The following is a 64,278-nucleotide window of genomic DNA, read 5'->3' as shown; positions in this document are numbered from 1 at the left end:
AATATGATTTTATCCTTTTAAATTTAATTGTCATTGCATGTTATCCAATAAATTAATTTTGAATTAAATATTATTGGATAAGGATGATCGATTGTCATGACCAATTTTGTAGGTGTATGTTAGGAATTTACATTTATTTTTATTGTTGTTGGATTTATTAATGGGCCTGGTTTATGGCCCAATATGAATTGTCATATGTAATAAAAGTGGGCCTGATTTATGGCCCGTTCCCACCCCTTGAAATGTATCCCCTACTTGTCATAGTTATTTATTGTAAATACATTAGACTTAGTGGGAGATGAAGATTTGAAGACGGAGGTGGGCCCAACAGACAATAAAGACTGAAGAAATGTAAATTGGAAGCTCAATGTAATAGGATTGCATTGCATACCTGCATATTACCTAGGATTGGACTTAGACCCGTGATTGGAAACCACGGGTCGATTAGAAATGGAATCGATCATCCTGTATAATATATGATATTATCGTTGTATGCATGTTTTAGACTAAATTGTATGAATCCCGCAAGCATACAAATTTTAAATGATGAGACAAATTTTCAAAATTAAAATCCCTCATTTTAAATATGATTTAAAATTGATATCAAGATAAATAAAGGAAATTTAAATATTGTTTAAATGTTCCTACCTTCCATCAACGATCAATGTATGAGATGCTACCCGCGGATACGGTCCGGCTCATATTATTGGGGGGGCCTTTTCGTCGGAAAGCTGTACATTGGATCGACACATGTTGTAAGTTGGGTGGAACTCCCATGGGATCGGCTCATATTATTGGGGGATCCACATGGCGACCGTCCATCACAACTTAATATTGATGGGTCATCTTGAAATGTCACAATAAACGACGTCATATTATTGGGCCCTTATTGGACATGAGGTAAAAACGTGGAGGTTGCTTTGGAAGCAATTGGGCTCTACCTTTTGAAAATTATGGTTGGCTGATATTATTCGGGACCGTAGTTTGTCAATAGGACTCCATGTTCCCACTAAGGAAAACAGTTTCCCGTTTTCACTAGAGGGTAGTGAAATCGTTAAAATAGTGGGAGTGAGATTCATAAAATAAATTTCGCCTATTTTATGTCTTAGTAAATTAATTAAACAATCACTGATTATTGTCTGTTTTTTTTTCAGTATTTAATTAAGATGAATTCGCGCAATACACTATTCTCTATTCTCGAACAAAATAAACTGACTGGCGCAAACTATACGGAATGGTTCCGTAAGTTGAAGATTGTCTTGACCTCGGAGAAGATGCTCTACGTGTTAGAAAAATCTCCTCCGAAGGAAGCACCAGCTGATATAAGTCCGGAAGAGTTGGCCAAACTTGATACATGGTGGGACCATGATATCAAGGCCAAATGCTATATGCAAGCCTCGATGTCTGATGAACTCCAGAGGCGATTTGAGGACACCGTGAATGCTTCTGACATTCACATACAACTCAAGGAACTTTTTGGGGCTCAATCGAGAGCAGAAAGGTTCGCTACTGTAAAAGAGCTAATGACGTGTCGCATGCGTGAAGGGACTTCGGTCCGTGATCATGGGGTACGAGTGATTTGGCTCATACAAAAGTTGGTAACGCTTGATTTGGTGTTGGAGCATGAACTCAACGTGGACTTATTACTTCTCTCTCTTCCTTCTTCGTTTGACGGTTTTGTGGTGAATTTCAATATGAACAAGATAGAGGCCTCCCTTGAAGAGATGGTCAATATGCTTGTAACATATGAAGCCACTTTAAAGAAGGATAAACCGGCTCTCTTGGTGGGCTCCTCTTCTTCTACTAAGAAGGGGCCAAGTACAAAGGGTAAGAAACGTTCTGCCCCACCCAAGAAAACTGGACCCGAGAAGAAGAACAAGACAAAGGCTTCAAACATGGAAAAGTCCAAGGATGTTTGCCACCACTGCAAGAAACCCGGTCATTGGAAACGTAACTGCAAGGAATATCTAGAGCAGTTGCGAACTGCGAAGGGTATGTTCTATATTAAAATAAATGTTTCACTTAATACTACTTCTTGGGTATTGGATACCGGATGTGGATCTCACATTTGCAATGATTTGCAGGTGATGACAAGAAGTCGCAAGCTTAGAATGGGTGAGACCCAGCTGAAGCTCGAAAATGGTTCTAGAGTTGAAGCCAAAGCTGTGGGAGACGTTTATTTAATTTTGCAGAACGATTTTAAGTTACTTTTGAGAGATGTTTTATTTGTTCCAGATTTGATTAAAAATATTATTTCTGTTTCTATGCTTGATAGAGATGGTTTTTCTTGCAATTTTGTGAATGAGATTTGCAATATTTACAAGAATGAATGTTTGATTGAAAATGGACAACTTGAAAAAGATCTATATAACTTAAAATTAAAAGACGTTCCAATAAATTATGTTGATAAACCGGTAACAACGAACAAAAGGAAAATCATAGTCAAAACCCGGCAAACCTTTGGCATGCTAGGCTAGGTCATATTTCCTCAAGGAGGATGAACAAGCTAGTGGGAGAGGGCATGTTTGATATGTCTGATATTAACTCTCTACCTACTTGTGAGTCCTGCCTGAAAGGAAAAATGACTAAATCTCCTTTTAAGGGAAAACCTGAGCGTAGTCAAAATCTGTTGGATTTGATCCATACGGATGTTTGTGGTCCATTTAGAATTGGTACTCAATTTGGCCACACCTACTTCATTACCTTTACTGATGATTATTCTAGGTATGGGTATTTATATTTAATGAAATATAAGTCTGAAGCATTTGAAAAGTTCAAAGAATTCAAGGCTGAAGTAGAAAACAAGCTAGGTAAAAGTATTAAAGCACTTCGATCGGATCGAGGTGGAGAATACTTAAGTACCGAGTTTTTGGACTATCTGAAAGAGAATGGGATTCTCTCTCAGTGGACTCCTCCTATGACACCTCAGCTGAATGGTGTATCGGAGCGTCGTAATCGAACTTTGTTGGACATGGTTCGATCCATGATGAGCTTCACTGAGCTTCCACCTTCGTTTTGGGGCTATGCGCTTGAAACGACGGTATTGTTGTTGAACAACGTCCACACCAAAGCAGTGGATAAAACACCATACGAGTTATGGAATGACAAAGCTCCTAAGTATTCGTACTTGAGGATTTGGGGATGTCCTGCTTACGTGAAGCAGACAGTGGGAGATAAGTTGGATAGTCGATCCACCTTATGTTATTTTGTAGGGTATCCGAAGAATTCAATCGGATATTATTTCTATCATCCTACTGAAACAAAAGTGTTTGTTTCAAGGAATGCCACCTTCTTGGAGAAGGAGTTCTTATTGGATAAGAAGAGCGAGATGATGGAACTCGAAGAAATTTGAGAAGAACCCGAAATACAAAATAATGATCCTACACCTCAGGAACCAATGATGGACACGCCTATACCTAGAAGATCCGAGAGGACTTCTAGACCTCCTATTCGATATGGTCTTCTTCTTGAAGGGGATCAATATGAACCCGATGTTGGATGTGATCCAAGAAATTTCAAGGAAGCAATTTCTGATGCGGATTCAAATTTATGGCTTGAAGCTATGCAGTCGGAAATAGATTCGATGCATACAAACCAAGTTTGGTCTTTAGTAGATCCTCCCGATGGAATTTTTCCAATAAGGTGTAAATGGATCTACAAGAGAAAGCTTGGGCCTGATGGTAAGGTATTGACCTACAAGGCACGATTGGTGGCGAAAGGTTATACTCAAAGACAAGGAGTTGACTATGATGAAACCTTTTTCACCAGTTGCAATGTTCAAGTCCATAAGAATCCTTATTGCCATAGCTGCTTGGTATGACTATGAGATATGGCAAATGGATGTGAAGACTGCATTTCTTAATGAAAACATTAAGGAAGAGATCTATATGACGCAGCCTGAGGGATACACATCCATGGGAAGCGAGCATAAGGTATGCAAGCTTCAGAGATCAATCTATGGTCTCAAACAAGCATCAAGAAGTTGGAACCAGAAATTTGATGAAACAATAAAGGATTTTGGTTTCATCAAGAACCCGGAGGAACCGTGCGTGTACAAGAAAGTAGTTAAGGATGCTGTGACATTCTTAGTACTTTATGTTGATGACATCCTACTCATTGGGAATGATGTAGGGATGTTGCAGTCAACAAAGATATGGTTATCAGGTAGATTCTCGATGAAGGATTTGGGTGAGGCATCCTATATTCTAGGGATACAGATCTATAGAGATAGATCTAAGAGAATGATAGGACTCACTCAAGCAACCTACATCGACACCATATTGAAAAGGTTTTCAATGGATGGGCCCAAGAGAGGACATCTACCTATGTGTCATGGAGTTTCTCTATCCAAGTCTATGTGTCCCAAGACTGATGAAGAGATAGAGAAAATGACACATGTATCATATGCGTCAGCCATTGGTAGTATCATGTATGGGATGATATCTACCAGACCGGATGTAGCATTTGCTCTGAGTGTCACGAGCAGATATCAAGCCAATCCCGGTCAAATGCATTGAAAAGCCGTGAAGGACATTCTTAAGTACTTACGAAGGACTAAGAATATGTTCATGGTATATGGAGGAAGAGAACTGAAATTGGAAGGCTATACCGACTCTAGCTTCCAAAGTGACGTGGATGACTCGAAGTCAACCTCTGGATTTGTGTTCATGCTCAATGGCGGTGCTGTCTCTTGGAAGAGTTCCAAGCAGGACACCACAGCGGATTCCACCACTGAGGCAGAATACATTGCGGCATCAGCTGCTGCTAAAGAGGCCGTTTGGATGAGGAATTTCGTCCAAGAGTTGGGCTTTATTCCTGAAGTTGTTGGTCCAGTCCCGGTGTACTGTGACAACACGGGTGCCGTTGATCAGGCAAAGGAACCAAGGTCTCATCAAAGATCCAAACACGTACTGAGGAAATACCACATCATCCAGGAGATCGTGGAAAGAGGAGACATCACTGTCGAGAGAGTGGCCTCTGCAGACAATATCGCTGATCCACTTACTAAGCCCTTGCCAGGACCATTATTTGACAAACATCGCGAAGCAATGGGACTACGTAGTATGACTAGTTGGCTATAGGGCAAGTGGGAGATTGAAAGAGTGGGTGTCCGGTGAGCCAACTTGTGGCTAAGGGTTTTGATGACTCTTTGTATAAACAATCTTTTGTTTAATATAATTTACACTTTTATAATGGCGTTTACTTTATCTTTTATCATATTATTATGTTGTGACATACTATAAGATGTTTAGATGAAGACCTTGAATATACTATAGTGTATGTAAGATGTGGTAGCACATGGGGATGGCTATCATGAAACACATCTTATAGTCACTGTATATTCTAAACAGTTCCTAGTCGATTGAGCCGTCCGTTAATAAGGATAAGGATCGCTCGAGATTGAGACTAGCATTTGCGATGCCGAGTACCACGTTTCATTGGTATGGAACATAGAGATGTTCAAAGCATGCAAATGGATATTCATACGATGAATGATCGAACTACCCTATTCGGACTTTCCAAGTGGTTATCACTTATCGAGTGGATAAAGTCCGCGGTTTTGGTTGTACACCATTAGTCCTTACTACTTGAAACATTATTGAGACTCTATATGCTAGTACTGTACTTTGACTCATTTACCGACTCCATTGGGGTCATCAGGTGTCGGGATTGGGTACAGTTACGACACATATAGGAGTCGATGATTTGTTGTCAAGGATTCACCACATACTTGCTAGTGTGGATATCCTATGCAATCTGAGGAGATATTAGTGTGACGAATCTCTGGCCAGAGTACATGATGTGTTTTAAGAAATGGTTTCTTAGTAGCACATGCGATGTCACTATTTGATCTTCAAGATGTATTGCATAGTTATCGAATCTCGAACGACTCTCGATTTACCAATGGTTGTTGATTCGATCGGGATATTTGGATGAAGGGACCGTACTGTACGCTAACCAAAATCTATTGGTTCTTGCAGGTACTATCAGTGATACCTAGGGAATCATGGGGTGATGTTGCTAGGCGCTCTTACCATGATTCGATGGGCAAGTCGAAAATTGTTGTTCCGAGTCACAAGGAGTTGTGAGCCCACGGCTAGCTGTATCCCTGAACCATTTAGGGTCACACAAGTAATGGATTTTTAATCCCCGTTGAGATAATTAAATTTAAAGAGTTAAATTTAGTGAATAAAGAAGTGGGACTTCTTATATCAGAGTAGAGGAGTAAGATTTCCTAAAATGACATAGGGATGGGCATTTTTGGAAACCACTGAATTCGGATTCAGAAAATTTATCTTGACTTTAAAAGATGCAGAAATGGTTTATGTGCACATTGGTGAAATTGGTTTATCAATCTGAGTCACGATGAATTTTATATTAATTTCTGAACATGCGGGCTTTACTTGTCAGGCTTTAACTTATGACTAATGGGCCCTAAGCTGTTAGCAGCCCACATTATAAATAAGTTATTGCAGTACAAAAATTACACAACAGAGGTCACAATTTTCGAAAACCCTAGCTGTGTTTTTTAAAAAGTGGCCGCCCCCCTTTCTCCTCTCTCTGCTCCAAAAATTCCAGTCTGTGAATTTTGAATTTGCAGTCTGGTTTAACGGATCAAATTCGTTAATTCTCTTCGTAGAAACTTCTGATAGATTTTCTAGTGCAATCTATCAGAGGGATTAAACTTCTGTTCGTGGACCTGATTGAAGAATTGTTCGTCCATCAGTTCCTGGGATATACAACAAGAGCAGAGTAATCTGTTGGTGTCCATAATCTCGTTTCGAGATTGGAGGTAAAAATTTAATTGTTATTTAATTTTTACACGCACAATTTAATCGTAAAGTTTTGATACCCATGATATGGAATTGTTCCATATAAAATTTTTAAACTTCCGCTGCACCGGGTATCAATTCCAATTGATCTGATCACCGTTCTCCAACACTAATAATATTCGTACTCATCGTATTAGTTTACAATTATAATTATACATAGTAAATAAATAAAGAATGCCTTCGGTCGAGTGTGAATAACATCGGTCGATTCCATATAATAATCGGTCGTTGATGATTTTACTATCGACCAGATTACAATTACATATATCAATTGATTAAAATAATAGTTTTTATATTCCTCGTCCTTCTAATAATATTCGTACTCATTGTATTAGTTTACTATTATAATTATACATAGTAAATGAATAAAGAATGCCTTCGGTCGAGTGTGAATAACGTCGGTCGACTCCATATAATAATCGGTCGTTAATGAGTTTGCTATCGACCAGATTACAATTACATATATCAATTGATTAAAATAATAGTTTTTATATTCCTCGTCCTCCTAATAATATTTGTACTCATCTTATTAGTTTACAATTATAATTATACATAGTAAATGAATAAAGAATGTCTTCGGTCGAGTGTGAATAACGTCGGTCGACTCCATATAATAATCGATCGTTAATGAGTTTGCTATCGACCAGATTACAATTACATATATCAATTGATTAAAATAATAGTTTTTATATTCCTCGTCCTCCTAATAATATTCGTACTCATCGTATTAGTTTACAATTATAATTATACATAGTAAATGAATAAAGAATGCCTTCGGTCGAGTGTGAATAACGTCGGTCGACTCCATATAATAATCGGTCGTTAATGAGTTTGCTATCGACCAGATTACAATTACATATATCAATTGATTAAAATAATAGTATTTATATTCCTCGTCCTCCTAATAATATTCGTACTCATCGTATTAGTTTATAATTATAATTATATATAGTAAATGAATAAAGAATGCCTTCGGTCGAGTGTGAATAACGTCGGTCGACTCCATATAATAATTGGTCATTAATGAGTTTGCTATCGACCAGATTACAATTACATATATCAATTGATTAAAATAATAGTTTTTATATTCCTCGTCCTCCTAATAATATTCGTACTCATCGTATTAGTTTACAATTATAATTATACATAGTAAATGAATAAAGAATGCCTTCGGTCGAGTGTGAATAATGTCGGTCGACTCCATATAATAATCGGTCGTTCATGAGTTTGCTATCGACCAGATTACAATTACATATATCAATTGATTAAAATAATAGTTTTTATATTCCTCGTCCTCCTAATAATATTCGTACTCATCGTATTAGTTTACAATTATAATTATACATAGTAAATGAATAAAGAATGCCTTTGGTCGAGTGTGAATAACGTCGGTCGACTCCATATAATAATCGGTCGTTAATGAGTTTGCTATCGACCAGATTACAATTACATATATCAATTGATTAAAATAATAGTTTTTATATTCCTCGTCCTCCTAATAATATTTGTACTCATCGTATTAGTTTACAATTATAATTATACATAGTAAATGAATAAAGAATGCCTTCGGTCAAGTGTGAATAACGTCGGTCGACTCCATATAATAATCGGTCGTTAATGAGTTTGCTATCGACCAGATTACAATTATATATATCAATTGATTAAAATAATAGTTTTTATATTCCTCGTCCTCCTAATAATATTCGTACTCATCGTATTAGTTTACAATTATAATTATACATAGTAAATGAATAAAGAATGTCTTCGGTCGAGTGTGAATAACGTCGGTCGACTCCATATAATAATCGGTCGTTAATGAGTTTGCTATCGACCAGATTACAATTACATATATCAATTGATTAAAATAATAGTTTTCATATTTTTCGTCCTCCTAATAATATTCGTACTCATTGTATTAGTTTACAATTATAATTATACATAGTAAATGAATAAAGAATGTCTTCGGTCGAGTGTGAATAACGTCGGTCGACTCCATATAATAATCGATCGTTAATGAGTTTGCTATCGACCAGATTACAATTACATATATCAATTGATTAAAATTCATTCATACTGACAAAATTGATTTCTACTACAAATAAATATAGCGTACAATGCCAATTTTATATTGTTCGCATGAACAAATTAATTGTGCTTACATCAAATCTCATCAATAGCTGGAAGGGACCAGCCATTGAGCCAAATCGCTATGATCAAAAATTTCTGAAATCGGCAATGACATCATCATTCAATTGATATGGATCGCCATTGCTCATCTCAGCAGCAATTGACCTCAAAGCATACACACCACACTCGCCACTGCACTTAAAGAAGATAATTAGCTTTCACTATAGATTAAATATTACTTAAACATTATAGTATAAAACATTGATGAGAAGTAACGTAAATGGAAGACCTTGTTTTTTGCTGGGGAAATGCACACAACCTAACGCACGTCCAACTCCTTTCAGCACCTTCAAAATCCAGGGATCTCAGAGTTTCCGGGACCAAGGTAATCACGCCCTTCACAGCTTTGTCGAAGTTTCTCCGAGTTGTCGCACTTATATCTGAATCCAGAAAGTAAATTAGTTGTTCCTTGACGTAAACCATCATCGTAACCCAATGGTTGGGTAGATGGATAGGAGCTAGAACCAAACTCGAAGACCACCAAGAGGACGAGGTCCAATCTTCTACACATCCAGTAATGTAGCTTGTGAGTTGCTCAACGTCAATTGGGTTATCCATGCTTGAATACTCTGTTTGGAACAATTGTGCGAATTTAACGTTCATCAAAGAAACGTTCTCAGCTAATATTTCGGGGTACAACTTCTGTAAGCTCAGGAGGCCAAACATACACTCTGTCATATGCTGGATCATAAAAATATGTTAAAGGTATATATAAAACAAAATACAAATGCATGTAATGACAATTGAATCAAAATATGTTGACATGGGGCACTCACATCATATTCTAACCACTGCAGGGGTCATAAGAATACGAAAAAAGTTTCGATCATATTTCCCATGTTTCTGTTTGGCCCGAAATTTCCTTATCTCCATCTCAACCTTGGGCCAATCACGCCTGACTCTAAGCAAGTACCGCTTCTCAAACTCTTGACCTTGAAGTGCAGTGTTGGCGCCATACATGGGTGCGTGAAAGGGGGTTGAAACGGCAGATTATCTCAGCACCTTCCTCCTGCGCTCGGGTGTCAGGTGACTGAATACAATCATCTTCGGCTCATCCTCAACACAGTATTCTTAAACACATTGGAATAAATAAAATAGTCAACTAGATGAAATAAATGGCCCAAACCATATTTAATTAAGGACTTGAACCATATCGGTAGGTGGTGGTCGTCGAAATTGCAGTGTACTACATGCAGCCGCTTCTTCATCTATCCGGGTTCCAAGCTGCGCATTAGGCGGAGTGACGACTAATCATCAAAGATTAAAACAAGTTATTTTAGTATGTTGTTAGGATCACAAAAAGGGTAAGGAATTTGAGATTTGAGGATCAAAAGATGCAATTGATCTAAGAATGTTGTTCAGAGTACAAAAAAGTAAGGGATTCTAACATGACGAACACGTACGTGGTTCATGCTGAGGTGGTGACTGAGGATCCTTTTCTCTTCCCTCATTGGAAGACATTCCTTCTGTATAGAGAAATAAATAAACAAGTAAACTAGATGAAATAAATGGCCCAAACCATATTTACTTCATGACTTAAACCATACTGGTAGGTGGTGTTCTTCGTAATTGCAGTGTAGAATCTGCAGCCACTTCTTCATGATTTTTTGCCTGACTGACGACTAGTGATCAAATATTACAAGATTGATTTTAGGATGTTGTTAGGATCACAGAAAACTTAGAGATTCTAATACGTCGGAACACATACATGGCTCAGAATGTGGGGGTGACTTCGGATCTGCATCACCATCCGCTTCTTCATCTGTCCGGGATCCAAGCTGCGCATTAGGCGGAGTGACGACTAATCGTCAAAGATTAACACAAGTGATTTTAGTATGTTGTTAGGATCACAAAAAGGGTAAGGAATTTGACATTAAGGATCGAAAGATGCAATTGATCTAAGAATATTGTTCGGAGTACAAAAAAGTAAGGGATTCTAACATGACAAACACATACGTGGTTCATGGTGAGGTGGTGACTGAGGATCCTTCTCTCTTCCCTCATTGGAAGACATTTCTTCTGTATAAAAAAATAAATAAACATGTCATTTTAGCATGTTGTTAGGATTCAGACGAATGGTATGGTATTTGGACACAAACAAAACAAATTCATACGTGACTGGTGAGGTTTTGGCTGTTGCTGAGTGCTACTAGAAAAGACAGCAAGATGGGCTCGCAATATATCTTCCAACTCTTTCATCTTCTGTCTCATATCAGCAAACTCACCACGCATCTCAGCGACCTCACCTCGCACCTTAGAAAACTCGGCTCGCATCTCGTTCATTGAAGTTTGCATCACCGTCCCCATGAAATCAATGGATGTCTGCATGGCACGCATCATGTCTCCTAACATCTGAATTTCATTTGGCTTAGGCGGCTGCAAGCCACTGGCATTGATTGGAGATGGTGGCGGGATCGTGGAATTATTGGGGCAATTGGACACCAGAGGGTTTGTCATCTCATTTTGGTTATCAGGTGACCGATCATGGATGTGTGACAGAGGGTTCCCCGGAGGAATATTCACATCCGGTGTATGAACAAAACGGGAAGGGGGACGCTGGCAGCAGTACACCTTCTTCCCCTGGGCCATAAAATCAACGATTTGATCAATCACATGATCTGGAGAAGGGTCTTCAAATATTCCAGTGCTGAAGTGTGCTGACATACGCTCCTCGTCAGTGGGAGCAAGGATCCCGACAATGACAGCCTACAAGTAATACTCATAATTTAATGCGAGTAATGGATTTATGAATGAATACCATATATCTAAGAGACAAAACAATTACTTTACTTACATTGTCAAGGGATTTGAAGCATGAATTAATTTCTTCCTTCTTAGGAGCATTCTTGCTGCTCCAGTTCTTCGTGCTCCAACGACACATACGCGGAAGTGGTAGACCAGCCTCATCTAAATGAGTTGCAAAATTGTCCACAACACCAAGTATGCATTCATAGGACAGGATCTGCAATTATATAACATTTCTATTTAATATATAAATATGATTCAAATGATATTATTACAAAAAATGACAAATCAAGATGACTTCTTACTTGTAATGGATTGATGAAACCTGCAATGGTGTATGTGAGCGAATTCTATTTTTTTTTCATGCCTTTCTTTCAATTTTTCACTTAAATTCATCGACCGCAAGCTAGCAAGGACTACATCATATGCGCAAGACCCCCAAGGATATCTGTTAAAAACATCAAAGTCTTCCACTAACCTAAGCCACTCGGTGCCCATAGTCATAGATTGTCAAGTTCTCTTGGTCAACAGAACACCAGCGACAAAAAAAAGGCACGCTAGTTTTAACTTCTCAAGATTGACCTCATCACCGCCCTCGCTGCTCAACACACCAAGCCTATCCTCCAAGTTCCGCACAAATACCACATCCATATCCCCAAAATGTCTAGATTTAAAATCTAAATTCATTGGAATCTCAGGAATATCTTTGGAGCAGTTAAGTCCTGAGATCAAACAAAACTCTAGTTTTGAAAATCTTATAGGCCTCTTTCGAATCACCATCCAGAATTCATTTTTCGGTGTCTAATGTCTGCCTACTTATCAAATACCATAACAAACTCCCAGACAATTTATAACTTGCACTACATATCAGGTGACCAAATTGTGTTCTGCTCATCATGACTTCCATCTCGGCCGGATTAAGATACTTCATTATCTTTTCAGAAACATCTACGTACCGTCCCAATGTAGTCAGTTTGCAAGAAAAACGATCAACTTTGAACCCTTTCCTTTTAAGAACAACCTGAAAATGTATTAAATCAATGAATACCTACTTACGACTTAAATCAGAAGAAATAAATGTTCAAAAAAGTCAATATCAAAATAATAAGTTAAATGAATCAGTCGAGTCAAGAAAGATATCGGTCGGGACATGGTCGATAATTCCTGCTAAGTAATACAGTCGAGATTCATATCATCATCAGTCGATATATGAAGCAAATCGGTCGGAACATAGTCGAGATTTATTACAACATAAGTCGAGATATGAAACAAAACATTCGGAAATGGTCGAAATCTACTATGACTGTACTATTGTTTCCCTAGGAATGGACAAACATATGAAAATAGAAAAACCTAGGTTTCTCGATGACTTACAGTAACGTTTTCCTCTGTCATTGCTGCAATGCTGCTTGTCGAGAACGAAAGAGGTTACGGGGAGTAAAGGAGCTACGACGACGACGAAGAAGGGCTTCAACGGCGGTTTAATAGGGTTCCGTTCCGTTCCGACGGTTCCGTTAAAAATTGAAAAGCGGACAGAGGGAAAATTGGAAAAAATGGAAATTGCAGTAAACCAATTAATTACATCAGTCGAGAAATCATTTACCGAGTCGAGGAGGGTTAAAATGGTTTGTATCTTATTTTGGATTTTTTTTTATTCAACTTAAGATTTTTACTTAAGGGTAAATTTGTCTTTTTCATTCTGAGGTCTATTTGCTCAAATAAAAACAAGACCAGGTTTATTTTCCCCAGAAAGGTGAGGAAAAAAGAAGAAAAAGAGTATATCATGTTTGGGTGTTCTTGAAAAATATTTTGCTATATGGTTCGCGATAGGGGATTATACTGGTATTTATATAATAGATGTCATTAAAAAAATTAGCAAGTGAATGATTTTTACCATAGGTACCCTTTTTTTTTTTAATGAAATCCATATGTATCATGCCACATAATAAATTTTTGGATCAACGGTTTGATTTAGTATTATTTTCAGTCATACTTGTATGACTAAAACCTTAAAGTCACCCATTCCAAAAAATAAAAAATACCTTAAAGATCAATGTAAAGATTTATCTTTCAAATAACCAATGACAAAACTGCATTTCTCACAATCTGTCTCAACTGTTCGCGTCAATAGAGCTTAACTAGACTTTCAGTTGCATGACACCAGTGCAATGAGATAGGAAGAAGTAGACACGACCCGGTGCGATAGGAAGTATATCACAAAACAGCAGATTGGCATTGTAACATAGTTGTGCCAAAACAAGTTTGTACTTGGTAGTATCAAAGCCCCCTGGAAAACCACCAGCAGCTAGCGTTGACACAGAGACATTATACTTTTAATCTAAGCCCGAGTCAAACAACAAAAGAAATCACCAGGAAAGTAGCCCAGGAGTGTTTTTATGTACGACTAAGACATCCATCAGCGAATGCTTTGGCATATAAAAACTTGAAAACCATGAAGGCGCAGTTGATTACGAAAACAGCTAGAATGTAGCAAGTGTGAGATTGGATGACTGAAAGGTGGAAGCAACTGTGGCAAAAAATTTAATGGTATGGAGTCATAGTTAATACACTAACCAGACATTGACGTATAATCAAGATATGTGAATGCTCGAATTAATGCTTAAGGACTAAGGAGAGAAGTTCCTCACTCAGTCACTAGCCACAAACTGAGAGAGATGAATAAACTTGTTTCTTACCCTAACAGAGGTTCAGTTTTGTATCACACACGTATAAACCTTTATTCTATAGTAGCACCTGGTATATATCAACAGAACCTACCGCTTTATATTGGCATAGGCACAAAGGTTCAAGCATTTGAAAAAACAAGCTACCATCCTCATAGATGAAAACACCCAGATTATGAAGTACATGATCTTGCAAAACATAAAAAACTGAAAATGGAATGGGAAAGAAAAACTTCTAATAAGAACCTAGGCTATGGTCGAAAGCTCGAGGTGTAGGCAGGCAGCCTGAATATTTATGTGCCAATAGATATCAAAATTTGAAAGATACATTCTTATGCAAATGATAAATATTACAGGGCACGTGCAGTGGTTATCCAAGCTGAAGCACGGACCTAAATCCTTGAGTCTACTCCTCTTCAGCATCCTTCTGCTTCTTTTTCTTCTTCTCTTTCTTCTTTGCGCTTTTACTTGCTTCATCACCATTTTCAGGTAAACCAGTGTCACCATTTTCTGCATCCTTGCCCTTCTTCTTTTTCTTCTTTTTCTCAGATTTCTCTTCATCTGATTCACCAGGTTCATCCTTCTTGTTCTTATCCTTTTTTGATTTCTCAACATCCGGAGTTACATCTTCACCTGCAACATCTTTCTTCTTTTTCTTTTTCTTCTCCTTCTTCTCTGCTTCCACCTCTAAGTTTTCAACCTTAGCCACCTTCAATCCAGCTTTTTTCATCACCTGCTGAGCATCTTCTGCTTCTACCTTGGCTTTCTTAAGAACCTCAGGTGCAACACTACCATCAACCTCTTCTAGCTTGCGCTTGCGCCCATCCTCTTTGACATCTTCTTTATCCTTGTGTTTCTTCTTCTTCTTCTCTTCAACTTCCACAGCAGCACTCTCCACCTTCAGTGCACTTGAAGGCTGTGGCTCTGCAGCAAGACTGGCAACCACAGAATCTCCTCCACTAGGCAAAACAACATTCCTCATCCACTCTGAGGGTGTTTTCTCATTTGGCTTTCCATGCTTATCTAACTTCCCCTCAGCAACAAGCTTCTTTTTCATTGATGCCCTAGGACCCAATCCCCATTTCCTTGGATATGTATCCCTATCCATCACCACCCTCTTAATCTTAGCAACCGTCCCATGATCACAAGTAGCCATGACTGCTGTCGTCATCTCTGCAATCCCCAGTGCAATTGCCTCACCCTTGGTCGTCATCAACACCACCTCCTCGCCAACCTCAATATCATTCTCAAACCTCAACAATCCTGGAATCATCAACTTTGCTCCATAACAAATGGCATTCACTGCTGAATCTTTCACCACAAGCCTCTTATAGCTAGTCAGAACCACCTCCAACGGCATAACAACCCTCCTCAAATAAGTTTCATCCCTATAGTTATCATAAACCCATTGCCCATCCATCACATCATGCATCGTTACCATATTATCCTTTTCTCCCAGAATCCCAGATCGCACCCTCCTCAACTCCTGCATATGCGATCCCACACCTAACAAAAGACCTAAATGCACACACATTGTCCTCACGTACGTCCCAGCCTCACACGAAATCCAGAAAACAACCAAGTGCCTATCCGCATCATACTCAAGCAACTTACTTTCATAGATAGTTCTAATTCTAAGTTGCCTTTTCACGGCAGAAATCAAAGGGGGTCGCTGGAAAACCGCACCTGTGAGAGTCTCGAGCGCTCGAGCCACTTTAGAAACATCAGGCACCTTCGAATGCAACCTGGCAATACACACATACTCCTTCCCAGCACCCTGCTGCGATTTCACCAAGCGCGTCGCCCTGTCAATGCAAACAATCAAATTACCAGTAACTTTCGGGTCCAGGGTACCCGAATGCCCAGTTTTCTCGACCCGCAAAATGCGCTTGATCCATGCTACCACTTCATGAGAAGATGGGTTGGAGGGTTTGTCCAGATTAATAATACCATACTTAATGTACTCAGCTAAGGGACGTTTCAAAGGGGAGTAACCGGATGGAAGAGGGGTGTAGTGTCCGGTTCTTACATTCAACTTGTCGTAGTTTTTTAGTAGAATCGGCCACTGAGAGGTGTCTATGGTGGGAGTGAAACTCTGAGGCTTTATCAGGAAATCAACGGCGTCGGTTTCTTCATCTTCTTTGGACTTGCTTTTCTTCTTCTTGGTCTTCTCAGAGTGAGAAAGCTGAACGTCAGCCATGGCTCCTGAGAATTGAGCGAAATGGAAGATCTTTTACAGAGGAGGCTACAAATTTTTGCGGAGACACACACACTAGGGTTTAGGGTTTTGATCATAATATAATATGGTGGTGTTTAGTGTACTGTGAGGAGGAGTGTATGGGCCGAGACTTGGGAGTGTGGGCCAATAAAGGAAATTAAGGCCCAACAAGGTAGGAGCTAATTCTAGATTTCTTTGACTCAATTAATAACAAATTTTTTAAACATTTTTTTTGTTTTTTTTTTCCTGAGAGAATAATAAGATCCTAAAATAGTCAAACGATATACAAAAAAAAATTGTTATAATTTGATGTGAAATTTTTAATATGTGATAATGGTTTGGGCTCGACGGGAAACGTATATATTTTGGAGTAATAATTAATCGCTAGATAATAATGTCATAACATTAGTTTCGTTTGGACTGGTATTTTCAAAATGTTTTTAAAGTTTTATAAGTAAGAAAAAATTTAAAGTATGTGTTATGACAAGATTTTTATAAAATTTTTAAAAAATATTTTCCAAGTATAATTTTTTAAAAATATTTGAGAGCTATTTTTAGATATTTTTACATTTTAAAATGAAACAATAGAAAGCAAAGAATGAACAACGTTAATTTTGAAATGTTAAAATATTTTAATATAATAATTAAAGCATATTTATTCTAAAAATAATTTTTAAAACATTTTATAAAAATATTTTATAGGTAATTGTCCAAACAATTTAAGTAAAAACTTTTATAAAACAAATTAAGTAATTATCTTATTATTGTTCCCCAAAAATAATTAAAAATCCTAATTGATAAAGTAGGAGTCGGCTCATAATGAACTATAAGATAATCAAAACTTCACTAATGAGCTCATATCTTAAATTTCTTTTTAAATAAAAGAAGTTGATTGAACCGAAATCAAACCCAGCCCTAATATTCAGTAACCAAAATCAAATTATATACCAAAATTAATTTCGATTTCATCATCGTTAGAATGGAAGTCATGGTGTAGTTGCAACTCAATCACCACATATCAATATGTATATATATTATACGTGCTGGAGCTTTTACAGTACACCAAAGAATGATGGTGAAAAGAACTTATATTACAAGGCACCATCAAGCTTCCAACTTTTGCATCAAGTCAAAACAACCAGTCCCCATCTTCACAGGCAAGCCCAGACAAACTCTAGAAGACGGCGTCTCCAGGTCGTCTGTTAGCCCGTGAGATGCTGCTTCAACAATAAATTTAGATGCTGTCTCAAATGACATCTTAAGAAACGGCGACAAAGAATGGCAAATGCTTCCGTGTCTGCTCATTGGCCGGTATCCACCAGCGTGTGTCATGTAGTCCGCGATCAAGCTTAAATGCCTATAATCAATCTTTACTCCATAAATATCGAAAACTTGCTTCACCTCTCTTATTATGGTGGCTCTGGCGGCTTCTACTCCATATGTCTGCAACATTGCATGGATATTGTTGGAATATACACGGCTTGTATCTAAGTCCTCTTGCATTTTCCAGAAAGATTTGAAATCAACTCCGAATGCCTTTACTGCCCAATAGGCCGCTGCATCCTCTCCATCAGTTTGTGGGCTTTCAAACTCACCCTTCTTTTGTTTTTTTTTATCATCCCAAATGACCGTTTTTTCATCTGCATCGTATTGCACCATTTTACACCGACTGATATCGCCAGCTCTCTTGATGTATACCTCCTTGGCCGTTTTTTGGGCAAGCTGAAAATAAATAGATTAAACAAACTCCCCAAGCCTAGTTACTGAACGGAAGGTAGAGCAGTCCGACAATTCATTAATTAAAATTAAAACGAGGGATTAAGAAGTACCTGGGAAAGAATCAAATGAGGCTCCAAGGTGAAGTTGAAGTGCACTTCAAAAGACAAGCCTTCGGCAGCGGCGTATGTTACCCTACGTAATTTCTTATCGGATAATTTTCCTGTTGACTTCTTCACTCTTTTCGCTTCACTCCGTTTGCTATTTGATTTAGCTACTGACACAACATCCTCGTTTAGCTCATTAGACGCCTCATGGTCAGTCGCTTCATCGTCAGTCGCTGAGTCTTCAGTTTCTTCATCTTTCCTGGTATCTTCATCCTCCAGATGGTCATCATCAGTAATTCCTTTTTCCTGTTCCGCCAGTAACTCATGTTCACCAGGTTCAGCATCAGATTCATCCTTGTAATCCACCTCATCCGTAGCTTGTTGCTTTCTTTTTAGTAGATCTGAACCAAGGTCATCTCCGGCATCCAGTTCTCCGTCGTCGTCGTCGTCGTCGTCGTCATCCTTTTCTTGTGCTCCAGCACCAGAATCGCCATCGATGTCGTTCAACTCATCTGCTCTCGAACTGGACTTGAAATTTTTAATTCCCAAAACTCGTGATAGAAAACCAACGTGATTCTCTATTTCATCATCCAATTTCTTAATGAACACAGAGTTGAGAGTTTGGTGTGTGTCTTCTAAAGACACGAATTCAGAATCTTTTAATTTAATTATCAGCTTGTAGATTCTAGCTTGTTTACGATGATCAACTGAGAGTTGAACTTCCATACTCTCCAACAAATCTGCTATAGTGACCTTCTTCACATTTGACACAAGAGACACGACATCACGCCTGCAAATGAAAAAAATATATACTCACAACTGATTCCCTTTAACAAGTAAATGAGATATGCCTGGGTAATTTCCACAGATGTTTATATACACAACAATGCGCCATTAAAAGATCGAAGAAAGTTAAAAGTCTAGAAGACACCTTGCTGGATAAAGTTAAAGACACTCATCCATATGTAAAAGTATACCTGGATATATAATTACTATGGATACCTAACTGCATAGTAATTGTCTAAAAGTTCTGTCATATCAGAATATAAAATGATTTTTGAATCTAAAATAGGGTATGGAGATCGAACATAATAGAATAATAATAGAATATGTTTTGGAATTACTGAAAAAGTTGAATGAAAAACAATAATAATATTAGAATAATTATAAAAGAAGCGAAATGATTTTGCGGGGGAATGGAAAAAGATGATAATATAAGGTTTTGTTCGGAAATTAGATTTGCAAATGAGGCCAACAAAGGTTTTTACTCCCGTTTATAATTTATCTAACCAACGCAAAGATGAAATGCATAGCTCACTTGAATCTCCATTGCAAGAACGGGCACGTCAAGATAGGAGTCTTAATATTTTCTGATGCGGTCATCAAAATCTCCTGGAGACGTGGTATACCAAGCGTAACATTCATTTCACCACGGCCAGCGAGATGAAATGTGTTGAGCCTGAAAACAATACGAGAATCAGATAAGAAATTAGTGGCTCCCATATCATGGATCATGTGAATGAAAGCAGAGAACTGTTAATGGTGACAGAATAATACAATCTAGAATTCAGAACCTTCGCCAAAATAGAGCACAAAACCTTCAATTTTATAACCACTTGGATTTAACGAAATGGATAAAATAAAACAGGCCATCGAAGTTGCTACATGTATTTGAACACCATAGAATTGACTGAATGTCAATCTGAGTGCTAATACAGCAATTGAACCATTGAAACAAACTCATCAAGCAAGGCGAGGCATGCCCTTACCGAAGCAAGGCACACACTTTTAATTTTTTAGAAATTAGAAATATATATTTATACTAATCTAATCTAACATTCTAACATATTATTTATTTTACATATAAATATACCATTTTGAATTGTGATTTTTTTTTTGTACCCTTCATTTTTTACTTTAGTACTCCACCATTAATTAATCATATCGTGTCTTAATTAATACAATAAAATACCTCTTCTCTATTATGTATTAGATTAGATATTAATAAACATATATTAATTATAAATTTTATATGTACATCGCACGTGCTCTTTCCTAATATCAAAATATGACAGATGCTATTAAATATAAATAATTAAGTCACGCAAAGCAAAACATAATAAAATTGTAAGAACGGGATTAAAATTCCTCAATTATCTAAATCATATTCATCTTCTGACATTGACTCATCACAATCCAAAGCTCAAATATAATTAATAAATTCATAGCTTTCTGCTTGTTGTCTTCTTTGGTTCTTAGTCGCTCGAGTCTGCACTCTTTTTTTGGGCTGCTAGGGTTTGGTTTGGTTTTTTCTTTTAAGGAAATTAATTTATTAAAAAAAGAGAGAGAAGTTGGGCTCTATAATTGTTTTCTAAAAAAAATTTAACCCAGGCGCGCCTAGGCTCGCCTCATTGAATCGCTGCGCCAGGTATGAACCCAGACACAGGGACCTCGCCTGGAAGCGCCGCTCGCCTTTGACAACTATGATACGGTGGGAAAAAAAATCACCAAGCACAGAGTAAAGTGTGATTGATACTCGGGTGAGAAAAAGTTAAATTTTCAGGCAATAACGAGTTCATTCTCTAACCTATTCGTCTTTTTTCACCAGACAATTATCACTTCCGCATTTAAGACAAAAGCCAAAAACATGCTATACAAATTTTCAGCTAACAAAAAATTTCATGAGATGTAGACCGAATCAACCAGAGAACCAAGAAACAAATAGGTAAAACCAAAAAATGCAAGAGTCGCATCCAGTGTGAGCAAATAGTAGAGAATAGAAACTATCTTACGTCATCTGGGTTGATGGTTCCCCAACAGACTGAGCAGCAATGACACCGACAGGTTCTCCTGCTTGTGCTAGGCTTGACAGATACTTTTGCTTCACCAAATCTATGAACTTGTCTGGCTTTGTTATGGTTGTCATTAGTTTATCGGATAGATGCTTGTTACTTGTTGCCTTTCGTCTTTTATGAAGCTTGTTGGTTACATTCACCTTCCCTATTTCTGATTTCTTTTTTGCCACTTCAATATAGCGATTGGCTTCTTCTTCGAGGCCCTCAGGCAACTTTTCAATGTAAGCATTGAACTCGCGCTCAATTTGAAACTTTTGGAAAATCGGCCCTTGATTCTAAATTATTAATCGAGGTAAGATATAGATAACTCTTTCTTGGACAAGTATTCAAGAAAAGCAGAAGGAGAATGTAAGATCTTACATCTTCTAGTGCATCGAAATTTCTTAGAAAGCTTGTCTGGTGCACGTCGACTCCATCTTCTCCATAATAGAACTGAATGATGGAACCATCAGCATCACGGACAGTATAATCATAACAAACTTTCAGGCTCTCAAGATTTTTTATCAGGCACCGCTGTAAATATCCACTGCGAGATGTTTTTACTGCTGTATCAACTAACCTGTCAAAAAGTTCACAGTTGAGAAAGGCTGTAAATAGAGGAAAAGTGAAAACAGCGGCAAAGTTGCTCTAAATTCATGAGTCCAAATTAAAAACACCACCACCACCATCTTATGGCGTAATCAGTAACAGAGTCACCATCAATACCACACATCATAACCTTCGACATAAAGAATAATATCGTAATGACTAATTTTTTTAAATAAGATTAGCAAATTAGTGTCATCCAGCTATACCGGTTCATGATTTTAGGAAGATGGCAAACTTCCGAGATACAGACAGTCAGACACCATAAATGTAGAAAATGACCACCCAATAAGATGACAAAAGGATGAAAATGCACACAAAAACAAAAGTACAAAAGGCAAGAAGCATAATCTGAGGATTTTGTGCTTCTTGTACTCCAAGTTCGACTTTGCAATTGAATAGCAAAACGACAGTTAAAATGACAACCACTGGCAACACCAAACAGAGCAAGTGAACTATATAAGACAGGGTTCATATCAAAAGACAGAGAAAAAAGTCAAAGCATGGTTTTACCCTTCACGACCAGCCATGCAATGGAAATAATATTCCTGAGGCCGAAGACCAGTTAGAAAACGATCAGTGATGAAGCCCCCTGCTCTAGAAGTGAAGTCCCAGGGCGGAAATGATGGCAAAGTTTTCCCAGACACCATGCGGGGAACCCTTTTACCTTCCAACTCCTGTTGCCCTAGATAGGCAGATATTTGTTGAAAATTCACCTATCCAAATTAATAGAAATTACAATTACAATTTTAAACTGAACAAAAATAAAACATTAAAGCTCGTAAAAGGTATGCAAATCATCAGAATTCAGAAGGGACAGCAAACACTTCCCAAAAAGTTTACTCAAAAGAAATAAGAATGAGAATGAAATATGTTATTAAAGGCCATCACTAAATTATATATCGGTCAGCAGTTTAAACATTTAGAAAATAATTTAGGCTACTGCCGGAATTTTATCTGTTTATTCAATTAATTGTAGGATAACAGCATAGATGATTCTTTTGTAAGCTGAGTAGAATCACAATTATTCCTCATTAAAGTAAAATGAGTGTGTCGAATTCACAACAATTAAATGAGTAGAATCTGCTACTCTGAAACAAGAAAAGATCTTGAGATGACTTCGGCGATCATCAAAGGCACGAAAAACTTGATCTCAGCAATACCATATATCACATGCAAGCAGTTGCATTAGTATCTACTTGTTGGAGTGCAGCTAACCACAAGATCATTTGTGATGGTTCATTTTTTCAAAAACTATTTCATGTGACAAAGTAACCAAAAAAACAGAAGTCGGAGTGGAATTCAACTGTAAGAAACAAGTGTAAGAGTTTTGGGCTGGCATGAAAAGAAGTTGCAGCATCAATTGAAACAGATAAGCGTGAAATGAATTATAATTTTGATTCAAGGACACTTCAGCAAAATACAAGAAAAAATGAGTCACTCCATTTATGGTCGGTAAAACAACGCTTAGTCGAGGTTAAGCTTCCTCAAGCTTAAAACACACTAAAAGTAGATTCCCTGCCCTTCCAGGGAAAAAAAATTGCGTAGGTTTCATGATTTTTTTTAGCATGTTCTAGCTTACCGTACTGCCTTTTGCCCCGGTTGTCGTCATAACAGAAATACAGTTCCTTGGGAAAGGTTTTAACAATCCAGTTGTAAGTAAATGTTTGAGTATCTGAGAACCTTCGCTAGTGAGCTTATTTGTCAATTTATTTTTCATTTTAACATCCAACGATGCTGTGGCAGATTCTCTGTCAGCGCATATGGCTTTCTCAATTTCCAACTGCAGTTCTTCGGCGCCTAAAGAAAAAGGGTGAAAAAATGTTAATGCAAAAATACGATAAAGCGAAAAGACAAAAGGAAAAAGGAAAAAAACGGGCACTACAACAGAACCCCACTCTCAAAATGGGATCTGAAATCAAACATACAGATAAGAATTGAGAAAAGCCCAAGAAATGAAGTACATTTTTTGATTAGATTTTTTTAAAAAGGAAATACTAGGTGCATTGGATTCAGTCAATCTTATGGCATTGATTGAATAATATTTCCTTCTATAAAAGCAATTGTATGACAGGGTAAGGTAATGAACAAATAAACCAGACCAAGCTCCAGAAAGGACAAGTTCACTTAAAGCCATCAGGATTCATGGCGTCGTTTCTCAGGTTTGGTCCATTTCTTTGGCATGACAGTTGAATTAAAACGTAGACATGGGAAACAGAAGAACATATTAATGATAAAAGTTTATGATATAACACCTATTTGTCCAGGTTTGAACTTCACAAAATCACAGTGAACCTCTTCACCAACATCATCTCCTTCAAGTTTCTCCTTCCGTTGGACATCAAAGTGAGGCAATATGATAAGATCATCTAGCCCACATGTGAATCCATGAATCTGAGCGATGTATAAAAGAACATGAAAGGTGATCAATCAGGTCAATCACTTCACTAGAACATTTTAAAGGAAAATCAAAAGTACAAGGCTTCACCTGCAAAAAGACTGTGAATAAGCGACTCAATGCAGATAGCAAAATGCCAGCACTGTTAGATCCATAAAGCTCTTGCACTGTGTGAACCAGACCAAACTTTCCAAATTGAGCCTTGTCAATCACACCGTGCACAAGCTCATTTTTCCAAATCAGCAACTTGTGTTCAGCATTCTGATCTTCGTCTTCCTCTTCTTTTCCGCAATTATTCTCAGTGAAATAATTCTTTGGTATTTTCCCCTGATTTTTTACAGTACAAGGCGCACAGCCTCTAGTTACATGATTCAACAACGCTGAAATGACCTAGAAGGGGAACATGCACAAAATTAATATTTTCTAAAAGATTGGGGATCATTCATAAAATTTAGACTTAAGTCAAATCTAGACATTTTGCTAATATTATCACTCATATATCTCAAGAGAATAAAACCAGCCTCAAAATTGGACCTGCTTTCCCGTCCAGAGAGGCTCTGGTTTCCATACTGTAGGCAAAACAGAGTCCACCAGACCCTCGGAAGCTACTAACGAAATTTTCAAGGCATGCTTGCCTGGAAGTATACCAGGCCCACCTGAAAACACCCCGGATCCGTAGAGCAGCTGACTGAATTCACTACGTGTAATAAATGTATCCTTCATTGTCAGAAGAACAGCACCAACAATATGATCCTGGATTATTAAATTCACAAGGAACAAAAACAATGACACGGGATGAAAAGTTGTGGACAAGTTCTGAGAAAGATAACATCGATACAATAGATAGCACTGATGTTGAAACCTGAATCAATCCCCTCACAGTATCACCCCTTGTTGGAACAATGTACTGCTCATTAGCATTTACAATGTTATAAGCTTCAGCACGAGAAATTTCATCCTGAGGAAAATGAACGTTAATCTCATCCCCATCAAAATCAGCATTGTAGGAGCTGCAGCCGACGTCAAGTATAAGTACTCATAAGTAAAATCTCAATACAGAAAGAAAACGGAAGATAAAAATGGAATACAACCAATAAAAACCAATGGACTCCAACCTGCAATTTGCATAATGCATGCGCAGTGTTTTCTCTCCTTTTAATACACGGACGACATGAGCCATAATGCTTGGCTTGTGGAGTGTAGGCTGACATTGAAAATAAGAATCAAGCTAAGCAGCACCTTAAAAAAACAACAATAAAGAAACAAGATGCATCTTCAAACAGGAGACTATTTTATCCCAATGCCAATCACAAACAAGCATGTGGCCTTCGAGAACGCAGAAAGATCACTATGAATGAAAGTCGCATACATGTACGGGAAGCAAAAGTTCTTATAGGAATAAAAACACTCGAACACTTGAGAGCCTCTTTTGAAACATGATTACCTGTCGAAAGCAAGTTTTTGGATATCATATCTGTGAAGCTGTATGCATAAATAAAAACTAGTACTCAATGAAAATGACGAGGCTCTTGACCTGAAAACCGTAGTTAACCAAAAATATTTTTACGAGCATTCCACACTAGGAAATCACAGCATCCTTTGAATAACGAATATTAGACATTTCAAAAAATTTCAACAATATAACAATATAGTGGTCTAATAAAAACTATTTTACAAGGTTTATGCAGAAAGATATATGGACAGTAGCTTGTCTGGACCTATTCAATTACCTGGCGATTCACAAGCACGATATCCCCATCCTGCAAGTGGCGATAAACGATCTTGCCTTCAAATTCAAGATCCTTGCTCTTCCCTGATTGTGTAACTGCCCCTCTTGAAGAAGGTAATTTTCTAGATATTGCCACTCGAGCTTTCTCATTGCCAGGGGGCAGCCTTGCGGTGGCTACACTATCAACGTATACTGTAGCTCCAGGATGAATTTCAGGCCCATTAATGACGGAACCCCTCAATTTAGCAGCATTCCAAGGAGTAACCCTCTGCAATATATTAGGTAAAACTTGATCAATCTAATGGTAATATGTTAGTCAGCAGATTGTGGAAAAAATACAGAACATTGTTAGCTAACAAAGATCAAAAGATAGCATCCTACGTCAATGTAGCACTGTTACGATCTAAGCATTGTTGCTTCGGTGTTGATGTGATTAACAGTAAGACATTATTTAGGGAGTGTTTGCAAACTCTAAAAGTAAGTCGTTATGAATTTTTTTTGTGAGGTAAACACTACATTAATCAACATATGATTTAACAGATCTAGCATACATGCCATGAAGCAAACAGAAAGTAGAGTGATGGAATTAGACATCCCAAAGTTTCCATGAAACAAACAAAATGAACAAAAAGAATATACTTGCATGGGTTATTTTTAAGTTATACATGGAAGATCTGCTTGCTTCAGGCAGAATTCATCCACATCCACAGAATTTAAAGCGTAACTCTAGAAAATCTCACACATACCTCAGGATAGGTTAATCTCAATGCAAAATATGGAGGAATTCCAATTTCATTAATTGCCAAATAAGGATCTGGAGATATAACAGACCGGCAAGAAAAATTGACTCTTTTGCCCATCATCTTCTGACGGAAAATACCTTCTTTCTTCTCCAGCAGCTGACAAATTCCAGAAGTGGCATCTTTTTGACCTTGACCTACCATAGCATCATAGAGAGAAACCCTAGTCAGCATCTATTACTCTGCAGTAAAACCATAGTAGTAACAGTCTCAAGTGTTGATAACCTGACTACGAAAATGCTATACAGGAAATTAATTATTAAATAAAACAGAATGTGGCATCCCATGATGCCAAAAGTTGAAATTCAGTAAAATTAAAATAGTGCAAACAAGACTTGTACATAGGAGCTCAAATGCATTGTTTTACTCGTACTCCATTGAATGCATTGGGACATAGTATTGAGCAGTGTTGTAAATGGCGACACTAGGCAGTCCTAGGTAGTTGATTTTTTTTATATTTTTTATTTTTACTATTTTTATACATAATTATGTATAATAATGCAGCATATCATATATGCATAAAGTAAATGGGGGTGATTGAAATTGAACTGACATATATGTTAGCGTTTTGTATTGCAAATATAATGTCAAGGGATAATGTGTCATAATAGAATAATAGATATAGAAACTTTTGATTGTGTCTGTGGTTTTTTAAAAAAAATCAAACCACAATTTATTGAATTAGAATACAAGACAAGAATGAAAAATTTTGGGTTGTGGTAAACAGATAATTCAAAATTATGATTACATTGGAATATGTAAAAATAAGGAAAAGTTGTTTTGAGGGAGGAGAATGAAAATGCGTGGAATATTTGGTTCATTTTCAAAAATAGAGAATAGGCGTCTAAAATGGAAACCAGACATATCATTTACTCTCGTTTCTTTTGCTAACACATTCAATATCAAAAGGTGGGCAAAAATTACAACTTAAAATATTTTTCAATCATCTCAATAAAGCATCTACAACACTTTTAAATGAGAGTAATATTTTGTTCATTCTAAAAAATAGAGATGTCATACAAAATAGGTGGGTTGGGTTGGCAATTTCCCGCTCCGTCTAAAGGTGGGCTGGCCCGCCTGCCCTGCCTAATGATGGGTTGCGGGTAGGCCCTCCAAAATCCGCTAAATTACACGTAGGCGATAGGCCCGTTGGGTTGGCCCGTCCCGCCACCTAAATAGGTGGGTTGGGTTGGTGTTTTGATGTTTTCCCAACCCGCCTAAAAGGTGGCCAGGCCCGCCTAATGGTGGGTTGCGATGGGTTGTGGGTCAGCCCACCCCGCTGACCCGTTTTGACACCTCTATCGCATTTTTTTTTTATCACAATGGATATTTTATTTTTATGACTCTTAAGCAATGTCATTTTTCATCTGAAGGATCTCAATATTTTAGTTTCTCAACCTCTAGGATACAACTTACAAGGTCAAAATTTTCTCAAATAAGACAGTATATTTTCCATAACAAAATACTAGAAATTACAATGTCCAAAATAATGAGTCAGCTGGATTCCTACAGACATGGTCAACCATCTCAGTTGGAGAGCCGAGTCTGATCTAAGAAGTGATAATTGCTAGATTTATTAAAAAATGACAGCTGCACTCCATTAACAGATGGCCTAATCCACGCATTCCTCAAAGTGGAAAACAAACAATACTACAACAATCGGCGAGCAGAAATAGGCTAGTTGAAAGAACACTCGATGAAGATATTTTGGACACCAGAAATAATTTAAATTTGAGCATAAGAAACATCTCTCTATCATCTATGACTGGCTCTATAAAATAATAGTTTTCTTTGCAGTTTTTCTTAAGTTTTTTTTGTCAAATCTCGATTACCTCAGACTATTTTCATAATTTGTTAGTTTTCTAGTACAGTTTTTCTCACTAAAATAAAGTCTTAGGAGGGGTACTTTTACTCCCAATGATGTATTTGATTTGTATGCTCTAAAATTAAGCGGAATCACCAAAAATGCAACAGCAAACATGTTCACAGCATTTAAGCAGGACGAACCAAGAAAGCTGAGAAGCACAGAAATAGACTTAAGCTGAGAACAACATAAACAGACTTACTACTTGCAGTTTTGCTATCAAATAACACATTAATAGATTGCTGAAGATTCATCCAGCGATTAATGATCTTCGAATGCTCAGCATTATTCACATGCGCATTTCCTAAAGCAATATTTGACTGCAGTACCTTACCCAACAGAAGAGTGTGAGGGTGCTCCATTATCTGAAAATAAAAATAAAGATATTTGATGGTAGAAAAGGGGATATACAACTTTCTACAGGAAAGTAAAACGTTTTGTACAACCCTGGCCATGGAATAGATAGAGAGAAACATAAACAAGAATTCTGAAGAGCGACAAGAGATAATTCAAAGAGATCATTTGTCCTAGAAAAAGTCTCTCGACGGATTGAACCATTCTGAGCATGAAAATTCAAGTGTTCAGTTAAAGTTATAAAACACATGACACAACATGATGTTTCTAATACTTACGGAATCACCACCTTTGGCCGGAGGGCGGAATTTTATTGGGGGTACGAGAATAGTCTCCAGGAAAAACATATAGTGACCTTGTATTTTTTCAGATTGTTCACATTGCTGCTGAATATTACATATTAATGAGCAAAGAGGAGCTTCATTATCCCACAAACGGCGCACAATGTCTCTAACCTGTAAGCAATGAGAAATAAAGGCACATGATAAAAGAATGTACCAAAAAACCAACTATTTAATAAATGAGAACTAGTATTAGAATCAATGATGAGCAAGGTACCTCTGATGGCAACAGAGGCCCTTTTAAATTGTTAATTAGCACTTCTTCAGAACCCATATTCTTCCTTCTTTTATGGTTCATGTGACTTGTATTGAGCTTTTCACCATCATCAGACAAAGCTATAGACGAATTTGCCTCAATGGTCTCAGAATCATCCAAGTCTGAGCATTCACTAGCATTAACCACCTCAGATGAATGCTTATCGTCTTCTCCCCCATTGGAAGGCATCTTCAACCTGCTAATGTGATTCGCCCGAATTTGCTCGTCAGAGAGTCCACCCTATACAAAGTAGCTCATTAGAGAATAGTGTGAAACAGAAATGGAGATAATTGGAAATGTACAAAAAATGTGAACATATTTAGCAATCTTCTCTTCTTTTTTATTATTATTTTTTTGGCACAATTAGAACCAGGTTACAGCACCACCACGAGGGAAGGACGACCAGGAATAGTTCCTATAGTTAAATGAATAATGATCTTATTCCTTCCAATAAGTTCCACTATAGATCTCACCATAGTTCAAGTTCACCTATGTCACATACCCAACAAAGTAATTCAAGCAAATTTTTTCTTTCGAATTCATGGTTCATAAAAATCAATACAGTGTTTGGTTTTATTTTAGAGTTTTAAGAGAGAAGATTTGTGGGAATGATATTGGAAGAAAAAACATATACATATTATCTTTTCAATTATAATATAACATAATGATAGTGTCTTTGAAAACAACAGAGGATATCGTTAAAAGAAATGATTGTGTAGAGGTAGTGAATTTTGATTCGAGACAAGAATATCATTTTGGAAGAAGAGGTTATTTACGGAAAGTGAAAACAGAGCCATAATCTCTCATAGCTTGCAACTTTGATTGATCCCAATTTTATCTCTTTGGGAAAATAAAGGTTACAGCTTACAACTGCTCTTAACAATGTTAGTTTGATTGATCACAAATGTCTGTACATGATTTTTCCAACCATAAGAAGAGCACCTACCAATATCCAGAGCACACACAAAACTATTGCATGTTATTATGACCTTTCGATCACTCAAGGCTATCTATTGAGACTGAGAAACTTCATGATGCTGGTTTCTTTGAGTAGATCTGGATATTTCTTAATCACAACACCAGATGTCAAGATTTCCTCTTCCACGAAAAGAAGCATACAATGATGGATAAAACTTAGTTCAAGTGTTCTGCACTCAACATGAGGTCAATGATAATCATAAGAGCAAAACTCTCTGAGCCACAAACTTCATCGCAGTTATTTCAAACTAACACAACAAGAACTGTGGATGGTTGATATATTTGGTTTAGGCTAAAAATAAATCATATCATAGCATGCATATGAGAAATGAGAAAAACAACAAAAGTACCATGTTTAACAACCATAAAACCGTTTTCTGTCATGGAATCAAACATACCAGATGCAACCATCCAAAAGTTGGTCTGCTAATCTTTGGATTCTTGCATTCACAATTCTTGCACTTCTTAATCTTTTTCTTTAAAAACTCATCCAGAACAGAAGTGGCTTCAGCGAGCAGAGAAGAATCCCAGTAAGGCTTCTTATGACGGTCATGGTTATTTTGACTACTGGAGTGTTCTGATAAGTGTGATGCACAACTCCCTTGACTATCTTCTGCTTCGTCTATACCCATTGATAAGACCCACTCATACTTCGCTTTGTTTCCTAACTTTCGTGTCAACCTAAACTTTTTTGCCCCGATGATATCGCCCTTTGCAATCTGTTTCAATTGAAAAATGCAATTCTCCACCTAAATGACAGAAATAACAGCTCATAAGCAACACTTGATAGCTAACAGAACAAACGTAACCTTTAAACTAAATTACCTCTTCTCTAGTTGATCGAAAATGAAAGCAGTAAAAACAGGTTTTATTAAGGATATCTTCCAGAAACTTAAACATCAGAGGATTATATGCGGGCAGAACAAGATCGATGTGACCACAATGACCAGGGCAGTTATATTGCCTTTGACCACATGTTTTACACCTGCAAGGAATTAAAACTCGTCATATTGTTTCCTCTTAGCACTACCAGATTTCTGAACTGAGATGTCATAAATACTTGCACATACTTAATTGATTGTACAACCTAATATCATTCGGAGCAAAACTTAAAAAAATTTTAAAACCTCAAGTGTGAAAAGTTGCAATCTTTTTCATAAGGGCAATCAGAGCCCGTTGAGTCCGACCCTAATCATATACTTACCGAGAGTTTTCATCAAGAGGGCCCAAGGCATAATCGTACAGTCCACCGGGGATTGGCTTCTCGAGAGTGTTGAGTAATTCGGGATTAGTAATCTTAACAACACTATGCTTCTTCAATTCTTCATCTGTCATGAAACCAAATCTCACTGCCTCGACAGCCTCCGTCGTCCCCTAAATCAACCAAAAAACCCCGGTAAATTCCAACAAAGAGGCATTTTAAAAAGCTAAAACAATACAAGAAACAAGCAAACGGGATAGAGATAAAACCTCATATGTTTGAGCCATATTTCGGAGCAGAAGCGGAGAGCGGCGGGTACTGGAGGCGCTGTGGGTTTTAGGCTGGCGTTTGCCTTTGGACGGAGGGTTTTAGTTATTATTGAATTAATTATATTGTGACGACGAATAGGAAGGGACAATTTGGGAAAGAAATAACGATAAATTAATTTTAAAAAAAAAAAAATTGAAGCGATATGAATTTTCAAGTAAATATGATCTAAAAAAAATTATGACAAAAGTTTACTTTTTATTAAAAATATAGATCCAATCGATTCATAGAATCATCTCACAACATATCTATTCAATTTTGAAATAAACTAATTAAAAATATTACATTTGGTCTTATTTAATTACATACTAGTGTATTAATGCACGTATTGCGTGCTTGTATAATATTTTATAATTAATTTGATGTATATTCAAATAAAAGTAATATCATAGTTGTAAAATTATCGATTGACTAAACTAATTTGAAATGTCGCGCGAAATTTAAAAAAAAAAAACAAAGTGTAACATTTATATCATATAAGGATAATTTTGGTAAAATAAAAGATTGTATCTAAGGGGCAGATTCTTTATATATAGGTAATGATTGTAAAAATTATCGATTTACTAAACTGTAATTTGAAATGTCGCGCGAAAAAAAAAAAACAAACAAACAAACAAACAATAGAAAACAAAAATGTAACATCTATATCACATAAGAATAATTTTGGTAAAACAAAAGATGGTGTATAAGTGGTTTTTTCTTTGTATATAGGAAAAGATATATCATTCAATCTCAAATATATCAACTACGAGAATAATTAAAATATTACAATTTACATAAATTGACCAAATTGAATTTATTTTTCTTATTTAATAAGTAGGATACAAGAATTGATTTATTATAAATCGGTATTCGTGAACCTCTAAAATAATTAAAATTTTATTATTTATACAAAAAAAAATTACACCAATATCCAAAATTAATATTAACAGGACGGTTGAAATTTCTTATAGGGTATTTGGCTAAACTTATTAAAAAAAACTTATAAATTCTAGTAGTTTATAAGCTGTTTAACAACCTATAAGTTGTCAGTCTTAGCTAAGCGTATGAGTTGTTTTATAATTTTATAAATTGGCATGCCTTATTTAAAAAATAAGTTTTTTTTTAGAAAAATTTTAAAAATAAGTTGTTAAAGTATTTGGATGAACTTATTTTAAACAACTTAAAAATTTTCATTGTCAAAATCACCAAAAATAGTATAATATTACAAAAGTAATGTAAATAATTAATAACATATATACAAAAATAGTTTTAATTTATCATAAATGTTAAATATATATTTTAAAAAATAAAATTATTTTTAATTTTAATTTAGAAAAATAATTAATAAATTATGTACAAAAATGGACAGAGGGCGTGGTAAAAATTTAATAAAATATATAAGGATAATACAAAAAATAAAAATATCATAATAAGATATTTTCTAAAAAAAAGTAGAGGTCACCCTATTTTAAAAAATAGCTTATTTTTTGTTTTAATTTAGAAAAAATTGATAAATTATGTACGAAAAATAGGCAGAGAACTTGGTGGGACTTTAATAAAATATATAAGGATAAAATGAAGAAATAAAAGATCAAAATAAAATATTTTATAAAAAAACATGGGTGATCCTACTTTTTTAAAAACAGCTTATTTTAATAACTTATAATTAATTATTTGACAAAAAAATTGTCAAACGAATTTAAAGTGTTTATAAGCTACGAAACAACTTATAAGCTGTTTTCAAGAGTTTATAAGCTCTGACAAACACCCACTTAATCTTAGGATCAAAAGTGGAGGATAAAAAAATTTAAAATGAAAATTTGTGTCGTGTCAATTTATCAGCATATATACCAATACCTGACGATATAATGCCATCGAACTGATATAATTCCACCAGTTTAGCAAACCGTGCATATGAATCAAGAATTAGAATGAAAACTATTAGTATTGTTGCTTCTCTTACTATAAAATCTAAGATTTGACTCTCATATATCTAAAAAAACAAAAAGAATCATTCAGTAATTCATTTTGTTTCCTCGTAGTCGTCGTCGTTTAAGGAGTTGTCAACAACTAAACTAATGGAAGTAGCATTACTTGAGCCGAAACTTGAATCTGTTGTGGTTATGTCGCTTGGAGAGTTGGCATTGATACCTAAGACTAGACTTGTCAAAACGGGCCAAACTCGTCGGGTCAGCCCGTCCCGCCATGAAAAAATGACGGGTAGGGTTGGGGTTTTAGTGGCCTGTTTGGAGTCGGGCCTAAATGGGTCAACCCAAACAGGCCACGGGTTGAGGCAGGCCGGCCGGCCCGCCAGATTTTTTAAAAACAAAAATTCAATTTTTTTTAAAAATTATGGCATAAAATTACTCATTTTAAATATTATTTTTTTGAAAATTTATAACTAGTATTTAATTTGTTTTAATATTTTATATTATTATTTTTTTTATAATTAAATATCTACTTATATTATTTATACTATTTGGATATGTGATTTTTTATACAAAATATAATAGTTAACATCAAAATTTGATATATTTGTTTGATTGCGATATTTATTATTTATTATCATGAAAAAATTGTTAATATGTTTTTTTTCAATTCCAAATACTAGTCTTATTATTTTTGTGGGGACCTCGGGTTGCTAATCTCATCTTAGGGCAACTAATGATTAATTAAACAATTAATCAAACAATTAAAAGATAATAAATCAAGAGCAAAATTTTTTTATTTTTTATTTTCGGAGCCTCGCTCGATCGGTCAAACTTCACCGATCGAGCGAGCTATAAAAATCAAGCTCTCGGGTCTGCATCATTTTTGGTCTCGCTCGATCGGTCAAATCTTACCGATCGAGCGAGCAGAAAAATTCAAGTTTTCTGCCTGATAAAAACAGGCCTCGCTCGATCGGTGAAAAGCACCCGATCGAGCGGGCACCATTTCCAGAAAAATCTCAGAACATTCTTTGCTGTCAAAAACTTGGAACCATGGCATGAATCAATCATAAATCTAATTCTAAACATGGTATACAATATGAAAATGTACATATAACCATGTACCAAGTTCTCAACCTCAAATCATGCGATTCTTACATCAAACAATACATAATAAACATTTATTGAGCAAGCTACACAAGGGCTCAATGTGAGCTTCAAATATATAAGTGTTTATCAAGTTTGATGCTATCAAACTACCATTCTTTATATTAAATCCGAGTCCACACTTGCTAAATCTCGCTCCCGAGCTATCAACGTCATCTCAGACTAGCTCCTGCCCCATCTGTTGCAATGCACACATACAAAACAAAGCAACAGCCGGATAAACTCCGGTGAAAAATCATTCTCAGTATAATCAACATATAAATGCGTTAAATAAATTCATATCTACTCTAAACATGTCAACTCAAGAATAGAGTAAAAATAACGCATATATCGACTCAAATTCCAAATCAAGACTTCAATTTATATAGCGCGCTTATCTCAAGAATTGATTCTTATCACTTCAATTGCCATCAAGATTCGTAACCGATCTTGACATGGATATCCATCTATCGTAGCCATTCCGGACTAGAAAATAAGGTTAACCGCAACCTTGGCATAGTATCAATTCAATATATTATCACATCCTATCAAAAGCAATAAAGATCCACTACCTGTGATGGATCAACAATAACATAAGTTCTACCTCAAGAACAAGTACTTAAACAACTATGTGGTTTTTGCGGGACAACTCAAGAATAATCGATCTTGAGTTTCAAACTCCCTGACTCGCGATGTCGTCATTATACCTTTCATTCTCGAGTTTGTCATATTCCACATCTGGATAGGAAGTACAACAAGTCCTACAAGAATCTGATCATTCAAACATCAATCAATCTTCAATCAAATTCACTTCAATCTTGATCACTTCTTCTTCGGTTTCAAGTTGAGGTTCTTGAGTCAATAGTATCCTATTAAACTCTGAAACATAGCATCAAAGCATGCATATCAAACTTCATTCTATTCAATCATTTCAGAATCGAGTTAAAATCATCAATATAAATTCAATCAACATCATTTCAAACCTCAACTTCTTCTTATTCGGTACAACTCGTAGTCGTGAATCGTTAGCCTTTGAAACTCAACTGAAATCGAGAAATAAAAATGCCATAACATTCATAACATCTAAACAACTATCTCAACTCAGTTATAGGCTATCAAAATGATATCAAAACATCAGCCGGCGGCGTAGCGATTGAAAATCGGTAATCGACTCGGTATCGAATTCATTATTAACTTCTTACCAACTTCTAATCAATTCATATCATTCATACTCCTCATATCAGCAGCTATAATCGTATGCTAACAATACAAATACATGCTGAAATACTCAGAATTTCATATAACAATAAATCATCATTCCGGTCTCGACAACGAAACACATATAAGATCAAGAACATGAAACTATATCAAAGTACTGATCTCTGCCAAATTTCGTTCTTCAAACATGCCGAGATGATTAAATACTTACATCAAATCGAAGGCCTCATTGCAAGGATTCCAGAACATCTTTCGGAATTGAAATCGGACGAGCGGATCAAAAGTTACGGAGTTTTAAAGAATCAAAATTCAAAGAAATTGAAAATATCTCGGCTCTCTGTTCGGAATTCTCAAACTTTTCTGAATGTAATTTGAAATTACACGTTGCAAGCTGATTCATATAATTAAAATCAGATAACTTCAGATAAAATTGCAATTTAGTCCCTCAAGTCTTCAATAATTGCAATTCAGTCATCGACCTTCTTTTAATTCAATTTCAATCCAAAATAATTTAAGAATATTAGAATTTAAATCGAAACCCTAAATATTCCCAAATTAAATATACTCGGATTAAAATTAAATAAATTTGGATTAAATCAATAATCCCGGCCTTTTGCACTTCAGCCCGTGAAACTTTGATATTTTCAAATCAACCCCTAATCGGGTTTCATCTTCAAAATTAATCTTCTTTAATTTCCGAAATATGGAATTTAATCTCAAATTCCATAAATATTCAAATCGAGTATTTATTCTTTTAATTTAAGAATTCTTGGAATTTAATTATCAAAATCCGTAAATTCTCAAATTAAATATTTTCGGCTCAGAAATTAAATCTATCATTTTTATAACTTCTCAAATCAATATTATCCCATAATATGGAATTTAATTCTCAAATTCCATAATTAATAATTTAATATTTTCGGGCCTTACAATTCCTCCCCTCTAAGAAATGATTTCGTCCTCGAAATCGTAGTCAATCGAACTATTCAATCTGATATACTGAATGATTATCTGAAGTGATTCTCACTTCAATCATCCAACTCTAATCTTCGTATCTTATCTCTTCATCTCTTCCTTTGTACTTTAATTCACTGAAAAGAATTCTCTTTGAGCTGTTTCTTTCTTCAATCAAGGATTTGTCGACTAATCGACTTAACTCAGAATCTTTTCAATATCTATCTCATCTGATTAAAGTACATAGGAAAAAATCGAATTGATACTTCCTTCACTTAAATATGTGGAACAAATCAGATCCATCATATCAAGCTGACCAAGAACATCATCAATTCTGTCTACCATTCAGTCAGGGAAATTCAACTTCATTGAAAACTTGTTTTGCTTTGAATATCATTCGATGTTCTGTATAGAACATATATCAAGTCTACGCTGTCGTTCAGTTCATCGCTTCAAGATCAGTATTCAACTTCATATTGTGAATATGTAATTTAAACTCTGCCTTTTCTCTATTCTGAATTGAATGATGTTTCAAGAATAGCTTTTCCGCTTAACTAATCAGTTTCAGCTTCAAAAGTTATATCTATCATTCAATTACCAATTCTGTTTCTTCTTCTCTGTTTTCATTTCGTACAGATTCATCTTCAAAATCTTTATATGTCTCAATCAAATCTGATCTGATATCGACAACTCATGTCTGGTCTAACGTCGTATACTTCGGTAGTATCATTTCAACACAAAAAAATCGGATTTCTTTTCATCATATCATCATAGCATTATCTCAAAATCGACTCAATAGCTGTTACAGGAATTGTAATCATCAAGTGGCAACACATCAAGACAAGTAATACCGAATCAGGTATTAAAGTTCTGAGAATAGTCTCAATATCTGGAAAATCAACTCAGATAATCCATCCATCGAATTATGGTATAATGCAATCACATATAACCACCTCTCAGAACATCAATCAATCAATTGATGCCACATTCTGTCGAATAAATCTAAAGTCTTAATCATGACAATAGATTTTAATCATTCCTGTAATTTCATCATATCTTTATCTTCTTTACAGATCTGAATAGATAGCTGTTATTCACATATTTTAAAGTATTCAGAGCTGTTGATAATCGATATCATGTCAGGTAAAGTTCATTCTCGAAATTCGATTCATCTTCTCTAACTATTCTTCTAATTCAAGGATAATATGTTGTACCTTTACCTCAAAAAGTACTCAAAGTCTTCTGATCATCTGTATTACAATTTAATAGTAAACCCAATGTTTCAATCTGAAACACTATTTCGTAGCTTACTGTTCATCTTGCAACGAATCTAATCACAATTCAGTGATTTGATTATATAGACAGATCATCGTATACAGTAATTTCAATCAATCTGTTCATAACTACCACCTGTTTACTTCATCTATACTGTTTCATCATGGTAGTTTCGCAAAATATTCTTTCAAATCATAATCTCGTTCCAATTTCTGGAGTTTCCAAACTATCACCGAACTCATCTGGTCAACGATTTTCAAATTCATCAAAAACTCTCTGTACGTTTAACTTCAAAAACGTACTAATTCTGTTACTTCTATTTGTTTTATCATCTGATAAAACAATTATCGGATGAATATTGAATTCATTGTTGTGCAATTCTTCAAATTCTGATATCTCTTTTCGGAAATATCAGGCACAATCAAACAATCAATCATAATAGAATTCATTCATTCTGATCTGAGGCTTCACTTCATATCTCAATATGGCATTCTTTACTGAATTCTCATCGCTTCAGTTTACTTTCTGTGTTTCTTTTATCTTCTGAACAGTTCTGGCTTACTTTCAATCGAAAATCATTCTGATTGGTTATATATTCGTCTGAATATTCAAACAAAAAGACATAGAAATCTGAAATCAATTCATCGGATGCCTATTTCATTTCTCATTTCTATCTCCAAAATACTGACAATTCATATCATCTAACCCAAAAATTATGGATCATATTCAAATTCTTCTATCAGTTACGAGCCAACAATCTTAAAATACGCTGAAATATCATCAAAGGATCAATAATTCTCAAAATCAAAAGAAATAAATCAAGATTGAGAAAATCCCTCAATCAAGGTCATCCAAATATCAAAACTTCTGGATAACAAACTCTGCACAGTGAAAACAACTCACTTGCATCTCATAACTCCAAATGAGTGAATAATTCAGGCGCCATGAATACTCAATATCAAATATTTCAAGAATCATATCTCCATTAATGTATCGATTCAGCATAATTAAAGAAAAGACTCAATTGCAACTGATTTTCATATCATCATCTATTTTGTAAACCTCAAAAGCAGCATTCCATTCATTAATTCATCAAGTCGCTATAAAATTCCAGTTCACAACTTAAACTAACATCGAAAAGCTTACTGGAATATATCTGTAATCTCTATTCATTAGCATACTTATCAATGCTAATTAGATCTTGAACATATCTAGTGCATCGAATATACTGATTTCGGAATATTTCTGTAATCAAAATCATATATCAAACCGAAATCACAGAATCTTAATTCGAGATTCTATATCATATCATCATATTCATATGCATATTATGTTCTTACTGATCTAATTTCATCGCTTCTTATCATTAATTATTCTGCTAATCTGTGTTCGATTATTGCATCATCATCTATCATGCAACATAAACAGATATCTCAAATACGAACACAATCATATTCAGTTTTATTTCTTCGAAGCAAAATCATGTTCAGTCTTATTTCATAAATTCAGTAGTTTCAGTCTTCAGTTCCATTCACAAATTCTCTTTTCTGATATAGAGGTGATCATATAATAAGCTTTCAGCTATCATGAATCTATTGCACCAATAATAAATAGGTCAAAACAAAATAAATCTGTTACCTGAAATTTCATTCTCAGGTGCAATTTCATTCTGATCCTCTGTATACTTCTGGAATAGAAATTGTAGCTAAATATGTGTTTCTCTCACACACCGTAGCATCTTTACAATTTCAGTCCTTTTGCTTCATCATTCAGCTTCAGTTTTATTAAACAAGACTATGTCTTTCATAACATGTTTCAATCGTCAACATTTATTCAGACATAATCTTTGAATTCAAGCCATAAGTAAACAACTTAATCTTGAGCTTCATTATTATCATCCACAATTCAAAGAATCATAGTAGGCTTGCAAATTCTAATAAGGCATTCCTTAAAATTCAAAATATTCAACTTCAAGAGGGTATATTTTCCTTTCTCATCATTTCTATCCGTTGTGGCAAATAATAATAAACAAAATTCTGTTCTAAGCACTTACCAACAATCAATATACCTCTGCCTGCTCATCATTTCTTCATCAAAATTCATCAGCTGATTGCTAGGTTTCGAAGTTGGTATTCAATCAATCTGATACTTCATTCATCTGTATCTTTCAGGTATCTGAACGACTGATCAAGTTCTTCAGGCCAACTTCTACCTGCAATAACATCTATTCATTGGCTGATATTCTGTTCTGTTCAATCAGAGATACTTCTTTCAGCTGAGCAATACCGTTCTGTTCTGTTCAGTCTGACCACACTATTCTGTTCAGTCTGGCCATACTATTCTGTCAGTCTGGGGTGCTTACATCACCCAAAGAACACTGTTCTCTTCGATTCTGGGTGCTTACATCACCCGAGGAAAATCTTATAACAAAATAGTAAGAAGTTCAAAAATTTACAAATCAGTAAATTAGGCAGTTGAATTTCTAAAGTAGATCATGCTCACATGCAATTTATCATGTCATCGAATCGAGTAATGCATAATCATGCAATACGATAAATGCAAGTGTCTCACTCTACCCCGCTCAGCTTCTATCTCAGTCCAGAACCTACGCTCTGATACCACCTGTTGTGGGGACCTCGGGTTGCTAATCTTATCTTAGGGCAACTAATGATTAATTAAACAATTAATCAAACAATTAAAAGATAATAAATCAAGAGCTAAATTTTTTTTTATTTTCGGAGCCTCGCTCGATCGGTCAAACTTCACCGATCGAGCGAGCTATAAAAATCAAGCTCTCGGGTCTGCATCATTTTTGGTCTCGCTCGATCGGTCAAATCTTACCGATCGAGCGAGCAGAAAAATTCAAGTTTTTTGCCTGATACAAACAGGCCTCGCTCGATCGGTGAAAAGCACCCGATCGAGCGGGCACCATTTCCAGAAAAATCTCAGAACATTCTTTGTTGTCAAAAACTTGGAACCATGGCATGAATCAACCATAAATCTAATTCTAAACATGGTATACAATCTGGAAATGTACATATAACCATGTACCAAGTTCTCAACCTCAAATCATGCGATTCTTACATCAAACAATACATAATAAACATTTATTGAGCAAGCTACACAAGGGCTCAATGTGAGCTTCAAATATATAAGTGTTTATCAAGTTTGATGCTATCAAACTACCATTCTTTATCTTAAACCCGAGTCCACACTTGCTAAATCTCGCTCCCGAGCTATCAACGTCATCTCAGACTAGCTCCTGCCCCATCTGTTGCAATACACACATACAAAACAAAGCAACAGCTAGATAAACTCCGGTGAGAAATCATTCTCAGTATAATCAACATATAAATGCGTTAAATAAATTCATATCTACTCTAAACATGTCAACTCAAGAATAGAGTAAAAATAACGCATATATCGACTCAAATTCCAAATCAAGACTTCAATTTATATAGCGCGCTTATCTCAAGAATTGATTCTTATCACTTCAATTGCCATCAAGATTCGTAACCGATCTTGACATGGATATCCATCTATCGTAGCCATTCCGGGCTAGAAAATAAGGTTAACCGCAACCTTGGCATAGAATCAATTCAATATATTATCACATCCTATCAAAAGCAATAAAGATCCACTACCTGTGATGGATCAACAATAACATAAGTTCTACCTCAAGAACAAGTACTTAAACAAGTATGTGGTTTTTGCGGGACAACTCAAGAATAGTCGATCTTGAGTTTCAAACTCCCTGACTCGCGATGTCGTCATTATACCTTTCATTCTCGAGTTTGTCATATTCCACATCTGGATAGGAAGTACAACAACTCCTACAAGAATCTAATCATTCAAACATCAATCAATCTTCAATCAAATTCACTTCAATCTTGATCACTTCTTCTTCGGTTTCAAGTTGAGGTTCTTGAGTCAATAGTCTCCTATTAAACTCTGAAACATAGCATCAAAACATGCATATCAAACTTCATTCTATTCAATCATTTCAGAATGGAGTCAAAATCATCAATATAAATTCAATCAACATCATTTCAAACCTCAACTTCTTCTTATTCGGTACAACTCAGAGTCGTGAATCGTTAGCCTTCGAAACTCAACTGAAATCGAGAAATAAAAATGCCATAACATTCATAACATCTAAACAACTATCTCAACTCAGTTATAGGCTATCAAAACGATATCAAAACATCAACCGGCGGCGTAGTGATTGAAAATCGGTAATCGACTCGGTATCGAATTCATTATTAACTTCTTACCAACTTCTAATCAATTCATATCATTCATACTCCTCATATCAGCAGCTATAATCGTATGCTAACAATACAAATACATGCTGAAATACTCAGAAGTTCATATAACAATAAATCATCGTTCCGGTCTCGACAACGAAACACATATAAGATCAAGAACATGAAACTATATCAAAGTACTGATCTCTGCCAAATTTCGTTCTTCAAAACATGCCTAGATGATTAAATACTTACATAAAATCGAAGGCCTCGTTGCAAGGATTCCAGAACATCTTTCGGAATTGAAATCGGACGAACGGATCAAAAGTTACGGAGTTTTAAAGAATCAAAATTCAAAGAAATTGAAAATATCTCGGCTCTCTGTTCGGAATTCTCAAACTTTTCTGAATGTAATTTGAAATTACACGTTGCAAGCTGATTCATATAATTAAAATCGGATAACTTCAGATAAAATTGCAATTTAGTCCCTCAAGTCTTCAATAATTGCAATTCAGTCATCGACCTTCTTTTAATTCAATTTCAATCCAAAATAATTTAAGAATATTAGAATTTAAATCGAAACCCTAAATATTCCCAAATTAAATATACTCGGATTAAAATTAAATAAATTTAGATTAAATAAATAATCCCGGCCTTTTGCACTTCAGCCCGTGAAACTTCGATATTTTCAAATCAACCCCTGATCGGGTTTCATCTTCAAAATTAATATTTTTTAATTTTCGAAATATGGAATTTAATCTCAAATTCCATAAATATTCAAATTGAGTATTTATTTTTTTAATTTAAGAATTCTTGGAATTTAATTCTCAAAATCCGTAAATTCTCAAATTAAATATTTTCGGTTCGGAAATTAAATCTATCATTTCTATAACTTCTCAAATCAATATTAGCCCATAATATGGAATTTAATTCTCAAATCCCATAATTAATAATTTAATATTTTCGGGCCTTACAATTTTTATTTTTTATTTTTATTTAATTTTCGGCGGGTTGACCCGCCTAGCCTGCAACCCGTGGCAGGGCGGGTTGGGTTGGGGTTTTAGCAGCCCGTCTGGAGGCGGGCCTAAATGGGTCACGGGTTGGGGTGGTGGGCCAGGGTGGGCCGTTCCGTTTGACATCTCTACCTAAGACTTTGTTAGAGAGAAAGGCTCTGTCGTTACTGGGCTGAACTAGGGAGTGATTGGTCTGCCCGTTTGACATCTCTACTTAAGACTTTGTTAGAGAGGCAGGCTGTGGGGCCTCGGGTTGCTAATCTCAAATCTTAAGGGCAATTAATGAATAAGCAATCACCAAGCATCCGAAGCTGTAACAAACAAAATTTTTTTTTTTTAAAATAGGCTGCGCTCGAGCGGCTGAAAAGCACCGCTCGGGCGCGCCCTGCCCATTTCGAGGCAGAACTTTCTGCCCCGGGCTGCGCTCGGGCTGCTGTTTTCTGCATCTCGAGCACGGCCCTGGGCAGATTCTTGCCCACACTTGACAGCTCCAAAACTTGGCAATTGACAGCTCCAAAACTGGTTTCCTTTGATGTAAACACAAACTTATACATCTAAAGAAAGTCTCAAGCAAGTATACATGCATTTTATTACATCAACCAAGTCGCTAAAGAAACGATAACGATAACGACACAAACTATCTCAAGTTTTATACATGTATTTCAAAACCAACAAGTTCTAAAGTTCCTTGCTTCTAACATTCAAAACATCATCTACAACCCGAGTCCTCACGTGCTAGACTCTCTCCCAGCTGTCAATGACGTCGATGATCAGCTCCTGCCCTCTCTATTGTCATGCACACATACAAAACAAGACAACAGCCGGATAAACTCCGGTGAGATATAATTCTCAGTATAACCAACATATCGAAAGCGTTAAATAAATCATATTAAGTCTATTTAAAACTCGACTCAACAAATAGAGTACTCAAACGCTTTAAATACGATTTTATTCATATAACTTCGAAGCCATCAAGATTCATAAATGATCTTGACATGGATATCCATCTAACGAATTCGTAAACGACTCGCAAATAAGGTTAACCGCAACCATGGCTTAGAATCAATTCGATATAACATCATATCCACTCAAATTTAAAGATCCACTACCTGAGATGGATCGACAACACCACAATCAAATCAAAACATAAACAAGTATGTGATTTTTGCGGGCCAACTCAAAGATAATCGTTCTTGAGTTTCGAAGTCCCTACTTCGCGATGTCGTCATTATACCTTCGTTTATCGAGGTTCTGAACTCTTAAAATCTGCGAGATATAATCAAAATACATATATCAAACTTCATACCAATATATCATTTCAGAAACGAGTCAAAACCATCAAGAATTCATCAATCAATCGCATTTTAAACCTCAACTCTTTCTTCGTTCGTTCAAGTCGGCGTCTTGTGTCGTTAAGCCTTCAAACTCAGCTGAAACTGAATAAGAAAAATACTATAACATTCATAAAATCTCAACAACAACTTCAACTCAGAAATCGGCTATCAAAACAATTCCAAAACTCGATTAAACGACGTAGCGATTCCAAATCGGTAACCGACGTAATCCCGACTTCGAAACTTGTAACTCCAATTCATATATCAGCATGTATCATATAAAACTCAGTCATAAAACATCTTATCAGCAGCTATAGTCATCGATATACATGCTACAATCCCTTCAATCATCTAACTTTGATCCGGTTCAAAAATAGAAACGATACCAACGTAAGAACACAATCAACAACCAAAATTCTGATGTCTGCTCCATAATGATTTCGAAATCCATAAAACAAAGCATAAAACTTACACGAGATCGAAGCCCTCATCGTAAGGATTCCAGAACACTTTACGGAATCGAAATCGGACAACCGGTTCAAAAGTTATGGCAAATCGAAAATCAAACTTTCAAAGGCAAAAAGAAGAAATCGAGCTCTGTTCTTATTTTTTTGAAAATCATACTTCATACACGTGCATAAGCTGAGTAATCAATTCAATATCTGATAAATTTCAATAGAAATTGCAACTTAGTCCCTAGATTCTTCAATAATTGTAATTTGGTCCTCGGCCCCTATTTTAATTCAATTTCAATCCCAAATAATTTAAGAATATTAGAATTTAAATCAAAACTCCAAATATTCCCAAATTAAATATACTCGGATTAAAATTTAAATAAATTCGGATTAATCTCTAATTAATCCAGGGCCTTACATTTCTCCCCCACTAAGACATGAGTTCGTCCTCGAATTCATAAACAGTATAGATATGCAGTCCGCATGCTCATAAGAATAAATAATAACTGAAAACTGAATAAGAACTCACATCAGTGAAATAGATAAGGAAATCGTTGCTTCATATCTTCTTCGACTTCCAAAGTTGCTTCTTCAACTCCGTGTCGACTCCATTGAATCTTCACCAATGGAATGGTCTTCGTTCGGAGTTGCTTCGTCTTTCTATCAAGAATCTGAATAGGTTGCTCGAAATAACTAAGAGTTTCATCCAATTCAGCTTTATCGGAGTGAATCACATGAGATGCATCAGATATGTACTTCCTCAACATCGATACATGAAAGACATCATGTATTCCAGATAAAGATAAAGGAAGAGCGAGTCGATAAGCTAGATTGCCTATCTTCTCGAGAATCTCATACGGCCCAATATACCTCGGAGATAACTTCCCTCGTTTTCCAAATCGAACGGTGCCTCTGAACGGTGAAATCTTCAGAAACACTCTATCTCCCTGATCAAAAGATAACGGCCGTCGTCGTACATTCGCATATCTGGTCTGTCTGTGCTGTGCTGTTCTCATTCTCTGCTGTATCAGTTTCACCTTTTCAGTCATCTGTCTGATCATATCTGGCCCTAACTCAAGTACCTCAGAAACATCCCAATAAATACAAAGGCGATCGACACTTCTTCCCATATAACGCTTCGAATGGTGCCATCTCTATACTCGTCTGATAACTGTTGTTATAAGAAAATTTCACGAGTGGTATAGAATTTTGCCATGTAACACCAAAATCAAGTACTACAGCTCTAAGCATATCCTCAAGCGTCTGAATTGTTCGTTCAGATTGACCGTCGGTTTGAGGATGGTAAGCAGTACTCAAATGTAAACGCGTACCTAGAGCTTCCTGTAGGCTATGCCAAAAGTGCGAAGTAAACCTCGGATCTCGGTCCGATAAAATTGACTTTGGCACACCATGAAGTCTTACCACTTCTCGAATATAAAGATCCGCCATTTGATCATGACGATAAGTCATTCGATAAGGAATAAAGCATGCAGATTTCGTCAATCTGTCAATGATCACCCAAACAACATCGCATCCTCGAGATGATCGTGGCAACTTCGTTACAAAGTCCATGGAAATGTGATCCCATTTCCATTCAGGAATTGATAAACTCTGTAATAAGCCACCCGGTTTCTTTCTTTCAGCTTTCACCTGTTGGCAGTTCAAACATTTAGATACAAATTCAGTCACATCAGACTTCATTTGCTTCCACCAGTACTGACTCTTCAAGTCGTTGTACATCTTTCTGCCTCCAGGGTGAACACTAAAGCGACTACAATGGGCTTCTTTCAGAATATTCTGTCTCAAATCTGCAATATTGGGAACAACTATTCGGTTATTCACATACAAGATATCATCGTCACTAAGCTTGTACTCAGACTGATGTCCTGATCTGATCATTTCAATCGATTTCTGTACATTCTGATCAGCTTTCTGTGCTTCTTTGATACGAATCAACAACTCTGGCTCAGCACTGATTGCATAAACTCTCATAGGCCTTCTATCTGTCTCAAATACATATCCGGAAACACAACAATTCTCAATCAAATTAGATACACCTATAGTAGATAAAGATAGAGCACATACTTTTCTACTCAGGGCATCTGCTGCTGCGTTAGATTTTCCCGGATAATATTTGATTTCACAATAAAAATCCTTCAATAAATCAAGCCATCGTCGTTGTCTCATGTTCAATTCAGATTGTGAGAATAGATACTTCAGACTTTTATGATCAGAAAAGATTTCAAACTTCTCGCCGTATAAATAATGTCTCCAGATCTTCAATGCAAAAACGATAGCAGCCAATTCAAGATCATGAATCGGATACCTAACCTCATGTGGTTTCAGTTGTCGAGAAGCATAAGCAACAACATGTCCTTTCTGCATTAAAATACATCCCAAACCATGATGAGAAGCATCACAATAAACAACAAAATCACCAGTACCTGTAGGGATTTTCAAAATCGGCGCTGTAGTCAATCTTTTCTTCAGTTCAACAAAACTCCTTTCACATGCCTCAGACCAAACAAATGGTGCATTCTTCTATGTAAGCTGTGTAATAGGCTTTGCTATAGATGAAAAATCTCGAATGAATCGATGATAATAACCAGCTAAGCCCATAAAACTTCGAATTTCTGGCACAGACGTCGGTCTTTGCCAACTGATCACAGCTTCTACTTTGCTTGGATCCACTGATATACCATCTCCTGAAATTATATGACCAAGAAACACGACTCGCTGCAACCAAAACTCACATTTGGATAACTTGGCATATAATTTTTCTTCCCGTAACGTTCTCAATACAATTCGGAGATGATCAGCATGTTCACACATATTCTTATAGTATATCAAAATATCATCGATAAATATGATCACGAAATCATCTAGATATCTTTGAAATACCCTATTCATCAATCCCATAAAAACTGCTGGTGCATTCGTTAGACCAAAAGGCATGACTATGAATTCATAATGGCCATACCTGGTTCTAAATGCAGTCTTAGGAATATCTTCGTCTCTAACCCTCAGTTGATGATATCCGGATCGCAAATCAATCTTCGAATATACTGACGATCCCTGCAATTGATCAAATAAATCATCGATACGAGGTAAAGGATAGCGATTCTTTACCGTTGCTTTGTTCAATTGCCGGTAGTCAATACATAGTCTCATCGATCCGTCCTTCTTTCTAGCAAACAATACCGGAGCACCCCAAGGAGAGACGCTCGGTCTGATATAACCCTTGGCCAACAAATCTTCGAGTTGGTCTTTCATTTCTTTCAATTCAATCGGTGCCATACGGTAAGGTGCTTTTGATATCGGCTGTGTACCTGACATCAATTCAATACCGAAATCTACCTCTCTGTATGGTGGCAATCCTGGAATCTCGTCAGGGAATACATCTGCAAACTCACTCACCACCGGTATATCAGTCAATGTCGGACTAGTCTTCAGTATATCAACTGCATAAATAAGGAATCCTTCTGCTCCTTTCTGTAACAACTCAGTCATAGCAAGAACAGATATCAATGGAATTCTAGCTCATGATCCCTTACCATAAAATTTCCATTCATCAATCATATCAGGTCTGAACTTCAAAATCTTCTGAAAACAGTCTACTGTAGCTCTGTACTTGGTTAGCATATCAATACCGATTATGCAATCAAAATCAGACAAACCGAGTACAATACAATCAAGCTCAATCTCATGCCCCTCACACTGTAATATACAATTTCGTACAGACTTCACTGATACAATACCTCGACCCAGAGTTGATGAAATAGATACAACAGTAGCTAAGGGCTCAACAGGTAATGAATGCAATGCAACAAACTGCTCAGATATAAAAGTATGCGACGCACCAGCATCAAATAAGACATAAGCAGGATAACCATAAAGAGAACAGTTACCTGCAATCACATCATCTGGTGCCGCTTGTGCTTGCTCCTTAGTCAATGCAAACACCCTTGCTTGTTGCCTTGGAGGTTGATTCACCATCTGACCTCCTCCTCTACTCGGTGCTGCAGGCTGTGGTTGAAAAGAGTGAACTAAAGATGTAGATTGACCCACCGGTCACGATGCTCCTGCACCCTGTGCACCTTCAGATCCTTGTTGTGGACACACTCTTGCAAAGTGTCCCATCTTGTTGCAAATGTGGCAGCTTCCAAACAGACCTCGGCATTGTTCATCAGTATGGCGACCTCCACATTTGGTGCAATATACATCAGACTTTTGTCCAGCTCTAGACTGTCGGGATCCACTAGAACTAGAAGAGCTACCACCACCTGATCTCTTGAACTGTTTGCTCTTACCCTTGAAGAAATTTTTCTTTCCACTGCTGCTACCTCCAGCTTCAAATCGAGGTGGCTGTGGAATCTGTGGCTGTTCTTGTGGTTGTCTCACTGGCTGTGGCACAAACTGTGCTCCTCGTTGTTTTAGTATCCTTGCTTCTGCACCCTTTGCTCGATTCAGAGCATCAACAAAGGTATTCGGTCTTCCCGAATTCACCAGTGTAAACACATCAGGATTCAAGCCATTGATAAATTGATCGGCTTGAGCTTCGTCACTAACAGCGATATGTGGTGCAAACTTCAACAAGCTAGTGAATTTGGCAACATATTCTTCAATATTCAACTGTCCCTGTTGCAAACTTGCAAACTCTGCTCCTTTGTCCTTGCGATAAGACACAGGAAAGAAACGTTGATAGAAAGCAGTTCGAAATACAGACCAGGTAATAACACTACCTTGGTTTTCCAGTGCTCTCTTCGTCGCTATCCACCAACTCTTGGCAAGGCCATGCAGTTGATGAATTATCAGTCTCACACGATGATCATCTGTATAATCAATGGACTCAAATAACTGCTCAATATCTTTCAGCCAGTTCTCACACTCTATAGCATTCTCTGTTCCTTGCAACTTTGGTGGTTTGAATGACTGGAATCGTTTCAAAAGTTTCTCCATCGGATTAGCATCACTGAACTCATCAGTAGACGTACTACCCTGTCCATGTTCAGACACTGTCACTGGGACCTGTGCAGCATTTTTCTGTTCAGGCTGATTCGTAGCCAATGTCTGCCTAACTCTCGGTGCTGGTCGGGGAGACATATCTGATAATCAAACAGATTAGTGTACAGTTCAATCTCAAATACATCAAGTCTGTTGCAATCCACATTGCCTTCGTAGATCGAGTTTCATTTCATCCTCATAATACATGCTAGTACTTCAATCAAATAACTAAATAGCATGTAATTCAAAACATTGTACAGCATACTCTTCGCAAATTATCACAGCATCATGTGACAATTTAATATCTGTAATCAATAAATCATATACCATACAATTATTAAAGCAATAAATAAATCAGAATAGAAGACTCGATCTACCCCGCTCATCTAGTCATAGTCCGAGAAACTTAACGCTCTGATACCACCTGTTGTGGGGCCTCGGGTTGCTAATCTCAAATCTTAAGGGCAATTAATGAATAAGCAATCACCAAGCATCCGAAGCTGTAACAAACAAATTTTTTTTTTTTTTAAAATAGGCTGCGCTCGAGCGGCTGAAAAGCGCCGCTCGGGCGCGCCCTGCCCATTTTGAGGCAGAACTTTCTGCCCCGGGCTGCGCTCGGGCTGCTGTTTTCTGTAGCTCGAGCACGGCCCTGGGCAGATTCTTGCCCACACTTGACAGCTCCAAAACTTGGCAATTGACAGCTCCAAAACTGGTTTCCTTTGATGTAAACACAAACTTATACATCTAAATAAAGTCTCAAGCAAGTATACATGCATTTTATTACAACAACCAAGTCGCTAAAGAAACGATAACGATAACGACACAAACTATCTCAAGTTTTATACATGTATTCCAAAACCAACAAGTTCTAAAGTTCCTTGCTTCTAACATTCAAAACATCATCTACAACCCGAGTCCTCACGTGCTAGACTCTCTCCCAGCTGTCAATGACGTCGATGATCAGCTCCTGCCCTCTCTATTGTCATGCACACATACAAAACAAGACAACAGCCGGATAAACTCCGGTGAGATATAATTCTCAGTATAACCAACATATCGAAAGCGTTAAATAAATCATATTAACTCTATTTAAAACTCGACTCAACAAATAGAGTACTCAAACGCTTTAAATACGATTTTATTCATATAACTTCGAAGCCATCAAGATTCATAAATGATCTTGACATGGATATCCATCTAACGAATTCGTAAACGACTCGCAAATAAGGTTAACCGCAACCTTGGCTTAGAATCAATTCGATATAACATCATATCCACTCAAATTTAAAGATAAACTACCTGAGATGGATCGACAACACCACAATCAAATCAAAACATAAACAAGTATGTGATTTTTGCGGGCCAACTCAAAGATAATCGTTCTTGAGTTTCGAAGTCCCTACTTCGCGATGTCGTCATTATACCTTCGTTTATCGAGGTTCTGAACTCTTCAAATCTGCGAGATATAATCAAAATACATATATCAAACTTCATACCAATCTATCATTTCAGAAATGAGTCAAAACCATCAAGAATTCATCAATCAATCGCATTTTAAACCTCAACTCTTTCTTCGTTTGTTCAAGTCGGCGTCTTGTGTCGTTAAGCCTTCAAACTCAGCTGAAACTGAATAAGAAAAATACTATAACATTCATAAAATCTCAACAACAACTTCAACTCAGAAATCGGCTATCAAAACAGTTCCAAAACTCGATTAAACGACGTAGCGATTCCAAATCGGTAACCGACGTAATCCCGACTTTGAAACTTGTAACTCCAATTCATATATCAGCATGTATCATATAAAACTCAGTCATAAAACATCTTATCAGCAGCTATAGTCATCGATATACATGCTACAATCCCTTCAATCATCTAACTTTGATCCGGTTCAAAAATAGAAACGATACCAACGTAAGAACACAATCAACAACCAAAATTCTGATGTCTGCTCCATAATGATTTCGAAATCCATAAAACACAGCATAAAACTTACACGAGATCGAAGCCCTCATCGTAAGGATTCCAGAACACTTTACGGAATCGAAATCGGACAACCGGTTCAAAAGTTATGGCAAATCGAAAATCAAACTTTCAAAGGCAAAATGAAGAAATCGAGCTCTGTTCTTATTTTTCTGAAAATCATACTTCATACACGTGCATAAGCTGAGTAATCAATTCAATATCTGATAACTTTCAATAGAAATTGCAACTTAGTCCCTAGATTCTTCAATAATTGCAATTTGGTCCTCGGCCCCTATTTTAATTCAATTTCAATCCCAAATAATTTAAGAATATTAGAATTTAAATCAAAACTCCAAATATTCCCAAATTAAATATACTCGGATTAAAATTTAAATAAATTCGGATTAATCTCTAATTAATCCAGGGCCTTACATTTCTCCCCCACTAAGACATGAGTTCGTCCTCGAATTCATAAACAGTATAGATATGCAGTCCGCATGCTCATAAGAATAAAGAATAACTGAAAACTGAATAAGAACTCACATCAGTGAAATAGATAAGGAAATCGTTGCTTCATATCTTCTTCGACTTCCAAAGTTGCTTCTTCAACTCCGTGTCGACTCCATTGAATCTTCACCAATGGAATGGTCTTCGTTCGGAGTTGCTTCGTCTTTCTATCAAGAATCTGAATAGGTTGCTCGAAATAACTAAGAGTTTCATCCAATTCAGCTTCATCGGAGTGAATCACATGAGATGCATCAGATATGTACTTCCTCAACATCGATACATGAAAGACACCATGTATTCCAGATAAAGATAAAGGAAGAGCGAGTCGATAAGCTAGATTGCCTATCTTCTCGAGAATCTCATACGGCCCAATATACCTCGGAGATAACTTCCCTCGTTTTCCAAATCGAACGGTGCCTCTGAACGGTGAAATCTTCAGAAACACTCTATCTCCCTGATCAAAAGATAACGACCGTCGTCGTACATTCGCATATCTGGTCTGTCTGTGCTGTGCTGTTCTCATTCTCTGCTGTATCAGTTTCACCTTTTCAGTCATCTGTCTGATCATATCTGGCCCTAACTCAAGTACCTCAGAAACATCATCCCAATACAAAGGCGATCGACACTTCTTCCCATATAACGCTTCGAATGGTGCCATCTCTATACTCGTCTGATAACTGTTGTTATAAGAAAATTTCACGAGTGGTATAGAATTTTGCATGTAACACCAAAATCAAGTACTACAGCTCTAAGCATATCCTCAAGCGTCTGAATTGTTCGTTCAGATTGACCATCGGTTTGAGGATGGTAAGCAGTACTCAAATGTAAACGCGTACCTAGAGCTTCCTGTAGGCTATGCCAAAAGTGCGAAGTAAACCTCGGATCTCGGTCCGATACAATCGACTTTGGCACACCATGAAGTCTTACCACTTCTCGAATATAAAGATCCGCCATTTGATCATGACGATAAGTCATTCGATAAGGAATAAAGCATGCAGATTTCGTCAATCTGTCAATGATCACCCAAACAACATCGCATCCTCGAGATGATCGTGGCAACTTCGTTACAAAGTCCATGGAAATGTGATCCCATTTCCATTCAGGAATTGATAAACTCTGTAATAAGCCACCCGGTTTCTTTCTTTCAGCTTTCACCTGTTGGCAATTCAAACATTTAGATACAAATTCAGTCACATCAGACTTCATTTGCTTCCACCAGTACTGACTCTTCAAGTCGTTGTACATCTTTCTGCCTCCAGGGTGAACACTAAAGCGACTACAATGGGCTTCTTTCAGAATATTCTGTCTCAAATCTGCAATATTGGGAACAACTATTCGGTTATTCACATACAAGATATCATCGTCACTAAGCTTGTACTCAGACTGATGTCCTGATCTGATCATTTCAATCGATTTCTGTACATTCTGATCAGCTTTCTGTGCTTCTTTGATACGAATCAACAACTCTGGCTCAGCACTGATTGCATAAACTCTCATAGGCCTTCTATCTGTCTCAAATACATATCTAGAAACACAACAATTCTCAATCAAATTAGATACACCTATAGTAGATAAAGATAGAGCACATACTTTTCTACTCAGGGCATCTGCTGCTGCGTTAGATTTTCCCGGATAATATTTGATTTCACAATCAAAATCCTTCAATAAATCAAGCCATCGTCGTTGTCTCATGTTCAATTCAGATTGTGAGAATAGATACTTCAGACTTTTATGATCAGAAAAGATTTCAAACTTCTCGCCGTATAAATAATGTCTCCAGATCTTCAATGCAAAAACGATAGCAGCCAATTCAAGATCATGAATCGGATACCTAACCTCATGTGGTTTCAGTTGTCGAGAAGCATAAGCAACAACATGTCCTTTCTGCATTAAAATACATCCCAAACCCTGGTGAGAAGCATCACAATAAACAACAAAATCACCAGTACCTGTAGGGATTTTCAAAATCGGCGCCGTAGTCAATCTTTTCTTCAGTTCAACAAAACTCCTTTCACATGCCTCAGACCAAACAAATGGTGCATTCTTCTATGTAAGCTGTGTAATAGGCTTTGCTATAGATGAAAAATCTCGAATGAATCGATGATAATAACCAGCTAAGCCCATAAAACTTCGAATTTCTGGCACAGACGTCGGTCTTTGCCAACTGATCACAGCTTCTACTTTGCTTGGATCCACTGATATACCATCTCCTGAAATTATATGACCAAGAAACACGACTCGCTGCAACCAAAACTCACATTTGGATAACTTGGCATATAATTTTTCTTCCCGTAACGTTCTCAATACAATTCGGAGATGATCAGCATGTTCACACATATTCTTATAGTATATCAAAATATCATCGATAAATATGATCACGAAATCATCTAGATATCTTTGAAATACCCTATTCATCAATCCCATAAAAACTGCTGGTGCATTCGTTAGACCAAAAGGCATGACTATGAATTCATAATGGCCATACCTGGTTCTAAATGCAGTCTTAGGAATATCTTCGTCTCTAACCCTCAGTTGATGATATCCGGATCGCAAATCAATCTTCGAATATACTGACGATCCCTGCAATTGATCAAATAAATCATCGATACGAGGTAAAGGATAGCGATTCTTTACCGTTGCTTTGTTCAATTGCCGGTAGTCAATACATAGTCTCATCGATCCGTCCTTCTTTCTAGCAAACAATACCGGAGCACCCCAAGGAGAGACGCTCGGTCTGATATAACCCTTGGCCAACAAATCTTCGAGTTGGTCTTTCATTTCTTTCAATTCAATCGGTGCCATACGGTAAGGTGCTTTTGATATCGGCTGTGTACCTGACATCAATTCAATACCGAAATCTACCTCTCTGTATGGTGGCAATCCTGGAATCTCGTCAGGGAATACATCTGCAAACTCACTCACCACCGGTATATCAGTCAATGTCGGACTAGTCTTCAGTATATCAACTGCATAAATAAGGAATCCTTCTGCTCCTTTCTGTAACAACTCAGTCATAGCAAGAACAGATATCAATGGAATTCTAGCTCATGATCCCTTACCATAAAATTTCCATTCATCAGTCATATCAGGTCTGAACTTCAAAATCTTCTGAAAACAGTCTACTGTAGCTCTGTACTTGGTTAGCATATCAATACCGATTATGCAATCAAAATCAGACAAACCGAGTACAATACAATCAAGCTCAATCTCATGCCCCTCACACTGTAATATACAATTTCGTACAGACTTCACTGATACAATACCTCGACCCAGAGTTGATGAAATAGATACAACAGTAGCTAAGGGCTCAACAGGTAATGAATGCAATGCAACAAACTGCTCAGATATAAAAGTATGCGACGCACCAGTATCAAATAAGACATAAGCAGGATAACCATAAAGAGAACAGTTACCTGCAATCACATCATCTGGTGCCGCTTGTGCTTGCTCCTCAGTCAATGCAAACACCCTTGCTTGTTGCCTTGGAGGTTGATTCACCGTCTGACCTCCTCCTCTACTCGGTGCTGCAGGCTGTGGTTGAAAAGAGTGAACTGAAGATGTAGATTGACCCACCGGTCACGATGCTCCTGCACCCTGTGCACCTTCAGATCCTCGTTGTGGACACACTCTTGCAAAGTGTCCCATCTTGTTGCAAATGTGGCAGCTTCCAAACATACCTCGGCATTGTTCATCAGTATGGCGACCTCCACATTTGGTGCAATATACATCAGACTTTTGTCTAGCTCTAGACTGTCGGGATCCACTAGAACTAGAAGAGCTACCACCACCTGATCTCTTGAACTGTTTGCTCTTACCCTTGAAGAAATTTTTCTTTCCACTGCTGCTACCTCCAGCTTCAAATTGAGGTGGCTGTGGAATCTGTGGCTGTTCTTGTGGTTGTCTCACTAGCTGTGGCACAAACTGTGCTCCTCGTTGTTTTAGTATCCTTGCTTCTGCACCCTTTGCTCGATTCAGAGCATCAGCAAAGGTATTCGGTCTTCCCGAATTCACCAGTGTAAACACATCAGGATTCAAGCCATTGATAAATTGATCGGCTTGAGCTTCGTCACTAACAGCGATATGTGGTGCAAACTTCAACAAGCTAGTGAATTTGGCAACATATTCTTCAATATTCAACTGTCCCTGTTGCAAACTTGCAAACTCTGCTCCTTTGTCCTTGCGATAAGACACAGGAAAGAAACGCTGATAGAAAGCAGTTCGAAATACAGACCAGGTAATAACAGTACCTTGGTTTTCCAGTGCTCTCTTCGTCGCTATCCACCAACTCTTGGCAAGGCCATGCAGTTGATGAATTATCAGTCTCACACGACGATCATCTGTATAATCAATGGACTCAAATAACTGCTCAATATCTTTCAGCCAGTTCTCACACTCTATAGCATTCTCTGTTCCTTGCAACTTTGGTGGTTTGAATGACTGGAATCGTTTCAAAAGTTTCTCCATCGGATTAGCATCACTGAACTCATCAGTAGACGTACTACCCTGTCCATGTTCAGACACTGTCACTGGGACCTGTGCAGCATTTGTCTGTTCAGGCTGATTCGTAGCCAATGTCTGCCTAACTCTCGGTGCTGGTCGGGGAGACATATCTGATAATCAAATAGATTAGTGTACAGTTCAATCTCAAATACATCAAGTCTGTTGCAATCCACATTGCCTTCGTAGATCGAGTTTCATTTCATCCTCATAATACATGCTAGTACTTCAATCAAATAACTAAATAGCATGTAATTCAAAACATTGTACAGCATACTCTTCGCAAATTATCACAGCATCATGTGACAATTTAATATCTGTAATCAATAAATCATATACCATACAATTATTAAAGCAATAAATAAATCAGAATAGAAGACTCGATCTGCCCCGCTCATCTAGTCATAGTCCGAGAAACTTAACGCTCTGATACCACCTGTTGTGGGGCCTCGGGTTGCTAATCTCAAATCTTAAGGGCAATTAATGAATAAGCAATCACCAAGCATCCGAAGCTGTAACAAACAAATTTTTTTTTTTTTAAAATAGGCTGCGCTCGAGCGGCTGAAAAGCGCCGCTCGGGCGCGCCCTGCCCATTTCGAGGCAGAACTTTCTGCCTCGGGCTGCGCTCGGGCTGCTGTTTTCTGTAGCTCGAGCACGGCCCTGGGCAGATTATTGCCCACACTTGACAGCTCCAAAACTTGGCAATTGACAGCTCCAAAACTGGTTTCCTTTGATGTAAACACAAACTTATACATCTAAATAAAGTCTCAAGCAAGTATACATGCATTTTATTACAACAACCAAGTCGCTAAAGAAACGATAACGATAACGACACAAACTATCTCAAGTTTTATACATGTATTCCAAAACCAACAAGTTCTAAAGTTCCTTGCTTCTAACATTCAAAACATCATCTACAACCCGAGTCCTCACGTGCTAGACTCTCTCCCAGCTGTCAATGACGTCGATGATCAGCTCCTGCCCTCTCTATTGTCATGCACACATACAAAACAAGACAACAGCCGGATAAACTCCGGTGAGATATAATTCTCAGTATAACCAACATATCGAAAGCATTAAATAAATCATATTAACTCTATTTAAAACTCGACTCAACAAATAGAGTACTCAAACGCTTTAAATACGATTTTATTCATATAACTTCGAAGCCATCAAGATTCATAAATGATCTTGACATGGATATCCATCTAACGAATTCGTAAACGACTCGCAAATAAGGTTAACCGCAACCTTGGCTTAGAATCAATTCGATATAACATCATATCCACTCAAATTTAAAGATCAACTACCTGAGATGGATCGACAACACCACAATCAAATCAAAACATAAACAAGTATGTGATTTTTGCGGGCCAACTCAAAGATAATCGTTCTTGAGTTTCGAAGTCCCTACTTCGCGATGTCGTCATTATACCTTCGTTTATCGAGGTTCTGAACTCTTAAAATCTGCGAGATATAATCAAAATACATATATCAAACTTCATACCAATATATCATTTCAGAAACGAGTCAAAACCATCAAGAATTCATCAATCAATCGCATTTTAAACCTCAACTCTTTCTTCGTTCGTTCAAGTCGGCGTCTTGTGTCGTTAAGCCTTCAAACTCAGCTGAAACTGAATAAGAAAAATACTATAACATTCATAAAATCTCAACAACAACTTCAACTCAGAAATCGGCTATCAAAATAGTTCCAAAACTCGATTAAACGACGTAGCGATTCCAAATCGGTAACCGACGTAATCCCGACTTCGAAACTTGTAACTCCAATTCATATATCAGCATGTATCATATAAAACTCAGTCATAAAACATCTTATCAGCAGCTATAGTCATCGATATACATGCTACAATCCCTTCAATCATCTAACTTTGATCCGGTTCAAAAATAGAAACGATACCAACGTAAGAACACAATCAACAACCAAAATTCTGATGTCTGCTCCATAATGATTTCGAAATCCATAAAACACAGCATAAAACTTACACGAGATCGAAGCCCTCGTCGTAAGGATTCCAGAACACTTTACGGAATCGAAATCGGACAACCGGTTCAAAAGTTATGGCAAATCGAAAATCAAACTTTCAAAGGCAAAATGAAGAAATCGAGCTCTGTTCTTATTTTTTTGAAAATCATACTTCATACACGTGCATAAGCTGAGTAATCAATTCAATATCTGATAACTTTCAATAGAAATTGCAACTTAGTCCCTAGATTCTTCAATAATTGCAATTTGGTCCTCGGCCCCTATTTTAATTCAATTTCAATCCCAAATAATTTAAGAATAATAGAATTTAAATCAAAACTCCAAATATTCCCAAATTAAATATACTCGGATTAAAATTTAAATAAATTCGGATTAATCTCTAATTAATCCAGGACCTTACATTTCTCCCCCACTAAGACATGAGTTCGTCTTCGAATTCATAAACAGTATAGATATGCAGTCCGCATGCTCATAAGAATAAAGAATAACTGAAAACTGAATAAGAACTCACATCAGTAAAATAGATAAGGAAATCGTTGCTTCATATCTTCTTCGACTTCCAAAGTTGCTTCTTCAACTCCGTGTCGACTCCATTGAATCTTCACCAATGGAATGGTCTTCGTTCGGAGTTGCTTCGTCTTTCTATCAAGAATCTGAATAGGTTGCTCGAAATAACTAAGAGTTTCATCCAATTCAGCTTCATCGGAGTGAATCACATGAGATGCATCAGATATGTACTTTCTCAACATCGATACATGAAAGACATCATGTATTCCAGATAAAGATAAAGGAAGAGCGAGTCGATAAGCTAGATTGCCTATCTTCTCGAGAATCTCATACGGCCCAATATACCTCGGAGATAACTTCCCTCGTTTTCCAAATCGAACGGTGCCTCTGAACGGTGAAATCTTCAGAAACACTCTATCTCCCTGATCAAAAGATAACGGCCGTCGTCGTACATTCGCATATCTGGTCTGTCTGTGCTGTGCTGTTCTCATTCTCTGCTGTATCAGTTTCACCTTTTCAGTCATCTGTCTGATCATATCTGGCCCTAACTCAAGTACCTCAGAAACATCATCCCAATACAAAGGCGATCGACACTTCTTCCCATATAACGCTTCGAATGGTGCCATCTCTATACTCGTCTGATAACTGTTGTTATAAGAAAATTCCACGAGTGGTATAGAATTTTGCCATGTAACACCAAAATCAAGTACTACAGCTCTAAGCATATCCTCAAGCGTCTGAATTGTTCGTTCAGATTGACCGTCAGTTTGAGGATGGTAAGCAGTACTCAAATGTAAACGCGTACCTAGAGCTTCCTGTAGGCTATGCCAAAAGTGCGAAGTAAACCTCGGATCTCGGTCCGATACAATCGACTTTGGCACACCATGAAGTCTTACCACTTCTCGAATATAAAGATCCGCCATTTGATCATGACGATAAGTCATTCGATAAGGAATAAAGCATGCAGATTTCGTCAATCTGTCAATGATCACCCAAACAACATCGCATCCTCGAGATGATCGTGGCAACTTCGTTACAAAGTCCATGGAAATGTGATCCCATTTCCATTCAGGAATTGATAAACTCTGTAATAAGCCACCCGGTTTCTTTCTTTCAGCTTTCACCTGTTGGCAATTCAAACATTTAGATACAAATTCAGTCACATCAGACTTCATTTGCTTCCACCAGTACTGACTCTTCAAGTCGTTGTACATCTTTCTGCCTCCAGGGTGAACACTAAAGCGACTACAATGGGATTCTTTCAGAATATTCTGTCTCAAATCTGCAATATTGGGAACAACTATTCGGTTATTCACATACAAGATATCATCGTCACTAAGCTTGTACTCAGACTGATGTCCTGATCTGATCATTTCAATCGATTTCTGTACATTCTAATCAGCTTTCTGTGCTTCTTTGATACGAATCAACAACTCTGGCTCAGCACTGATTGCATAAACTCTCATAGGCCTTCTATCTGTCTCAAATACATATCCAGAAACACAACAATTCTCAATCAAATTAGATACACCTATAGTAGATAAAGATAGAGCACATACTTTTCTACTCAGGGCATCTGCTGCTGCGTTAGATTTTCCCGGATAATATTTGATTTCACAATCAAAATCCTTCAATAAATCAAGCCATCGTCATTGTCTCATGTTCAATTCAGATTGTGAGAATAGATACTTCAGAATTTTATGATCAGAAAAGATTTCAAACTTCTCGCCGTATAAATAATGTCTCCAGATCTTCAATGCAAAAACGATAGCAGCCAATTCAAGATCATGAATCGGATACCTAACCTCATGTGATTTCAGTTGTCGAGAAGCATAAGCAACAACATGTCCTTTCTGCATTAAAATACATCCCAAACCCTGGTGAGAAGCATCACAATAAACAACAAAATCACCAGTACCTGTAGGGATTTTCAAAATCGGCGCTGTAGTCAATCTTTTCTTCAGTTCAACAAAACTCCTTTCACATGCCTCAGACCAAACAAATGGTGCATTCTTCTATGTAAGCTGTGTAATAGGCTTTGTTATAGATGAAAAATCTCGAATGAATCGATGATAATAACCAGCTAAGCCCATAAAACTTCGAATTTCTGGCACAGACGTCGGTCTTTGCCAACTGATCACAGCTTCTACTTTTCTTGGATCCACTGATATACCATCTCCTGAAATTATATGACCAAGAAACACGACTCGCTGCAACCAAAACTCACATTTGGATAACTTGGCATATAATTTTTCTTCCCGTAACGTTCTCAATACAATTCGGAGATGATCAGCATGTTCACAAATATTCTTATAGTATATCAAAATATCATCGATAAATATGATCACGAAATCATCTAGATATCTTTGAAATACCCTATTCATCAATCCCATAAAAACTGTTGGTGCATTCGTTAGACCAAAAGGCATGACTATGAATTCATAATGGCCATACCTGGTTCTAAATGCAGTCTTAGGAATATCTTCGTCTCTAACCCTCAGTTGATGATATCCGGATCGCAAATCAATCTTCGAATATACTGACGATCCCTGCAATTGATCAAATAAATCATCGATACGAGGTAAAGGATAGCAATTCTTTACCGTTGCTTTGTTCAATTGCCGGTAGTCAATACATAGTCTCATCGATCCGTCCTTCTTTCTAGCAAACAATACCGGAGCACCCCAAGGAGAGACGCTCGGTCTGATATAACCCTTGGCCAACAAATCTTCGAGTTGGTCTTTCAGTTCTTTCAATTCAATCGGTGCCATACGGTAAGGTGCTTTTGATATCGGCTGTGTACCTGACATCAATTCAATACCGAAATCTACCTCTCTGTATGGTGGCAATCTTGGAATATCGTCAGGGAATACATCTGCAAACTCACTCACCACCGGTATATCAGTCAATGTCGGACTAGTCTTCAGTATATCAACTGCATAAATAAGGAATCCTTCTGCTCCTTTCTGTAACAACTCAGTCATAGCAAGAACAGATATCAATGGAATTCTAGCTCATGATCCCTTACCATAAAATTTCCATTCATCAGTCATATCAGGTCTGAACTTCACAATCTTCTGAAAACAGTCTACTATAGCTCTGTACTTGGTTAGCATATCAATACCGATTATGCAATCAAAATCAGACAAACCGAGTACAATACAATCAAGCTCAATCTCATGCCCCTCACACTGTAATATACAATTTCGTACAGACTTCACTGATACAATACCTCAACCCAGAGTTGATGAAATAGATACAACAGTAGCTAAGGGCTCAACAGGTAATGAATGCAATGCAACAAACTGCTCAGTATGCGACGCACCAGTATCAAATAAGACATAAGCAGGATAACCATAAAGAGAACAGTTACCTGCAATCACATCATCTGGTGCCGCTTGTGCTTGCTCCTCAGTCAATGCAAACACCCTTGCTTGTTGCCTTGGAGGTTGATTCACCGTCTGACCTCCTCCTCTACTCGGTGCTGCAGGCTGTGGTTGAAAAGAGTGAACTGAAGATGTAGATTGACCCACCGGTCGCGATGCTCCTGCACCCTGTGCACCTTCAGATCCTCGTTGTGGACACACTCTTGCAAAGTGTCCCATCTTGTTGCAAATGTGGCAGCTTCCAAACACACCTCGGCATTGTTCATCAGTATGGCGACCTCCATATTTGGTGCAATATACATCAGAATTTTGTCCAGCTCTAGACTGTCGGGATCCACTAGAACTAGAAGAGCTACCACCACCTGATCTCTTGAACTGTTTGCTCTTACCCTTGAAGAAATTTTTCTTTCCACTGCTGCTACCTCCAGCTTCAAATCGAGGTGGCTGTGGAATCTGTGGCTGTTCTTGTGGTTGTCTCACTGGCTGTGGCACAAACTATGCTCCTCGTTGTTTTAGTATCCCTGCTTCTGCACCCTTTGCTCGATTCAGAGCATCAGCAAAGGTATTCGGTCTTCCCGAATTCACCAGTGTAAACACATCAGGATTCAAGCCATTGATAAATTGATCGGCTTGAGCTTCGTCACTAACAGCGATATGTGGTGCAAACTTCAACA

General features: G+C 37.0%; 2 protein-coding genes across 2 annotated transcripts; both read right to left on the bottom strand.

Annotated features, from left to right (window-relative positions):
- Nucleotides 1-14,720: 14,720 nt before the first annotated feature.
- On the bottom strand, nt 14,721-16,731 carry LOC140892213 (H/ACA ribonucleoprotein complex subunit 4). Its single transcript, XM_073301028.1, has one exon. The coding sequence runs from the start codon at nt 16,647-16,649 to the stop codon at nt 14,856-14,858; it is 1,794 nt and encodes a 597-aa protein (XP_073157129.1). The 5' UTR covers nt 16,650-16,731; the 3' UTR covers nt 14,721-14,855.
- Nucleotides 16,732-17,683: 952 nt separating this feature from the next.
- Nucleotides 17,684-32,230, bottom strand: LOC140892212 (DNA-directed RNA polymerase I subunit 1). The gene is made up of 21 exons (XM_073301027.1): nt 32,121-32,230; nt 31,855-32,024; nt 31,476-31,635; nt 31,049-31,399; nt 29,634-29,912; nt 29,354-29,530; nt 28,924-29,086; nt 26,804-26,994; nt 26,059-26,325; nt 25,444-25,532; nt 25,191-25,338; nt 24,863-25,081; nt 24,419-24,718; nt 24,186-24,324; nt 23,513-23,730; nt 22,444-22,646; nt 21,706-21,904; nt 21,283-21,620; nt 19,809-19,949; nt 18,497-19,280; nt 17,684-18,389 (listed from the first exon to the last, which is right to left on the bottom strand). Exons 1-21 carry the CDS (start codon nt 32,136-32,138, stop codon nt 17,772-17,774), a joined length of 5,172 nt encoding a protein of 1,723 aa, XP_073157128.1. The 5' UTR covers nt 32,139-32,230; the 3' UTR covers nt 17,684-17,771.
- Between the last annotated feature and the right edge of the window lie 32,048 nt (nt 32,231-64,278).

The sequence above is a fragment of the Henckelia pumila genome, chromosome 3 (assembly GCF_033568475.1).
Source record: "Henckelia pumila isolate YLH828 chromosome 3, ASM3356847v2, whole genome shotgun sequence".
Lineage (NCBI taxonomy): Eukaryota > Viridiplantae > Streptophyta > Magnoliopsida > Lamiales > Gesneriaceae > Henckelia > Henckelia pumila.
This window is presented reverse-complemented; position numbering and strand designations above follow the sequence as displayed.

Bases quoted from the DNA above. Each gene is read 5' to 3' on its own strand.
- LOC140892213 (XM_073301028.1), bottom strand. From the start codon at position 16,649: ATGGCTGACGTTCAGCTTTCTCACTCTGAGAAGACCAAGAAGAAGAAA.
- LOC140892212 (XM_073301027.1), bottom strand. The intron at 29,913-31,048 runs GTATGTTTGATT...TACTTTGTATAG, and splicing joins CTTTTGGATGGTTGCATCTG to GGTGGACTCTCTGACGAGCA. The intron at 26,326-26,803 runs GTATGTGTGAGA...AATATATTGCAG, and splicing joins TGAGATTAACCTATCCTGAG to AGGGTTACTCCTTGGAATGC.